Source organism: Mytilus trossulus, chromosome 13, assembly GCF_036588685.1.
Source record: "Mytilus trossulus isolate FHL-02 chromosome 13, PNRI_Mtr1.1.1.hap1, whole genome shotgun sequence".
NCBI lineage: Eukaryota > Metazoa > Mollusca > Bivalvia > Mytilida > Mytilidae > Mytilus > Mytilus trossulus.
Genome location: NC_086385.1, coordinates 2,155,689 through 2,227,777, shown reverse-complemented (window position 1 = coordinate 2,227,777; position 72,089 = coordinate 2,155,689). Strand labels below are relative to the sequence as shown.

Sequence of the window (72,089 nt, the reverse complement as noted above, 5' to 3'; positions counted from 1 at the left end):
TAAATGTTTATTGTATTTAACAATATTCTGTAACGATATACCGGCATATTGCTTTCATTTCAGTTAGTGTTTCTATATGAATTGGATTTTAAATAGAAAAGCATAATATTCACCTAACAAAAAGTACTATTCATCGGGCACAACATCATTTGCTTTTACATTTACATAAATGTTTAAAGTAATTTGTACTTTTTTCATTTCTATTCCGTTCTATTTGATGACATTACATTTTTTGGAAGCATATTTACTTATTATTATTCATACATGTACTTTTAAGCAGTAATTCCACGTATTAACATTGCAATTACATTTTAATGTACAAAATTCATATAAATATTTATATAAAAACGCTTATAATTTTTTTTTAGTGGAGACAGATATAGTAAGACAAAACATACTTAACAGGCTTTTTAAATCGTCCTCCAAATCCAGGATCTTCTGGACAACAATCTTGAACACGTAGTCCTTCTGATGATAAAATCCTACATTTCAAACAGACAAGGTAAAGAAAAATATCTTGTTTTCTGGTATATTTATAACATATTTCATGTTTATTTCTAAGATATATGTATGTAATAATTTCTGAATTTACAGTAGTTCAATATATTGATTCTCTTCAGAAATTTTAAATTCTCACCAAAAATGTCTCTGGATGCTTCAAGAATAATCGTTAGAGGGAATTCTGTGTAGGGTATACATCAGTAAAATATTTTTTTAGGGTCCAGCTGAAGGACGCCTCAGGGTGGGGGAATTTCTCACTACATTGAAGACCTGTTCGTGACCTTCTGCTGTTGTTTTTTCTATGGTATATAGCTCTAGAAAAATCAGTATTATAAACCACATTAACAAAAGTCATCTAGAAGTCATTGAAAGATCAAAAACATATCATAGGGAACATTTGTACTAAGTTTCAAGTTGATTGGACTTCAATTTCATCAAAAACTTCCTTGACCAAAAACTTTAACCTGAAACTCCCACTTTCATTTTCTATGTTCAATGGACCGTGAAATTGGGATCAAAAGTCTAATTTGACTTTAAAATTAAAAAGATCATATCATAAGCAACAAGTATACTAAGTTGCAAGTTGATTGGACTTCAGCTTCATCAAAAACTACCTTGGTCAAAAACTTTAACCTGAAGTGGGACGAACGGACGCACGGATGAACGCACGGACGGACGGACGGAGCCACAGACCAGAAAGCATATTGCCCCTTTCCAGTCATGTTGTTGCATTTTTTCATGAACCATTCAACCAAAGCTTTTCAAATTTTAATCTGTTGTTACTCATGATGACAAAATGGAAGGCAAGTTTGATATTGATGATTTTCACTTTAACCGTGCATCAGTTATGGTTCTTGTACTATTGAAAAATGCCAGTACACGGATAAATATTAATAAATCCGGTTTTCGGTCGCTCTGACAGCCTCTTGTTTTAAATTTCTGAATGATGTATCAAGGGACTATTTGTTTCCTCATCTTTTACAATCCATTCACAGTAGTACTAATCATACATGTCATCAGAGACATATAATACAATGTCATCAGAGACATATAATACAATACATGTCGTCAGAGACATATAATACCATACATGTCATCAGAGACATATAATACAATACATGTCGTCAGAGACATATAATACAATACATGTCATCAGAGACATATAATACAAAACATGTCATCAGAGACATATAATCCAATATATGTCACCAGAGACATATAATACAATACATGTCATCAGAGACATATAACACAATACATGTCATCAGAGACATATAATACAATACATGTCATCAGAGACATATAATCCAATACATGTCACCAGAGACATATAATACAATACATGTCATCAGAGACATATAACACAATACATGTCATCAGAGACATATAATACAATACATGTCATCAGAGACATATAATACAATACATGTCATCAGAGACATATAACACAATACATGTCATCAGAGACATATAACACAATACATATCACCAGAGACATATAATACAATACATGTCATCAGAGACATATAATCCAATACATGTCACCAGAGACATATAATACAATACATGTCATCAGAGACATATAACACAATACATGTCATCAGAGACATATAATACAATACATGTCATCAGAGACATATAATACAATACATGTCGTCAGAGACATATAATACAATACATGTCATCAGAGACATATAATACAATACATGTCATCAGAGACATATAACACAATACATGTCATCAGAGACATATAATACAATACATGTCACCAGAGACATATAATACAATACATGTCATCAGAGACATATACTACAATACATGTCATCAGAGACATATAATACAATGTCATCACAGACATATGATACAATACATGTCATCAGAGACATATAACACAATACATGTCATCAGAAACATATAATACAATACATGTCACCAGAGACATATAATATAATACATGTCATCAGAGACATATAATACAAAACATGTCATCAGAGACATATAATACAATGTCGTCAGAGACATATAATACAATACATGTCATCAGAGACATATAATACAGTACATGTCATCGGAGACATATAATACAGTACATGTCATCAGAGACATATAATACAATAATCTCATCAGAGACATATAATACAATGTCATCAGAGACATATAATACAATACATGTCTTCAGAGACATTTAATACAATACATGTCATCAGAGACATATAATACAATACATGTCATCAGAGACATATAATACAATACATGTCATCGGAGACATATAATACAATACATGTCATCAAAGACATATAATACAATACATGTCATCAGAGACATATAACACAATACATGTCTTCAGAGACATATAATACAATACATGTCATCAGAGACACATAATATAATACATGTCATCAGAGACATATAATACAATACATGTCATCGGAGACATATAATACAATATATGTCATTAGAGACATATAATATAATACATGTCATCAGAGACACATAATATAATACATGTCATCAGAGACATATAATACAATACATGTCATCGGAGACATATAATACAATACATGTCATCGGAGACATATAATAAAATACATGTCATAAGAGACATATAATACAATACATGTCATCAGAGACATATAATCCAATACATGTCACCAGAGACATATAATACAATACATGTCATCAGAGACATATAACACAATACATGTCATCAGAGACATATAATACAATACATGTCATCAGAGACATATAATACAATACATGTCATCAGAGACATATAACACAATACATGTCATCAGAGACATATAATACAATACATGTCATCAGAGACATATAATACAATGTCATCAGAGACATATAATACAATACATGTCTTCAGAGACATATAATACAATACATGTCATCAGAGACACATAATATAATACATGTCATCAGAGACATATAATACAATACATGTCATCGGAGACATATAATACAATATATGTCATTAGAGACATATAATACAATACATGTCATCGGAGACATATAATACAGTACATGTCATCGGAGACATATAATACAATAATGTCATCAGAGACATATACTACAATACATGTCATCAGAGACATATAATACAGTACATGTCATCAGAGACATATAATACAATACGTGTCATCAGAGACATATAATACAATACATGTCATCAGAGACATATAATACAATGCATGTCATCAGAGAGATATAATACAATACATGTCATTAGAGACATATAATACAATACATGTCATTAGAGACATATAATATAATACATGTCATCAGAGAAATATAATACAATACATGTCATCAGAGACATATAATACAATATTATTTTGTTTTTTTTTCAGTAAAGAGGGCTTAATACATGCCTGTTGCCCAATCCAATTCAATTTATTTGAATAACATATTGTTTAAGGTGGTACCTAACACTACCGGGAGATAACTCTGTAAAATCAACTAAATGTTTTAATTACGTTGTGTTGTAAAAGGAATATTAAAAACTTCTCAACGATCAAAATTGGTGTTTGTCAAACTGCTATATAACCAGTGTAATTTTTCTGACAAAACCGTTGGTTCAAAATGTTTGAAATTTTTATATTTTTGTTAAAGGGTCAAAGTATATACTTTGACAAAATTTTATGAAAATTAAACGAGCCAAATCAATTTTAGTGAAAGTGTTGGGTACCACCTTAAACTAATATTTTTTATTAGACGTTGGAGCAATATCCTATTTACCAGGAAGAGACAATTATAGACATTTTACAGCTTCTACATTTCTGAATATGGACATCGGTCAACCATTCATATAGTGTTTTCAACTCTTTTCATATATTTCTTTAACCCATTCTGACAGAGTGTCCGATTCAACTTCTTCTCTTTTAGCCCATGCTTTGTAGTAGTCCTCAAAGGAATCTATATTTATTTGAAGGCATGGCCTTTCGGAAAAGTTCATGTTGAATTATGTTAGGATCCCTTATATTAACATGGCCAGATAACTGTACGTTAATGGTGTGTTGGAACAGTCACGTTTTTGGTGATTTTTATGTATTCTTGTAAATCATTGACCTTCTAAATGCACAAGAGTCAAATTATGAATATCCCATAGGATGTTTCGTGGAACACACAAATCAAATACTACGGTACCATGTTCCGTGTAGCCGAAGAGGACCTGTGTAAATCCGGACGACGACGTCTTAGCAGTTTTTTTTTTTTTTATCATTGTCCGGGTTTTTAAAATGGTTATAATAGGTGTGGATTCGCTAAAGCGGATGTATCGAAAATATTAACAGAACATGGTTTAACTTTTGAAAAGTATCTGAATTTGGAAGTAAAAATTACCTTTTGAGCTGTAAATGAGTCAATCATGGAAATACCGTAGGATGTTCCGTGGAACACACAAATTATGTGTAGCAGCAGAGTACCTTGTTAATCCGGACAACGTCCTAGCAGTTTGTTCTTTGTATTGCTATTCATCATGCATTAATTGCTACCAAGTAAATAATGCCCTCGGGGGAACTATCCATCAGCAGTAAAGTTTTTCCTAGGAAGAAACTTGCAATCGACTTGGTGGTAGTAAAAAGTAAAGTAACTATACAATAGACCGTTGGTTTTCCTGTTTGAATGGTTTTACACTAGTAATTTTGGGACCTTTATAGCTTGTTGTTCGATGTGAGCAAAGGCTGCGTGTTGTAGGCCATATATTGACCTATAATGGTTTACTTTAATTTGTAGATTGTTTTTTGGATGGATAATGCGTGTTTAAATCTGTCCAAATTAACGTTTGGGAACACCTTTGAATACTGTAAAAATCAACAGCTGACTCCCCCTTACCAAAAAAAATCCCTGCGGCAAACATGCAAGTTTGCAGCAAACATTTCCGCAAGCTTGCAGCAATCATTTGCTGCAAACTTGCCGCAACCATTTCACCATGCAAATGAAGTTTGCGGCAAGCTTGCTGCAAACATATTTATGCAAACTAGATTTGCTGCAAGCTTGCGGCAATTGTTTGTTGCAAACTTGCGGCAAACTTGCGGCAAACTTGCAGGAACTACACATATACTTATGTCATGTGTGAAGACACATTCAATTTATCTCTTTCAAATTACACAGCAACATTTTTAAAAATTCAATTCCTGTCTTCATACAAACAGTAATTGAAAGAATTCTCACAAACACATGAGATTTAAGGAAATACATACATGCATTTGAGTTTCGAAAAAGGGGCAGGAGTCATTCTCAAATGACATAATATACCTGTATTAAAAAAATGAACAAGGTAAAATCTCAAATGTGTATTGAGACTATAAAGCTAGGTAATAGTTGCATTACATAATTTAACTAAATCTTAATAAACATGATCATGATGGTGTAGTACATCAGTTACAAATTCAAACTTATAATACCTTAAGTTTTTTCAATCACGCATACATGTATATAAAGTTGCTTACTTAATTATGTATGATGATAAGATTTATTATTTCATTACAACATGGAGTTCTGTGAATCATTTGTACTTACAAAATTACACATACTGATTATCCCATATTATTGAACCAAAATGCCTCTGGTCTTAATTTCTCTACTTAATTTCATGTCTTCTTGGGGAATATTTAACTGTCCTTCATATTTGCTTGCATTGGCAAACGTCTGGTCAAGGAACAAAAGGGTTGTCTCGAGTAGTTCACAGCAATAGTTGTTAAACATTTGATTGCATATTTACGTAGTGTGATTCTACAAATGCAAAGTTGTGTTGTGATCTTCGCGAGTTATAGGAGCGGATCCAACTATATGCGTCCATTCAAATGCATTGATTGTCCAAAACAAAAGGGGGGGTCCAATTATAGTATTATCAATTTTGCAATCAAGTTATGGAATCACGAGTAAGAAAGTTCAATGCAGCGCTTTACACTTTTTCAGTATTCAAAGCACGTGATAATAATCTTACTAAACTAAAAGAGGCAGACACTTTGATTTATAACACATTATAAAAAAAATAACGTACGCCAATGTCCTCATTAAATTCAAGTATCTAATATACAATAATCTAAAATATGCGAGCCCGACACTCTCTCCGCATCGTTGATGGAACGAAGAATCCTTAAATGGAAAAACATAATGTGTGTATTAATGTTCTACCTAAATGTCGGGAATCCCTTTTAAATAATATGTTGTTGTTCCTCTGCAGACAAAGCCTCAAACAATATTATATGTGTAGGTAATTCCTATTATTACGAGTGTGTTATCAAACAATTAGGCATCAATGAAAACTTTGGTTATTCTACGTTAAAAAAACGTAAACTTTGAAACAGATGGGATAGTGTCATACATTGTGCTACAAGTCCTCTATAGTGCCTCATTGGATATTTCAATAAACAACACATCTGAAGCATCGGAACTAAACACATTTATTTAAAAACCAGTTGTTGGCATGACACGGGTTATTTTCTTCTGATATATGTTATGATAGTATGATACTAAACTCCTAACGAGAAGGATTGTGCCTGATATTCTTATGATGAAGACATAATCTTTCAATCAGTTTAATTGAAGTCTGGAGCTGGCATGTCAGTTAACTGCTAGTAGTCTGTTGTTATTTATATATAATTGTCATTTTGTTCATTTTCTTTGGTTATATCTTCTGACATCAGATTACTCTTGAACTGAATTTCAATGTGCGTATTGTTATGCGTTTACTTTTCTACATTGGCACGAGGTATAGAGGGAGGGTTGAGATCTCATAAACATGTTTAACCCCGCCGCATTTTTGCGCCTGTCCCAAGTTAGGAGCCTCTTGACTTTGTTAGTCTTGTATTATTTTTAATTTTAGATTTTTGTGTACAATTTGGAGTTTAGTATGGCGTTCATTTTCACTGAACTAGTATATATTTGTTGAGGGCAGCTGAAGGACGCCTCCTAATGCGGGAATTTCTCGCTGCATTGAAGACCTGTTGGTGACCATCTGCTGTTGTCTGTTCTATGGTCGAGTTGTTGTCTCTTTGAAACATTCCCCATTTCCATTCTCAATTTTATTAGCTCTCTTTTGAAGCTTGACCTTTCACCGTGTAGTTAGACAATAAATTTTAGAAAATCTCCCCTTTAATGGTGTTGCCGTAGGCGTTCAAGCAAAATGTACTTGATACAAACATATGGGACAGTAGAAAATACTACACCAATCCCCAACAATCTAATCTACCAAACAATTAGACGTATACAAACAAGAGGCTCTCAAGAGCCTGAATCGCTCACCTTAATTCTTTTGGTTAAATCTCTCATCAATGATTATTTTAGCTTTTAAATTTATTTAAATGTTTTTTGGATCGTCCTATTTTCTTCAAAAGCCAAAAAAAAAATTATTTTCTCCTATCTTCTATTTTAGCCATAGGAGCTATGTTTCTTGACATACAAGGAAATAAAATATAAAATTTATACTAGATACTCTGAAACTCATTTAGCCTAAGTTTGGCTGAAATTGATACAGCAGTTTCAAAGGAGAAGATTTTTTAAAGTAAATCAACATGATGAACAAATTGTGAAAAAAAGTCTTGAAAGGGCAATAACTCCTTAAGGGGTCAATTGACAATTTTGGTCAAATTGACCTAATTGAAGATCTTACTTTGCTGAACATTATTGCTGTTTACAGTTTATTTCTATCTATACTTATATTCAAGATAATAAACAAAAACAGCAAAATTTCCTTAAAATTATCAATTCAGGGGCAGCAACCCAACAACAGGTTGTCTGATTCATCTGACAATTTCAGGGCAGATAGAAATTGACCTGATAAACAATATTACCCTGTCAGATTTGCTCTAAATGCTTTGGTTTTTGAGTTATAAGCCAAAAACTGCATTTGACCCCTATGTTCTATTTTTAGCAATGGCGACCATGTTTGTTGATAGATCAAAACTTCGGATACAATTTATAAATTAGATACTCTAAGGAACATTTAGTTAAAGTTTGAAAGTATTTGGCCCAGTAGTTTCAGAGGAGAAGATTCTTGAAATAGTTTACGACGACAGACGACGACAGACGACGACAGACGACGACGGACGACGACGAACGCCAAGTGATGGCATAAGCTCACTTGTCCCTTCGGAACAGGTGAGCTAACAAAACAATCAACACATAACCACATACATATTTGTATGGTCCACACACATGATGTCTCACTCACAGAATGTTGTGGTTAAACAGTAAAACAGTTTTAAAATTAAGCACAGTCCTCAACTTATTAGAAGGTCAAAGCCCAGATCGAAACCGGACAATACATACAAATAAAGAAAACAGCATGGTCTGCATAAAAAAAACACGTACATAACGAGTACCACCTTGTTTTTGTTGGATACCTATACTCTACAGGACTTCGTAGAGAATTAGTGGATATAAACTTTGAAATAGTAATGGTTCTCAAGATATAGAACGGACACGATCTGTTCCATAGATCATGAGTTTATCAACTGAAGCCTGAAGACCCTGAACTTTGACCGTGGAAGTTTTACAAACATGATGACACACCCTCTGGTGTTGGTTAATATGCATGTCAAGTATAAAGTATGACATTATATTGGTTCTCTTGATATAGAACGGACTCAATTTGTTGCTGACTGATCACTATAGGCCTTTCGCATGGCCCATAATAATGCAGAATACTCCATAAGCCTGTAATGTGCATTTAACCAATGTTTCTTTCTTAATGTTGGTGATTTCAACTAGTCTATCCATATGATGGTCGAATATTAATGGAAACTGCAAAATATCCTTTAACAAGAGGCTGTCACAACGACAGCAAACCGGATTTATTAATATTTATTTGTGTCCTGGCAATATCACAAGAACCATTACTGATGAATGGTGAAAGTGAAAATCGTCAATATCAAATTTGATTTCCATTTTGTCATCAGTATCAACATATTAAAATTTGAAAAGCTTAGATTGAATGGTTCATGAGTAAATGCAACAACTTGAATGGAAACGCCATTTTACAATCTTTCAAGAACCATAACGCCTGAACGGTAAAAGCCTAAATCGTCATTATTAAACTTGACTTATATTTTGTCATCAGTAACAACATATAAAAATTTCAAAAGCTTTGGTTGAATGGTTCATGAGAAAATGCACGGACACGACTGGAAACACCATTTTTCAATCTTTCAAGAACCATAACTCCTGAACGGTAAAAGTCAAAATCGTCATTATTTAACTTGACCTCTATTTTGTCATCAGTAACAACATATTAAAATTTGGGAAGCTTTGGTAGAACAGTTCATGCGTAAATGCACGGACACAACTGGAAACTCTATTTTTCAATCTTTCAAGAACCAAAACTCCTGAACGGTAAAAGTCAAAATCGTCATTATTGAACTTGACCTCCATTTTGTCATCAGTAACAACATATTAAAATTTGGGAAACTTTGGTAGAACAGTTCATGCGTAAATACACCTACACGACTGGAAACTCCATTTTTCAATCTTTCAAGAACCATAACTCCTGAACGGTGAAAGTCAAAATCGCCATTATTGAACTTGACCTTCATTTAGCTGCCAGTAACAACATATTACAATTCTAAAAGCTTTGGTTGAACAGTTCATGGGTTAATGCACGGACAACATTTGATTGCCGCCCGCCCGACCACCCGGCCGCCCGCAGTACATCCCCAAATCAATAACCGAGATTTTTGTCACAAAAATCCGGTTAAAAACGTGTCTGGGGAAATAGTCGAGTTGCTGTCTTATTAATGTAATCTACCTTCAGTTTTGCATATAAACTTTTCATCATGTACTAATAATAACAATACAAAGAAAGTTAAAGTGTATTTAAAAGTATTTATTCAATTTTCTATTTCATAATCTGTGTTAGTATGAATGTCAAAACAATGACGGATCTACACATATAAAAAGTATGATATTATTTATTAAACACGAATATAAGTACACAATATAATTTGGTTTTCAACCATGGACATATCCACAACTTTCACGACTAAATTTATCATCAGTATGTGATATAATGCATAATAAAACAATAATTGCATTCAAAAAAGAAACTTTCCATTTTCAATTTTATTTAAATTAACGAATAAATGAGATTAAAAAAAAAGAACAGTTATATATTTAAATTTAAAAACCCACAAGAATTTGTGTGTATATAAAAATATTAGAAAAGAGGGGCGAAAGATACCAGAGAGACGGTCAAATTCATAGATCGAAAATAAACTGACCACGGCATAGCTAATAATGAAAAAGACCAGCAGACAAATGATAGTTCATATGCCACAATTTAAAAAAAAGACTACGCAACATGAACTCGACCAAAAATGGAGTGAAGAGAAGAGAAGGGTCAAACAAAACAAATATTATTCGTATAAAATCTACAGAACAACGACAACAACAATGAATATCCTGTTAGTGCAGTCTATGTTTTTTTCAAGTTGTATGTTAACATTTTGTTACATATACAGGCATGAACACTGTCTCACTTATCAACATTGTGAATCAAAACAGAGATAAAATACCAGGTTGATGTATGGATTAGCAGACCAGGAAAACAATCCCTGTCTTTCTCTTAGTTAAGGTGCAGATTGTGCGTGACATTTAAACATAGTGGTTTTTTTTCTAGCAGAATATTGAAGACATGTTTTAGTGAACTGAATAAACAAACAGTCTTAAATCAATTTGAATTGTTACATAGCAGCTATGTTAAATACTTATATTTCAAGAAAAATGAAAAAAAAGAAAAAAGTAATATATAAAATCTTTGTCTGAGAATACAGATGGAACAAAACATTGTATGGATATAAAACAAATATCAATGCAAATACAGAAAACACAACCAAACACACAAACAATTAAAAAAAGTCCGTTAAAATGCCATGTACTGCACTGAATCCTACTCGGTAGAAACAATATAAATCTTAGTCGGCAATACAGAAGTGTTATAGATTGCCGCCTTCCATAATTATTGTTCATTAATATTTGACTTTATAAACTAGAGACTCTAAAGAGCCTGTGTCGCTCACCTTGGTCTATGTGAATATCAAACAAAGGAAGCAGATGGATTCAAGACAAAATTGTGTTTTGGTGATGGTGATGTGTTTGTACATCTTACTTTACTGAACATTCTTGCTGCTTACAATTATCTATATCTATAATGAACTTGGCCCAGTAGTTTCAGTGGAAAATGTTAGTTAAAATTTACAATTTTATGAAAATTGTTAAAAATTGACTATAAAGGACAATAACTCCTTAGGGGTCAATTTACCATTTCCGTCATGTTGACTTATTTGTAAATCTTACTTTTTTGAGTTTTGAGTTTATATTTAAACCATAGTTTTTGACGGAAATGCATCGAGCTCGAAAGTTTTCTATTGCATATACACATTGACCTATGACATAAACTCCATAAATAAACTAAACAATTACATACCTTCCATTGCGATAAATACAATTTCACACATTACATGGATAGATTGACTAACTAAATACACTCCATGCATTAACAGGTTGAAAATATACATAACACACATGCCATGACCAATGACGTAAACTTCATAATAAACCAAATAATAACATTTTATTTCATACATATACTGACCAAATACATACACTACATACACACACATACCAAGTTCATAGACCTATACATATACTGATCAATTACATAAACTGTCAAATAACATATGTTTCATACATGCACTGCCCAATTACATGCATTGAACAGGCTAAACAGAGGGTTTGGATGGGGTTAAATGATTTAAGAATAATGTCCTTAAAAATGAAGATTAGAGAATAACGGGCAAAAAAATGAAGATTAGAGAAAAAGGGGTAAATTTTTTGAAGATTAGAGAAAAAAGGGGTGAAAATTAAATGTTTACAGAATAACAGACCCCCCAATCTAGACCTTCTAGAAATATGCACTCCTTACATGCATCGCCACATTGCATACACTCAATACATATACTGACAAATTGCATACGCTCCATACATACACGGACAAGTTACACACACTCCATACATAAATAAACTAACATGATTTACATACTTTCTGTGCATATATAAATCAAATAAATACACTAAAAAAATAAACATAAACTCTATACATATTAAATACACACCATGCAATAATGGCCTGAGTTAACTTCTATGTGAATTAATTATATAATAACGAATTATTTTTTCTTTACTATGCACACTATTGTTGTGTATTGTTTGTGTATATGTAAATATTGTATTCCTCTTATTGAAAGTATGTAGTGATCAAATAAATAAAGTTCAAAGTTCAAAATAAACTTTACAAGTTGTGTTGAAATAATAAAGCTCTTTTATATATCACTTATTTGAGTCATGTTATTAATATATAATTTGCAAAATTAAAAAAAATCGATGTCATAAGAGAATGTAGAAATTATTTAATATTGTCAAGGCATTTATTGTACATATTGTAATCTCCAATAAATCTTGTTAGTTATTTCGGTTGTATATTCCTTTAAATTACCTGAATAACTAATTAAAAATAATGTCTGGTTTAAGTAACACCTGGATTATGTATGCATACATTGACTTCCTTTATAGTGATACAATTATTATAATGTAAAAATATGTCTTTGTTGTAAAATTCAAACTCAGATTTCTTTTAGTTGAAGATTTTCCTCAAAAAGATTTACAAGTTCCTTACATTGTGATGCACGGGCAATATCAAGTGGTGTTTGACCATTCTTATTACGCAATGTGACATCTGCTTTCCATGCAAGTAATGGTTTTACAGTTTCAATGATTCTCTTTGAAAATTGTGTCATAAAATATATATTGAAATATAGATTTGAATAATTTGTAATCAAATATTCCAAATTGGGATCAAATGAACAAACCGCATGTAGAGGAGAATCTCCCTTTGTATTACACTGCGAGACATCAGCCTTTCTCTGCAATAACAGTTCTACTGTATCTTTAAATCCTCCTTTACAGGCAACGAACAATGGAGATTGTCCATCCTCATTACACTTCGAGACATCAGCATTGTTCTGAAGTAACAGTTTAACTGTATCTCTGTATCCTACTTCACTGGCTACATACAATGGAGACTCTCCATTAATGGCACACTGATTGACATTAGCATTTCTCTGAAGTAACAGTTCTACTGTATCTTTATGTCCTCCTGCACAGGCCTTATACAACGGAGATATTCCAACCTTATTACACTGATTGACATCAGCATTGTTCTGCAGTAACAGTTCTACTGTATCTCTAAGTCCACCTGCACAGGCCACATACAACGAAGATGTTCCATCCTTACCACATTGATTGATATCAGCATTGTTCTGAAGTAACAGTTCTACTGTATCTTTATGTCCTCCTGCACAGGCCTTATACAACGGAGATATTCCATCCTCATCACACTGATTGACATCAGCATTGTTCTGAAGTAACAGTTCTACTGTATCTTTATATCCTCCTGCACAGGCCACACACAACGAAGACAATCCATACTTATTACATTGTTTGACATCAGCATTGTTCTGAAGTAACAGTTCTACTGTATCTCTAAGTCCTCCTGCACAGTCCACATACAACGAAGATGTTCCATCCTTACCACATTGATTGACATCAGCATTGTTCTGAAGTAACAGTTCTACTGTATCTTTATGTCCTCCTGCACAGGCCTTATACAACGGAGATATCCCAACCTTATTACACTGATTGACATCAGCATTGTTCTGAAGTAACAGTTCTACTGTATCTTTATGTCCTCCTTTACAGGCCATATACAACGGAGGTGTTCCATGCATACCACACTGATTGACATCAGCATTATTCTGAAGTAACAGTTCTACTGTATCTCTATGTCCCCATGCACAGGCCATATACAACGGAGGTGTTCCATCCTTACCACATTGATTGACATCAGCATTGTTCTGAAGTAACAGTTCTACTGTATCTTTATGTCCTCCTTTACAGGCCACATACAACGGAGATATTCCATCCTCATTACACTGATTGACATCAGCATTGTTCTGAAGTAACAGTTCTACTGTATCTCTATGTCCCCATGCACAGGCCATATACAACGGAGGTGTTCCATCCTTATTACATTGTTTGACATCAGCATTGTTCTGAAGTAAAAGTTCTACTGTATCTCTATGTCCACATGCACAGGCCACATACAACGGAGGTGTTCCATCCTTACCACACTGATTGACATCAGCATTGTTCTGAAGTAACAGTTCTACTGTATCTTTATGTCCTCCTGCACAGGCCTTATACAACGGAGATATTCCAACCTTATTACACTGATTGACATCAGCATTGTTCTGAAGTAAAAGTTCTACTGTATCTTTATGTCCTCTTGTACAGGCCACATACAATGGAGATATTCCATACATACCACACTGATTGACATCAGCATTGTTCTGAAGTAACAGTTCTAATGTATCTTTATGTCCTCCTGCACAGGCCACACACAACGGAGGTGTTCCATCCTTACAACACGGATTGACATCAGCATTGTTCTGAAGTAACAGTTCTACTGTATCTTTATATCCTCCTGCACAGGCCACACACAACGAAGACAATCCATACTTATTACATTGTTTGACATCAGCATTGTTCTGAAGTAAAAGTTCTACTGTATCTCTATGTCCACATGCACAGGCCATATACAACGGAGGTGTTCCATCCTTACCACACTGATTGACATCAGCATTGTTCTGAAGTAACAGTTCTACTGTATCTTTATGTCCTCCTGCACAGGCCACATACAACGGAGGTCTTCCATACTTACCACACTGATTGACATCAGCATTGTTCTGAAGTAACAGTTCTACTGTATCTTTATATCCTCCTTTACAGGCTACATACAATGGAGAATTTTTATCATTGTTACATTGAGATACATCAGCATTGTTCTCTAATAATAGTTTAGCTACAGCTGTATGTCCTCTTTCAGATGCCTTATGTATAGGAGAATTGCCTCTTTCGTCTGTTTTATTCACATCACATTTAACATTAACAATCAGAAATTCAACAATATCAAAGTAACCCCTTATTGATGATTCTATTAAAGGTGTTGTATAATAGTGTGTGTCATACGGATATTCTTGATCACCATATTCGATTGTTTTGCAACCTTCTGTATCAAGCTTTGTTAATACTGTCTTTGCATCATTTCTCCTTTTTAAAAAGCTTATTAACTTATCTCTAAATGTCTTATGAATTAACTGGTAATTATTGAATGTACTTATAATAGCATGCCGTGTTAAGTCACATAACAGTCGTTCAAAATAATCTTCTTCTTCCTCTTTTAATAATACAATTAAATTATCATTTTCATGGACATCCGTCACAGATTCAAAGATAAAATTATCCCGAATAAATATAGCTGGAGCATATTTGATAAAACATTCTGTAAGGTGTTGTCCACAGATTACAGCTGCCATTTTATATATTTTGTCATGTATCATTCTATACTCTGTTCCTCTCAGTTTTAAGTAGGTGCCATTTAATGTTGAAAAGCAAGCTTTTAAAGAATTTCTATGCTTCTGTTTGCTTAAGTCTATATCAAATTCTTTAACAATGTACTCAAGTTTATCCAATTCCATGTTCTTCCTTTCTGAAACTGATCCTAATTTGAGCCAATCTGTATCAAATCCTTCATTAAAAATGATACACAGAACAAGAACACAAAATTGTTCTTTGTTTTCATGAATAATGTTGTTTATGTTCTGTTTAATACTGATTAAAGGAACTGTAAACAGTTTCTTCACTTCCTCAGATGTTTTGTCTTTTGACAATTTACAAAGCAAGGGAAAGTAATCAACGTTCTCTGTGACTTGTTTTATATTGTCAATTATGTCATCAGGAAGATACTTGTGCAGCATATGAATTCTTTCAGCTTCCAGCAGACACAACTCGGGAGATAATAAATTGCATTCTTTTTTTGTGAATAATGAAATACGTTGAAACTGAGCTTCTTTATATATATGCAGTCTACAAGACAGCAGTAGTTTTGGACTTGATACTTTTAAAACCGTTTCATCATTTTTACCTGCAACATCTTTGTCTGCAACTTTAAATATTTTCTCAATTTTTTCTGAATAATCTCTCCACGTCTGTAATGTTTGTGTGTTTATTGTTTCCTTCCCACAGATGTCATCTACAACAAACACTTGTTTTTTGTTTTCATTATGATAATTCATAATGTCTGATGGTCCTGTTAACACTGGTATTATCTCATATCCAAAACTGTCACGTAAGTGTAAGGCAGCTTGATGTATGTTTGAAGATTTACCGCAGCCCGAGCTTCCTGTCACAACAATACAGTTATGTGAGGGTAGAGACTCAAGTATGTGACGTGTTGCTCTGGTTTCCAAAAAGGTAGTTTGGTCTTGCTCCCATTCTCCTATTTCTTGTTCATGGTGAGCTGCAAAGAAAAGAAATTGTACAAGCTGATGTCTGATTTGTAAATTTAATTTTGACCATGAACTGAAGATATAGGCCTGGATATTCATTTACAAATTTCCATGCCCCTTCCTCAGTCCTAATATTAAATTATCGTCCCTCATTTACCTGTTACTAAAACCAACCAGCTAGGTAACAGATCAATATAATCTATGCTATTTGTGTCAATGGATTGCTGACTAATTTGTGTATAAACAATATTTTTGGGGTTCTTACTTAAGGTGATTTGATAGAACCTTTTGCTTGATTGACTTTTGATAAACGCCACATCACCAAATGATGCAATACCCTTTCAAGCTATAGATAACTTGTTATAAAATAGAAACTACTGCATGACCTTATCACATAAACATTGATAAAAGAACAATGAAAAAAAATAGAGCATGTAGAGTTCCAATGTTCTCCTTAAAAAATGGCTTGTTTCTGGCCCCTAATTACTAAACTGTTGGTACCATAACCTCCATAAACAATTCCAACCTTTTTCTTGTGGTATTAAACCTTCTGGTAAAATTTGAAAGAGACCCATTCACTTTAACAACAGTTATTGTCTGGAAACCAAATGTCTTCGGACGACGACAGCGACATCATAGCATTATACAACAGAATTTTTTTTTTGCAGATATATAAAAACAGATTCTGTGAAAATAAGTAAAGAATGTTCAACCCTGCCGCATTTTGCACCTGTCCCAAGTCAGGACCCTCTTACCTCTGTTGGTCTTGTATAATTTGCAATTTTAGTTTCTTTTATATATTTAGGAGTGGAGTTTTAGTATAACGTCCAGCATCACTGAACTTGTACATGTAGTATACTTTTTTGTTTAGGGGCCATCTGAAGCACACCTTCCGGATGCGGGATTTACTTGCTGTATTGAAGACCCATTAGTGACCTTTGGCTGTTTTCTGTTTCTTTGACACATTCCCCGTTTCCATTCTCAATTTTACTTAATATTGGTTTATTCGCAGCCTACAAACTGTATCGAAACACAATCTCAAAATGTCCTTAAACATTGTTATGATATCTGAAATAGGAGTAACAAAACATTTTTTCCGAATTGTTTGCTAATACATGGTAATGTCGTTTGAACGTTGAGAACCCCTTTGTTTGTATGTCAATGAAAAACAAGTTGACTGAGGTATTATTTCCTCACACATCTGCTTCAAATCAAGGAATTTGCAACAAAAGCTGATCATCTTACATTTCCAAAGAAAAGAAGCTGGATTATGTATTTTCTTTTAGCTTTCTGAGTGCTGCAGTAGACTTCTAATACTTTAAATTTCCTGTGAACACTGTGTAGTGTAGTGGTAAGATGAACTAAATGACAGCAAAAAAGTACTTGTTTAAGCCTAGGAGGTTGACAAAAATAAAATCCTGTAATAACTTCAATTTAATTCAATTTAAAAAAAAGCAGCTAGATACATGCAAAAGTCAAGTTCAGGGGAGTTGGTCTTTAATTATCAAATATATATATCTAACACGTAAAGCTCTGATACCATGTCCAGATTTGGCTAATGTAAGGTTCTGTATCTGGTGTAGTAAAATTTGAATTTTATAAACTGTTTTTTTTTTTTTCGATTACGGAATTGTATATTATAGCACATACAGTAGGTTACTTCAAAAAAGTGAAACGGATACAGCAGAAAACCTTCATCAATAATATACAAGTTGCAAGAAAGATAAGGGCTATTGTTCTCATAAACTGTTTCGGTCTGTATACATGTTATACATCTTTGGCTTTGAGTGTTCCTTACACATGTTACAAGGGTAAATCGAGAAAGGAGCTACAAATGCATGAAATTATTAAAAGTGCTGTTTTCAATATGTTCTACCCCATTATCTATGTACCAGTTTATATCTATGTAGAGCACTAGCTATCTGTTATAAATTTTATACAAACATATATAACAACTGATGTGCTAGTGTGATTTTTGAGAATAGAGACTTAAAGTAAACTACAATTATGCATACCTTGAATATGTGGTGGAATATGATCTTCAACTTGTTTTTTTATTTCTTCTTTCAAGGTATCTGAAAATTAATTCAGTTATTCAAGTTGCAATAGATCACACTTTTTTTTATGTTTATTCTATCTTTTCTGTCTTCAGTCCTAATTCAGCACCAGTTTTAAATAAGATTATCTTTGTTGTATAGATAAGAAGTTCTTTTTGAACTATATTGATCTCCCTCATCTTCAGTGTTTTCGTTATGTCTTTGTTTGTTTGTTATGTTTTATATCTAGAGTTTTTTTTATATAAATTGTTTTGTCAAAGATGAGGTCGTTAGTTTTTCGGCTGAATTTTTCTTCCAACCTTTTAAGCTGACTATAAAGTATGAATTCCCTAATTGTGAAATGCCATACAGAGACCTAGCTATAGTTGTTTAAATTAGCAACATTTTGACTCATTTGGATAGCTGTTGGCTGCAATCATACCTAATCTCCTTAATTATTTTATTCCTGATTTAAAAAAACAAAATAGAAACCAATTGGTTTCCCGTTCAGTTAAACTAAAACTTGGCATCTCCTAACCTTATAGGCGAAGTATCCAAATAGTGGTTATCCTTCTGCTATCAAAATTTGGATTTTTTTTTTTTTTTTTTATTGTGTTGGGGAATTGTTAATAAATTGATTTACAATTAGTATGCAAACAGTAAAAAGATATTCCTGGTCATTAATTTAATCAAATTAGTTGCTTTCAACAGTTGTGATGCTTGTGAATTCTTTTAGACAATAGCATGAATAGTGAATCACTATTTCTATTGTTAAATATGTTTTAAAGTTTGTTGTCTTTTGGTATTAGCCCAAGTATCATTTCTACCACAAGCAATCCCTCCATATAATTCAGTAAATGAGACGTAAGAACTATCCTTAATATTCTGTGAAAATGTAAGGATAAAGAACAGTAATTTAAGCACTATTCCTTTTCTTTTTGTCTGTGTGTTTTTTTTAGCTGTGCATGTACTGATTATGTGTCATAGATGAATACTCTATACCCTTGTTGTTTCTATTACAGGTATATGACTGAAACAATAAATATACTCACTTAATGTTTCATCATGCTCCAAAGATTTCTGAAAAATTATTGACTACCTTTAACATGTTTAAGGACATTTAACTCAAAAATATAAACATGTAAACTAAAGAAATAGATGATGGAAATCAATTTTTCAAGATCCTAGCATAAAAATGTAATTATAAATAAAGGCAACAGTAGTATACCACTGTTCGAATACGAAAACGATAGAAAAAACCAAATCCAGGTTACAAACTAAAACTGAGGGAAATGCATTAAATATAAGAGGAGAACAACAACACAACATTAAAATGTAACACACAGAGAAACGAACTAAGCATAAGAATTGAATGTTTTTTAAGTAATTGCATAGGGTTGTAAAAGAGTTGATCGTGTGCACATTCCTAGAACGAAGCACTTTTACACCTTAATAAAATTACAAAAAGAAGCATTCAATTATCCAGTGTTGCTGGTCATATGTGCTGTTCGTGGCTTTTATCTATCTGTTACAGTGTTCACAATATTAGGTAAAACACTAAAATTGTATTTTAAAAACAGTAGTCCGGTAGACTTGTGATTTCAATAATTATTTAAATTGCTACATTATAGACACCATTTTCTGATTATTTTTCTTTTACATTTTTTTCAATCTCCTACAATTCCACAACAAGAGTGCACACACTGAAATGTCTTGCCTTCTTCACTAACCATTGATATTATGTTTATAGTCCTAAATATAAAGCTTTATTACAACTGTCACATAAACTAAACATTAACCAAGATAGCAAAACAAAGACCAATGAACCATGAAAATGAGGTCAAGGTCAGATGAACCATGCCAGGCAGACATGTACAGCTAACAATGCTTCCATACAACAAATATAGTTGACATTTTACTTATAGTTTAAGAAAAATAGACCAAAACACAACAACTTAACACAGTGCAATGAACCGTGAAATTGAGGTCATTGTAAAAAAAAACCTGCCGGACTGACATATAGATCATAATATATTTCCATTCACCAAATATAGTTGACCTTTTGCATATTATATAAGATCAAAAAAGAGCAAAACTTAAAAACTTAAATTTGACCACTGAACCATGAAAATGAGGTCAAGGTCAGATGACATCTGCCCGCTAGACATGTACACCTTACAATCATTCCATACAACAAATATAGTAGACCTATTGCATAAAGTATAAGAAAAACAGACCAAAACACAAAAACTTAACTATAACCACTGAACCTCGAAAATGAGGTCAAGGTCAGATGACACCTGCCAGTTGGACATGTTCACCTTACAGTCCTTCCATACAACAAATATACTAGCCCTAATGCTTATAGTATCTGATATATGGACTAGACCACCAAACTTAACCTTGTTCACTGATCCATGAAATGAGGTCGAGGTCAAGTGAAAATTGTCTGACGGGCATGAGGACCTTGCAAGGTACGCACATACCAAATATAGTTATCCTATTACTTATAATATTAGAGAATTCAACATTACAAAAATTCTGAACTTTTTTTTCAAGTGGTCACTGAACCATGAAAATGAGGTCAAGGACATTGGACATATAACTGACAGAAACTTCGTATCATGAGGCATCTATATACAAAGTATGAAGCATCCATGCCTTTCCCCTTCTAAAATATAAACCTTTTAAGAAGTTAGCTAACGCCGCCGCCGCCGCCAGATCACTATCCCTATGTCGAGCTTTCTGCAACAAAAGTTGCAGGCTCAACAAAAATGCAAATATGAGCTTAAAATCCTTATTGAAGGAAAACACTCATGTAAGGAATTGGTTGATGATTTTATTATATAACTCTATCAAGTAGGGGTATAAAAACAATTGAAGAAGAAGGACAGAAGTATCTACTGCTAGACAGACAAATTAATGACAGATCATTGCACTTTTACTATCATGTCATCCTATTTCTACAATTTCTATATGTATCTATGTTTATTTTATCATACATAAAACAAAATACTGCTAATGGAATAAAAATGATTTATTATGATTCCAGCAATATCATGAATATCACTGAGTCTTTCTAAAGTGTAACATAGGTACAATCGTTTGCATACTTATTTGTTAATTTTACATACACTTTCTAAACTCTGTATTCTTCCCTGTAAATCATTTTCTATTCTTGTTAATTCTTTTTCCACTTTGATAAATTGACTGTCTTTGTCAGCACACAAAGTCTGTACATATCTACTAAGAATGTGTGTCTGTTGGCGAATGTCTCCCACAATCTCTAAACCAAGTGTTGTTCCACTAAGGAAGTTTTGACCTGTAAAATAAGATCATTTGTTTGCATAATCATGTATGGATTGCTGATCAATGTATCAGAAACATATTTTCTGTGTTTTTTGTAAGAGGAATATATTTTTTGTTGTCCTCAATCTCGATCATGCTGTATAATTTGTGTTTAAACATATTTATTTATAGTGGATTGGGAAACAAGTTATTATTACAACTTATATTAATCCCTTTCCACTTTGCGGATGTGTGTGTGCTGCCTTGTAGCAGCATTAGCCTGGTCTTTTTCAAAATCTGCAAGGGTGTCTTTTACGTGCAAGAGATATGGCTCTTTCTCTTAACACGGGTCAGTCGTTTGCAATAATATTTCCCACAGAATATCAATGTTTCCTCAAGACCATACTTGCAAATGGTACCAAAAGAGAGAGCCGAAAACTCAGTCCCTGAAATTTTCTCCCTGAGGTGGGGATAGAACCAGGACCCTTTGTATTAGTAGTCTGATGCACTAACCAATACACCACAGCTCTCAAATTTGTGTTTTCAGTAATATGTTCTAGTAATATAGATTTTGTTGTCCTGTTGTCTGTTTTAAAGGTCAATGTAAGACATATATCGTTATAATCATTATACCTTGTCAGGTTAAATCCAACACTGTAAACTCAGTAGTTAATGCAAGGTTTTTATTATTACGAAAAATGCGACAGAGTCATAAATGCAATAATTAAAATTGTATTTTGAAAATATTTTGTATGAATTAAACATGATTTTTCTCAAAATCGTAAAAATTAAAAAATCCAAAATGACAAAATCGCAATAATAAATGCATGCAATCATTTCTGAATTTAAAGTATCTATAAGGCCATAATAAATAAATAATAAACATCTGATACTTCAATATCTTTAAAAAAAAAAAAAAAAAAAGCCTACCTACCTACCCACTGTCTCAACCAAATTTTTTTTAAGTGTGGCCTAATTTGATTTTAACACTATCTTCTGTTTTGTGGGTAATAGAATTACTGGTAATTGTGTTTTGCCTATTTGTAAGTTTGTTTTTAACAGAGTACACTGGTCAAAATGTCCTGACTTCTTTCATGTCTTTACTGATTATGATTGAACATTATATGGGAAGTCTTTAAAATCAAGTCTTTCAACAGAAATAACAAAAACTTAACTTTAATAATGATAACAGATAAATACAGTACATCAGATTAACCATCACTGTGCTTATACGGCTGTGGGTAACTTAGTTACCCACACCCCAAGATGGAGCCGCCTTGCATTGGTTAGAGACTTCTCTTCTATAGAATAGCAATCCCATGGATGCATCAATTAAACCACTGAATTAAAAAGTTGTATTAATCGTTTAGGGAAACCCCTAAACTTAACAGGTGATTAAATTCTACAAAATAAACGATCACAGGACGATTTGAAAAAAATGCTTAGGCTGTCCATAACTTAAAAACAACTTGTCCTTAACTTTTTTCATTATACTAATAGGAATGTCCATAACTTTCAAAGAATCGGCATACGTGGATGTAATGTTTTACTTATGATAGAGATTGCATTGAATACATAATCAGAAATGAAGTAGATCTCTAGTATGATGTAATTCATTTGAATTAGATTGGAAGACAAAATTGGGAATAATATGAAAAAAATAACGATAAATCCGTTAAACTCGGGTCTGATTTTTTATAACATCGGGATACCCAAATCGCCCAGTTCGGAGGGTGGTTTTCTACCATTACAGATAATCTGTTGAAACATCATTTTTGATTTTTTATTTAAACAAGTAGACTACACAAGTATTTTTTACACAAGCATGTGGCGTGTATGCACTAACTGATTTTCTGCCAGCAATGACAAGAGTAGATCATGCGTAAATCCGGGGTTATTTTTATTTTATTTTTTTATTTGGGGGGGGGGGGACCAAAATTTCCCAATCACATGCATGACAATTATCAAAGGTTCAGCCAAAAACGATTATATTCAAAAGACAATTATTTCCATTGATTTAAAAATAAATCTCTTAATTCTAAGTCTAATGACATTACGATTCCAATAGAATTTATAGTGGCCTGTTGCATTTGATGCTCGAATTTTATAGATTTGCAGTAAATGAGAAAACTTGAAGAAAGGACATTTTGTAAAAATGTATAAAACCTAGTTTTACAGCTAGCTGCATATTTCACTTGTATGTAAGTTACATAAAATTACATTAAATTGAACTAAACTTAAAGACACAAAAGTTAAAATTCAGTGACATAAAAGTAATAGAGCAATCAACATAGTGTAACAATTAGAAATAGTATATGAAAATATAAATAACTAAGACAACAGGGTAATATAATAGTTTAACAATCCCTGATAACAAACAAAGAGAAATAAAAAGGAATACTAGGAAAGGTATTAAAAAAACATAACACTATAACTTACTGGTGGGATGTGTAAATACCGAGCCGCGTCAAAGAGTATTCATAAAAATACACATAAAAAGAAACAGAGGTGAAAATAAACCGCAAACTGATAATTGAACTACAAAATTTAAAGAGTATGACAAAGCCATGTGCGAATCGAAAACGTCGATAAGACGCACATTAGTTAATAAAAGATCAAACCATAACCAGGATCGAGAACCACAAACCCCACAGAAAACTTCTGTGGTGTAAGTTTGATGCGTTAATAAAATCACATTTGGTGGTGAATGAGTATTCTAATATGACGTCCTTCAAACGCTTTGATTACACACCCGTGGTAAAATTTGAATATATTGCATGGGCTGTTCCGATCGTACTCCCACGTCATATGTTTTTTTATGAATGAGTTTCGCGACGTCATAATACGATGACGTTAGAATATGAGCATTTTACGGGAAAATACACGCTTGAAAAACCGAAAATCATCACAACATGGCAACGTAAACAAACAATGCTAAAATGTGTTATAAGCCATAATTGTTTAAACATTTAAGACATATAAGTAAATTATCATTTAAAATAATTCAAAACTATCTATATGCGTTATTTTAAATAGTTTAAGCATGTCACTAATTCAGTTTGCTCCGTTCTTTGACGCCAATTTGATAGTGCGTTTATTTATGGGAATGGCAAATATTTGCCTCCACCTAGAGCGCTTCGATCCAAAAGAATTGCCGTATTTGACCTATTAAAATCGAAATAATTCATGGGGGCTTGAATATATCTAGATTTTACCAGGGGTTGTCCCTTTATGCCGATATTTTACCCCTCGCTATCGCTCAGGGTAAAATATTTGTCTTAAAGGGCCAACCCGTGGTAAAATCACGATATATTCAAGCCCCCATGAATTATTTCTTAATTATAAACGATCGTGAAGGTTACACATATGATGTTGATTGTCTTCTAATTATTGAAATTATAATTCTTAAAATTTTAAATCAGAAGTTACCCACAACTGAAAATAAAGTTACGGACAGTCTGCTTAGTTTCGATCAAAAAGTTACGGACCTCTTATGCTTTTTTTAAAGTTGGCCTTGCGCTGTAATGAACTCTATATTAACAAAATGAACTCTATATTAACAAATTTATGGTAATTGTTAGTTATTTCTTTATTCAATAATCCTATAAATATTTACATTCTGCATGAATAACATCGCAAAAGGTATATTTTGTATGAATTAAATATCAACGAGTTTAGGGTCCGCTATCTTGGGCTGTGGGTAACTTAAGTTATCCACAGCCGTTTAAGCACAGTGAACCATGTTAGACCAGCATGTAAACCATAAATTCGTTTTATAAGTAATGGTTGTTGATGTCTCCATATATCTATCAGTTTTATTAGGAAACATTTCATTTAAATTGTTTGATGTTTTGTTACCTTATGACTTTTTATAGCTTACTTTACAGTATGGGTTATTCTCGTATTTTAAGATATATTTATGCTTGACGAAAGCAAGCTTAATAACGTCTCCTCTCATATTGTGATGTTGCTGATAACTTCTCTCACATTGTGACATGGCTGATCATGCCTGCTCTTATTTTGAAGCCTTGTTATGACAATAACAGAGCAACAGACATAGGGAAGGACAATAATAGGATTCATTGTGTTTTGCATATTTGTAAGTTGGTTTTTACCAGAGTGCACTTCTTTACTAAGTATCATTAAACATTATGCTGGAAGTCTTTAAGATCAAGTCTTTCAACATAATTAACAAAAACTTAACTTTATAAATGATTACATTAAATACAGTTCATCTCATTAACCATGTCAGATAGACCAGCATGTTTACCTTAAATTTGTTTTATAAGTAAAGGTTGTTGTCATTTGTTGCTGTCTCTGTTTTTATTTATGCTTTATTAGAAATCAATTTTGTTTGTTGCGGTCTTTATAATTCTATCAGATTTCTTAGGAATCACTTTGGTTTTTTTTTTTATTTCATTTGAATTGTTTAATGTTTTGTTACCTTATGACTTTTTATACCTTACTTCACAGTATGGGTTATTCTCACTTTTGAAGGTCTTACATCCTTATTGTGTGTTGTTTATGTCTGGTATACATCAATTAGACAGCATCAAAACAATATATATTAAACAATACTTTTACCATTCATTGCCCATCTGTTTAACTCTCCTAAGATTCTGTTTTCCTCCCTGTTACTCAGGCTGAGGTTTCTTATTAGTTTTTCCATCAACTGGAAGGAATATGAATATTTTGTAGCAGTCCATTCTGTAAAGTCACAATGTGCCCAAGGATTCCGTATATCTGATCGCATCTAAAAAAGAAATGTATAGTACCTTCATATCCATGAATGAATTAAAAAGACAGGACATCAATTTAGTGGTAAAGCACTAGCTGTGCATATTTATTTGCAATATGAAAATTAAAACATAAACTGACATACATTTTTTTCAGCTGTTTTGGCAAATCCAAGATTCATATTACAGAACATGGTATTTTGTTGAAAATGTCAATTCTGTTCAGAGATTAAGAAATGTTATATACCAGTATGACTTGTATATATTCATATTTGTAATTTAAAGAGTAATTTCAGTTAGGGCCATATTTGTCCCTGCATATTAAGTCCATTGTTTGAAGTTTATAAAAGGCAAGTAAGAAAGGGAAATAAAACTATTTTTGTACAGCTTTTCTTATAAAACTTTAAACTTTACCCAAATAGGCTGTAAGTAGAGATTTTGGTGAAAATTTGTAGAAAAGGTCTGGATTTCAACAATATGTATGCCTATGGAAACAAAGAGGCAGGCTTCAACAAACTAAATATTCCAGATATTTATATAATAACTAATCCAAGAATTCAAATAAAAAAAAAAAAATCAACGAGTGACCAAATAAAATTGAGGATGGAAATGGGGAATGTGTCAAAGAGACAACAACCCGACCAAATAAAAAAACAACAGCAGAAGGTCACCAACAGGTCTTCAATGATAATGAACGCCATACTAATTTCCAAATTGTACACAAGAAACTAAAATTAAAATAATACAAGACTAACAAAGGCCAGAGGCTCCTGACTTGGGACAGGCGCAAAAATGCGGCGGGGTTAAACATGTTTGTGAGATCTCAACCGTCCCCCTATACCTCTAGCCAATGTAGAAAAGCAAACGCATAACAATATTAAAATTCAGTTCAAGAGAAGTCTGAGTCTGATGTCAGAAGATGTAACCAAAGAAAATAAACAAAATGACAATAATACATAAATAACAACAGACAACTAGCAGTTAACTGACATGCCAGCTCCAGACTTCAATTAAACTGACTGAAAGATTATGATTTCATCATATGAACATCAGACACAATCCTTTCCGTTAGGGGTTTAGTATCACACCATCATAACATATATGAGAAGAACATAACCCGTGTCATGCCAACAACTGTTTTTAGAATAAATGTGTTTAGTTCCGACGCAAAGACCGTATCAGTGCCTTATCAGTGACTCAATATTAACGCCAAAATATGCAATCTTAAATGACTTGACAACAGTATCATAATAATATCCCTTCTTAATAAGTCTATTCAAAGGTTCTGTAAGTTTCTGAGGTGAATACTGACACCTTTGTGCTTTATAAAGAATATTTCCATAAAAAATTGGATGTGAAATACCTGAACGTATAACAAGTCTGCATGTTGAGCTGTATTTACGAATGATGTCTTTATACCGATGATAAAATTCACATTAATTTACGAATGTGCGTAGCACATGAGTTAATAATCAGTGTTGTTCGGTCACGAGTTGAATATTTTTCAATATTTGAATTCTTTAATCAGTTATTCTTTTTATTACATTTGGCAAATGGCTTTTTATAAAGAAATTAATGTAAAACATGTAAGGAACTAAATCTTTTTTCTACGTATTCACAATTTGTTTTGATCCGCCATTAATGACATCTTGACAAGGCATATTGTTGTATGACGTCAGAGAGTGAAATAACCAGGTTTATTTCACATGTGAAATCATTGTTTTTTTTTATTTAACTGGGAAATCATTAATTCATTGCAACCAATGTAATTATTTTGTTTAATGTTATGACAAACATAAAAAATATTTTAAAAGTTTTTTTTGTCAATGCATGGATGAACATGTAGGAATGCCTGGCACGTTTTCATTAAAGTTTTGTTGAAAAAATCAAAATATGTGCTATTTATGAAGTTATGAAAAGAAAGCTTATATATAAATTAAAACCATATTTTATATTAGTAAATGAATCGGTCATTGAAATTTTGTTAAAAAAAATAGGGGCAATGTTACGGCCTTTAAACGACCCACTCCTTACATCTTATTGGTGGCTGGGAACATGTCGAGTGCATAATACACCAGTCACCCTTTTGCATGCTTATCATGTTGTGCATGTCAATATGTTTGAAACGAATAAAATGGAAAGATTTTGATGTTTTTCAACCAATAAATTTCAATAACTCCACAATGTCATATCACAAATTAACAATACATATAGTCCTACCTATTAAGAATTTATTGTATCTGAACTCACTAGCTCACTTAGTGGTATCAACTTTATAACAAATATCAAGTCAATATCTTCAAGCATGACTAAAAAAAGTGTTGCAAACTGATTATTTAAGTGAATTTGTAAGTCCAAGGACCATATATCTGCACAAAATCACAAGACCATAAATTAAGTCAAATTTGATTTGTAACTTGTCATTATAAAACTATATACAAATTTTCAAATCAATATCTTCAAGCATTACCAAAAAAATGAGGAAAACTGATAACTTTTAGTGAATTTTCCAAGTCAAAGGACCATAACTCTGCACAATAACATCAGACGTGAAGTTTGAACAATATCAACAAATGATTAAAACTTCGGCCGTAATGACTTGTCATTATAAAATTAAATACCAATTTTCAAATCAATATCTTCAAGCATGACAAAAAAGCGAAAAACTGAATATTTTTGAATTTTCCAAGTCAAAGGACCATAACTCGGCATAAAAACATCCGACCAGAACAAAATTGAAACTTGAACTGTAATGACTTGTCATCATAAAACTATATATTTATTATGATATCAAATCAATATATTCAAGAATACCAAAAAAAATTGTGAACCAGATGCTCCGCAGGGCGTAGCTTTATACGACCGCAGAGGTTGAACCCTGAACGGTTGGGGCAAGTATGGACACAACATTCAAGCTGGATTCCGCTCTAAATTTGGATTGTGATTAAATAGTTGACACAGCATAGGTTTCTGACACAGAATGAATGTATTCAAATGAACTTAAAATTTTTGTTTTCTCTTTGAGCAATTCACTATGCTGTTGAATATTAATCCTCTCAAAAAAATGTTTGAAGAAATTTTCTTTTTATTTATGAAATTTCAAATGAGAAAAATTTATCCCAATTTTTTATTCACATCCCCCTTTCCCTTATTCCAAAACTATTTTCAATTAAAATATTCTAATGGAGTTTGCAACAATTACTACTCATTTAAATACATGATGTAAAAAAACTGCTTGTTATCACTGAATGGTAAAGATTATTTAAATTTATCAGTTGGTAGTAAAAAGTGAATATACATTGTATATTGTATATAACAAAGATTTAAGTTGATTCTGGACAAAGAAAGATAACTCCAATTAAAAAAAATTCTTGCAGATATTTCTGGCTTACTATACTGGACAAAGAAAGATAACTCTTAATTAAATAAAAATTTGCTATTTCACAATATTGTGAAATTAGATATTTCTTGCCATTGCACAATACTGTGCAATTGAAAAGACTTGCTATTGTACAATACTTAATATAATAATTTTAGATCCTGATTTGGACCAACTTGAAAACTGGGCCCATAATCAAAAATCTAAGTACATGTTTAGATTCAGCATATCAAAGAGGCCCAAAAATTTAATTTTTGTTAAAATCAAACTTAGTTTAATTTTGGACCCTTTGCACTTTAATTTAGACCAATTTTAAAACTGGACCAAAAATTAAGAATCTACATACACAGTTAGATTTGGCATATCAAGAACCCCAATTATTCAATTTTTGATGAAATCAAACAATGTTTAATTTTGGACCCCGATTTGGGCCAACTTAAAAACTGGGCCAATAATAAAAAATCTAAGTACATTTTTAGATTCAGCATATCAAAGAACCCCAAGGTTTCAATTTTTGTTAAAATCAAACTAAGTTTAATTTTGGACCATTTGGACCTTAATGTAGACCAATTTGAAAACGGGACCAAAAATTAAGAATCTACATATTCAGTTAGATTCGGCATATTAAAGAACCCCAATTATTCAATTTTGATGAAATCAAACGAAGTTTAATTTTGGACCCTTTGGGCCCCTTTTTCCTTAACTGTTGGGACCAAAACTTCCAAAATCAATACCAACCTTCCTTTTATAGTCATAAACCTTGTGTTTAAATTTCATAGATTTCTATTTACTTATACTAACGCTATGGTGCGAAAACCAAGAAAAATGCTTATTTGGGTCCCTTTTTGGCCCCTAATTCCTAAACTGTTGGGACCGAAACTCCCAAAATCAATACCAACCTTCCTTTCGTGGTCATAAACATTGTGTTTAAATTTCATTGATTTCTATTTACTTTAACTAAAGTTATTGTGCGAAAACCAAGAATAATGCTTATTTGGGCCCTTTTTTGGCCCCTAATTCCTAAACTGTTGAAAATAAAACTCCCAAAATCAATCCCAACCTTTATTTTGTGGTTATAAACCTTGTGTCAAAATTTCATAGATTTCTATTTACTTAAACTAAAGTTATAGTGCGAAAACCAAGAAAATGCTTATTTGGGCCCTTTTTGGCCCCTAATTCCTAAAATGTTGGGACCAAAACTCCCAAAATCAATACCAGCCTTTCTTTTATGGTCATAAACCTTGTGTTAAAATTTCATAGATTTCTATTCATTTTTACTAAAGTTAGAGTGCGAAAACTAAAAGTATTCGGACGACGACGACGACGACGACGACGACGACGACGTGATAGCAATATACGACGAAATTTTTTTCAAAATTTGCGGTCGTATAAAAACTGATTATTTTAGTGAACTTTCTATGTCAAAGAACCATAACTCTGCACAAAATCATCAGACCCAAACAAAATTCATGAAACTTGATCTGTAACTTGTCACGGACAGAGTGTTTACCTCAATTCCCCTTCAACTTAGTTGGTAGTGTCCGGGGACCTTTGTCTAATCTGCATCATGTGCATATTCAACAAAGAATACTCTTCAACATTGTAGATGAGAATAGATTTCATGACAAAAATCTGTTTTTTTTTTACCTTAAATTGCTGATCATTTATTCTGTTTAGTTTCTCTCTAACTTCTTCAGTGTTTGCTCAAAACACAACAGAGGGTAACAAAATCCTCACTCCCTATAGAGAGTGACAGTCTAATAACTATATATGATCAACATTTGACTTATTAGTAGATCCTGTCTTGATGATAATTTTTGCTCATTTAAGTTATTATCTGTCTAATATATTTATTAAGATATATATAAGGCAATAACGCAAAAAAATGGTAAAAATGGTCATCAAAGGCCAATAACCCTCATAAGGCATGCAAGAAATCGACTGACGATTTTGAACATGCATATTTATTTGTAGATCTATCCTTTCTACAATATAAAGTTTCTCCCTATCTATTATAGTTTTCAAGATTATATAGGATTTTTTTTTTAAATGGTAAAATTTGTCATTTACATGGAATAACTCCTATAAGAAGTCACAAAACAATTAAAAGAGCTCCACATTCTGCACATTTTTGCATTCGTCAGATTTTCTCTTTTTGTAAGGGTTTTCAAAATAGAAAAAACTTGCATTTTACCCTTATGTTCTATTTTTAGCCATGTCAGTCCTCTTTGTTGACAGACGAGGTCATCCAACACATTTAATAAACTAGATATCCCAATGATGATTGTGACCAAGTTTCAGAGGAGAAGATTTTTGTAAAAGTTAAAGACGTTGTATGATGACAATGGACGCCAGACACCATTGACCAAGTAATGATTTATTTTTCTAGTAAGTATAAGACATGTAAGATAAAGTTCATTTATAGAAAAATATAGCGAAATCCTATATAAAAAAAAAATGATTTAAACCCGCGAGCGCCCTAAATGCAGGTCTAACTTTAAGGTCCTTTACCTGAACTGGACTTGACTTCTGTACCATTATGACAGCACAAAACAGAGAATGTTTTTTGTTTAATATAATGCATAATATAAATTTATTGTTCAATTAATACCTGTCTAGCATCAGCCTGTACGCCTGGTGAAAATCTGTCAATGTTAACAATGATTCCAAGAAGGGCAGATGAATCACATGAGTCGTCAAATGCTGTGAAATGTGCCATGTGTGTCTGGAGGAACAATCGGGATAAATCCACGGCACTCTTGACTCGGTAATCATATCTGGCTCTATTCCGTCTATACAAAGTTTTGTTATTGTTAATTGCTTCATAATTTAGTTCTGTATTGGAAGGTGAGTATCTTTTCAGAAAACTTCGATATGTTTGTTTATGAATTTTGTTCCGACTTGTTAGTGAATAACAAAGTTTTGTGACAACATTCACAACATATGTCCTCAATACTGGAGATATGATTGTATGGAGACATATACCCACTATTAACCATCTTTTTCTTCTGTCATCTAAATCATCTGGTGGGCCTATATACATAAATGAAAAATTAAGTAAGTTTGATTATCCTGATTATCTCCCTTTACCATCATGACTATGACATGTACAGGACTAGGTCTGAGTTTCACATACAAATCTAATGACTTTAAAACTGATTTTCAGAATACCATGAATGCTCAATTGTTTAACTAACAATTAATTTCTATCTTAAGATATTTGTGAAACAAGCCTTTTTTAACTGATTTCTATAGTTTGTTCTTATATAAAGTGCTGTTACATCACTATCCAAGGTTAGTGGTTGGTTGGACGCCTCCAAATATGTTTAACTTCCACATTTCGCATGTGCCTGTTCTTAATTTCCTAATAACCTTAAACCAAAACTTTACCCTGATATGGAATGAAAGGATACACATATAATTTTACTAATAAAATTGAGAAAGGAACTGGTGAATATGTCAAAGCGACAACCACCCGACCATAGAGCAAACAACAGCCGAAGGCAACCAATGGGTCTTCAATGTAGCGAGAATTCCCGCACCCGTAGGTGTCCTTCAGCTGGCCCCTAAAATATGCATAATAGTACAGTGATAATGGACGTCATACTAAACTCCGAATTATACACAAGAAACTAAAATTTAAAATCATACAAGACTAACAAAGGCCAGAGGCTCCTGACTTGGGACAGGCGCAAAATTGCGGCGGGGTTAAACATGTTTATGAGTTCTCAACCCTCCCCCTATACCTCTAGCCAATGTAGAAAAGTAAAAGAATAACAATATGCACATTAAAATTCAGTTCAAGAGAAGTCTGAGTCCGATGTCAAAAGATGTAACAAAAGAAAATAAATAAAATGACAATAATACATAAATAACAACAGACTACTAGCAGTTAACTGACATGCCAGCTCCAGACCTCAATCAAACTGATTGAAAGATTATGTCTTCATCATATGAATATCAGGTACAATCCCTCCCGTTAGGGGTTTAGTATCATACTATAATAAAATATATGAGAAGAACATAACCCGTGTCATGCCAACAACTGTTTTTTTAGAAATAAATGTGTTTAGTTCCGATGCAAAGACCCTATCAGTGAATCAATGTTAAAGCCAAAATATGCAATCTTTAATGACCTGACAACAGTATCGTAACTATATCCCCTTTTAATAAGTCTATTTAAAGGTTTTGTGAGTTTCTGAGGAGAAAACTGACATTTTTGTGCTTTATAATGAATACTTCCATAAAATTTTGGATGTGAAATACCTGAACGTATAAGATGTCTGCATGTTGAGTTATATTTACAAATTATTTCCTTATACCGGTGATAAAATTTAGTAAATGTTTTGACCAGTTTGTGATATCGAAAACCCTGGTGTAATAATTTTTCAGTAATACATAAATTTCTCTCGCTAAAATCTAATACGTTGTTACATACACGAGCGAATCGTACAAGTTGAGATATATAAACACCATAAGATGGTGACAAGGGAACGTCACCATCTAAAAATGGATAATTAACAATAGGAAATGAAAAATCATCTCTTTTATCATAAATTTTTGTATTAAGCTTCCCGTTTAAGATATAGATATCAAGATCGAGGAAAGGGCAGTGGTCATTGTTATCATTAGCTTTATTTAAAGTAAGTTCTACAGGATAAATTTCTTTAGTATGCATACTGAAGTCGTCATTATTGAGAGCCAATATATCATCCAAATATAATTATATCTAAAAGTATTGTTAAATTTTTGTATCAAATGTTGTTTTGATGGGTCTTTGCTAATGCATGGATGCAATAACATACAGAGAGAAAAACACACAGACAAAACTTAGTACCACTCTTCTATCACAGACGGAGCATAAAAACAAGAAATAGAATTGGAGGTGTTAAGCAACTGTCATGTTAGAGACATTCTGTGAAGAACATTAAAGAAGAAATACTTAGCTGTTTTTAAACATTATTTGTTGAAATGTAATAATTATCTTTCACGTTTCATTCCCAATGATATGACAGTTTATTATAAAATTGGTTGCAGGTATGCGTCAACGCATATCGGTATGCACAGATACTGCCTATTATTTATTAAAAGCACCGAAGTTAAATCATCAGGTTTTGAGTGGTTTAAAGCCGTTACATGGTGACCTTACCATAGGGGGTTAGCAAATTTCATATGGGGTCATGTCTACTGTTAATGGTGACGTTATCTATTAATGTTATTGTGTTTCATTGTTTATTTTCCCACAAAAAGCAGCAGAAAAGGTCAAGCGTGCGATAAATTTGTTATACAGTTTATTACTGACCCCCTACGGAAAATAGGAGGGTAAATAAAATCCATGGGGAATTCGTCCTCTGGCTCACCTCCTATGGATTTTACTAACCCTCTATGGATGCATAGGGGGTTAGTAGCAAACCATTTAACTTATGATAACAATACATCTGACATTTTTGTAAGAGTCTTAATCAGAGCTATTTTAGAAACATGGTATTAAAACATGTTAATAAAAAACCTCTATTGACTTTGACATGAACAATTCTGAAAATCAGAATCAAATGTAACACAAAATCTGATCTATACCTGTAGTTCTTGGTCCCTTTTTCTGTATGTTTTGAATCTGATCTATACCTGTAGTTCTTGGTCCCTTTTTCTGTATGTTTTGAATCTGATCTATACCTGTAGTTCTTGGTCCCTTTTTCTGTATGTTTTTAATCTGATCTATACCTGTAGTTCTTGGTCCCTTTTCCTGTATGTTTTTAATCTGATCTATACCTGTAGTTCTTGGTCCCTTTTTCTGTATGTTTTTAATCTGATCTATACCTGTAGTTCTTGGTCCCTTTTTCTGTATGTCTTCTACTTGTGTCTGTAAATCAGGTGGCATTGTTCTTTTTGATGGCCTGTGTTTTGTTGATTCAGTCATTATTTTTTTTTATTATTCTGACCTACATTAAGGGCATACGATACAGTTACAGGGGAGGTAATGACGTTGCTAACGTAAAATGTTATTTTCGCGACGTCAAACTTTGACATATCGGGAAAAGATGCATTTTTGGACTGATTTTTATCATTCAAACTGATTTAATTTAAAAACGAGTTCATGGACCCCTATTTTTCAAAACAGCAATTTGTTTAATTTTGCAGGGAGATTATCTGACCCAAATTTTATAAAACTGTAAATAGAGGATTTTTTTTAATTTTGACAAACATGCAGCAAAAAATGGGGTATTTTCCTCAATTTATGAACATTTGATAAATATGAGTTATTTCTGAATGAAAAATGCATAATTGTTTAGGGTACTTATAAAATACAGAAATTACCGATTATTTAACAGAAAACAATTTGTGGTTATCTTTTATAACAAAAAAGTTATGTCTTTCTCTCGAAAAAGAAATTACAGCCACAAATCTAAATTTTGAGCAAATATACAAAATTTCGAATTCATTTTACTCAAAAAGTAGCACATGAAGGTATATTTTTTATTACATATTTGATTTAATCAGGTAAAAAATAGCCTATATGCAAATTTTCACGAACTTGTAAATACAGGATTAAAACTGAATCGTATGCCCTTAACTTGTGCATTTTACCATGATTAATTAATTAGATAACATTTAATATATTTTGTATACCTGTAGTTCTTGGTACTTTTATCTGTATTTCTTCTACTTGTGTCTGTAAATCAGGTGGTATTGTCCGTTTAAGTGGTCTATCTTCTGCTGGTTCAGTCATTGTGTTTATGAAATCTACTCTTATCTTCTTGTAATATAAACCGTCAACTCCTCACTTCTACTTATTTAAACAGTCAATCTTAATACTGTAGGAATATAAGTAAAAACAATATATGTATAAGTCATTCCAAAATAATCGTCATCAAAATATATCTAATTTATCGCAAATGAAATTAACCATGTTAAAAATGTGTGTTGAGGTTTGTACCTAACCAATGTACGTGTTGTAACCAAAAATTGATTGACTAAAAAAAATCTACCCTAAAACCAAGTGAGAAAACCCATTTTTTACGTATTTGTTTTTCGTTCATTTTTTTTCTTTTTTTTACATAAATAAGGCCCTTATTTTTCTCGTTTGAATTGTTTTACATTGTCTTATCAGAGCCTTTTATAGCTGACTATGCGGTATGGGCTTTGCTCATTGTTGAAATCCGTACTGTGACCTATAGTGGCTAATTTCTGTGTCATTTTGGTCTTTTGTGGATAGTTGTCTCATTGGCAATCATACCACATCTTTTTTTTTATATTTACAATTTTACAGCAATACCATAAATACCTAAAATGATGTAACTTATATTCAATATGCACGAGCTTTTAATTTTGCCATTTGATAAATAGGGACTTTCAGTATTTTTGTAAATTTACTTTTTCCTTACCTGGCAAATTGAACGATACAATTTTCTCGGTATACATGGTTTACGCCAACACACATGTCAAGATATTTGATTTGATTTGATTTTCATGTTTGTATTTGTCATGTGTCTTGTCAAATAAAAGAGAATTAAAGGAGAAGGTCCAGTAAGACCCCTTTTTGGCCACAAAATATAGCAGTGTACAAAATTGTTAAAATGTAAAGTTTTAGTTATTTATTATTGTTTATTGGAAAGTAGAATGATATTATATGTTATTCAGGTCTCAGACAGGGTATATACTGTGACATCCCTGGCTTAGAGTTTTTATCCCCTGAGCCAAATGGCGAAGGGGATATAATCCCTTAGCCGGGAATGTCACAGTATATATCCTTTCTGAGACCTGAATTACACATATATATTACAGATTACCCCTGACTTAATGTTATTTTCCAGTGCAGGTATTTGTTGACAGCACATATATAATGAAAAACCCAACCTGATATGTTCGGCATAAGTGAAGGTTTTTCTAATTTGCTGTGAACATAATTTTATCGTGTATGTAATAATTTATAATAACCATGATAACACTTTTAACATTAAATGTAAGTATTAAAAGTGTAAATTGCGTGATTTTGTATCAAAAATGTATTATTGACTGAAGCACTTCATTATTTTCCCTCTGTGAGCCTCTGAAAGTCTGATAGCTTTTGACTATGTCACATAGTAACCGGTGTTATGATGACGTTTTTGAGGTTCCAATTGGGGATTAAAACGTCGTATCTACCCCGGCAGTTTCCTGAATATATATATACTGACATCTCTGTGTTGTTATCCAATCACAAACCTCGACACATTTGTAATCCGTAATATAACTCTATAGGGTTATTACAGAAAATAACTTGCAGTGTTACAAGCTTGGTGTGTCATTACAGATACTTTCATGAGTTGTCTACTCTTGAATCCTTAAATTTTCGAAATCTGTAATGACATATATAATGTTTGTTATTTGTAAAAATATTTTAATCTATAGTAGGCTGTATGGAACTCTTGAGACTTTACACAGAAACTTAACATGCTAAATGCATATATATATATGTAGGACTCTAAAGTGCAATGGTACTCTAAAGTGCGATGGTCACTCTAAAGTGCGATGGTCTACGCTAAAGTACGATGGTGTCTCACGCTTAAGTGCGATGGTTGTTTATTTGCTAAGGTAAGATGGTATATCACGCTTAAATGCAATGGAACAATTGGGCTATTAGGGTAATGTTCGGGGGCTTTAAAAAATGTTAAGAACATTCAATTTAAAAAAAGTCCTTTGCAAAATCTAGTATTTTAAGGTATACCATATATGATAGTCATTATAATTTAACAGTAGTCTTGAGTCATGTAAGTGAATGATTCTAAAAGACCCACCACGTTATAATTGATATAAAGGTAATTTAGGTATCACAAAATACTATAATCATGATAATTTTGTAAATGAACAATTGGGTGTATTAAGCATATTAAGTATTGTGATAATAGGTGAAGCTTGCTGTTCACACATTGTAGTCTTATAACTTTTGGAAACACCTCCTTCTTTTTTTACAATCATCCAAGGTAATAAATTACAAATACAAAATTCGATATTGTTGGAATATGTAGCATTTATTTGTTTACGCTTTGATTTAAATGAGAGAGAAAGGCAATGTTTACCGAGCTTAGTATTATCAATTTTTGTAGTGACTACACATCAATGTTATATTTTCCTGCAATTTACAAACTAATGTTTTAGCCGACAATTTATAATTTACGCATCAAACATGTACCTTTTCTTTGCAGAGGTTACTTTTCAATCAAAGCGACAACATTTTAAGGGGGACTGCAAAATAAACTGCAACATAAACAATGATTCAAATGTATTCGTTCGATTCCATTAACAGTAAAAGTAGGATACAGGACATCTATGTGAATACTACTTAAATCTATTGGGCCTATAGTAAAATGGTTAATGGCAGCAGGATACAAATTCTTCCAGCTACCGAAATAAAACACATTTTCTCTAGCCAACAAGTCACGGTAAGATATAAATTAATTAAGTCATTGACATTTGGTTCAGAAGTTCTTAATAAAATATTTGTAATTTGTCTTCCGTCGTGTTCAGTTTTAGTTTGTATAAATGACTGTTAACTTCATAATCCAACTACGTTTCTTACATCTATACTTTCGTGGACCATCCCACATGTCCCACTTTAGCGTATGGAAGAATTGCACTTAAGCAAAAATCATCGCAATTTAGCGTGACCATCATACTTCAGCGTCCCAATCGCACTTTAGAGTCCTACATATATGTATATATTCAACTTGTCTAAACATCAACCCAACAATGTTACATTTGTAAATTGACTTTCGCAATTGTTTGTTCTTCCCTCTAAGAATCGAAACCATGCTACTGAGATATTGTGACACCAATTCGCCTGCATAGTTACCAGCACGCTAGCGTCATACTACAGTACATGATAAGTATAAGGCATGAAGATGTTATTTTTACAGATCAGCTAAATTATCTATAGTAAACAGTCAGGGGTGGTACTTAAACAAGTGATTTCAAAATCACTTCTTTGAGTGATTTTGGCTGTGAAATATTTAAAATTTTCGCACAGACTTTTCAAAATCATTGAAACAAGTAATTTGAGAAGTTAAAATTTAATCACTTCAATAAGTGTTTATAACATTTTTTTGATATTTTTCCCACAAGCTTGGTTTTTTTTATTGGTAAAACTATTTACATGCAGAAATTGTCATTTGCTTGATAAGCATGCCAGTTTTTACAATTTATTTGGATATGCAAAACTGGAATAATTTGTAGATCAGGACATAACCTTAAAATAAATAATTCTAATTCTAAAGAAAACCAATCAGGTCACCTAATATCGTTGACTTTGTCTACTAGTAAGAGTATTTAATGAATATTTGATTCCAGAAAATATTCCCAAGGGTACTTTTAAAAGCCTTAGCGCACTAACTTACTGCCCAATCGCACTGGTCATGCTGGTGAAATTGATATCCAAAAGTAAAGGGATAATTAATTTATGTAGGGAAATTATAGAAAAGTTTGTGAAAATATGGAAAATCACTGAAATTAGCATTAGAAGATCAAAGAAAACACTTAAATCACTCAAATAGGTGATTACTGAATATAAAAAATCACTGAAATAGGTGATTATGAAATCACTTGTTTAAGTAGCACCCCTGACTGGTAAAGACTCCTACAAATTAATGTAAGATACAGTCACAGAAATAATTATATTTATAAGTACGTCTGAACCAGCGACAACTCTACAGTAGATTTATCTATCAAATCACCACCAGTGATGGTGATACAATTTGTGCACATTCTGTACATACGACTTGTCTAAACATCAACCCAACACTGTTAGATCTCTAAATGTTTTAACATCTTCATACCTTATATATCATGTACTGTAGTACAATGCTTGATTAAAACTGACATGGAAGGGTAACACCCGGCCACCGGAAGCTTCATTTTTAAGAAGCTCAGAAGTTGAAGTCATAAAACTTTGCTCAGTGCTTGGAGTATGCTGCACAAAAATCATGCTGGAAACATGAAATCCAACATTTTGCTTGGTTGATTTTCGAGTACGAAGTAATTCAGGTGTTTGTTTGTTTATTTTTACACCTTCTGCAGAAAGCAAAAAAAAATGCAAATCAAAATCCAAGAAAGATTTGATCTTTCTTAACATGCTTAAACACAATATACTTTTTCTATATCTAGTGGATAGTAGACCTCAAAACTTTCCAAACAACACAGATCAGTCTGTACACAGAGTAGTTTTAGAGGTGAAAATACGGCCATATTTGTCCATTTGTTATGATGAACCTTAGGTAACATATTTTGTGGATGAGATAAATATTTGAGAATGTCATGTTTCAAAATTTTAAGAATTGTAGAGTATATATAGTCTTACTATACACAAAAAAGTCACATTCTTGAATAAACCAACTTCTCTGGTAACATGTTTATGCCAATTTTTGATTTTTTTTTACTTTCGTTTTGGTTACTAGGAAATAAGGAAGTACACCACTAATTCATGGTCCCATTGCTTTCTATGTTAAATTCCTCCGTTTCAAACAGGCACACCTCTTTTATTTTAAGTTCAAATAAAGTGACAATCATTGCATGTCAAAGCAACACCTTCTGGTGTCCTGTACTGAAAAAATCAACATACCTTACATTGCATATAAGAAAGAACTGGTTCCCTGAACTTCGGATGTACCAAAACAGGTACTTCCGATCTGACAAAAAGGCAAAATGTACCCTCCTTTTTAAATTTCGTGCCATTTTTTTATTATTCAAATTTATCAGTCAAAAATTGTTCTACAATGATCACCAGTCATGCAGCTTTCATTTGATACCAAAATTAATAAAATATTTTAAATATTTTGAAAGTTATGTCAATGCAGGAACTATTTTGTGTTAAATATGTACTACTTTCTGGTATGTGCTTTCTGGCCGGGCCTGAATTAGTGGTGTTACACCATAAGCCTAATGGAGAGAAACAATGTAAGTTCGGAATTCTCCGGATTCTTTTTTGGGAATTAGGACAAATCGCCCCACACCGAATCGGCCCACTATTTTTACCAACTCTCTCCACTTTTAAAAAAGGCAGTGGCTATTTTACCGGCACCGGCAAAATAGCAAATTTTCTAATTAGCCGGCGCCTTCAAAATAAAAAATGATTTGCACATATTACTGCCACAAAATATCAAGAAAAATGGACGGCTAAAAGGTTTGAACCAACTGACATTGGTCTTCCAAAAAAAGCGTAGCCTACCCGAATTGTTTACCATTTCGGGGTCACTGGGCATTACTGTATCTATATATCATTTAAGTCATCAAGAAGACAACTGTTGCTACCAATTGGAATGCCGATTGTTTATTTAAAAAAATTTTTTTCAAGGGAACCAACTATGTTGTCAATCACGAAATCAAGCGTTTCATCATATTTTCCGTTTGGAGAATTTTGTCTGAATCAGTGTCATTTCTGATTAAGTACGGAGTACTGTAAAATTGGACTACTATGTCTCATGTTTCGTTTGTATGAAGAAACTTTAAAAACACACCTCTACCGTTTTTCACATAACAAATCAAAATAACATGACTACACCGAAACCTCCATGTTAATGTTTTAATTTATACAGAATCACAAAGAAGACGTTATTTAGTTGCATCTAAATAATAAACAATATGGTCACTAATTTATCGTATTCCTAGTTCTCGACCTTTCCTTTTACTTAATAATAGTATATTCAAAGTCAAAAAAGTTACTAGGTGATAAAAAGAGACATTAAAGAGCATTGCATGGCAAACGCAAATCAACAAGATAGTGATACGGACAGGTCAAACCACGTAAACCTTGATTTTTTCAGTGATATCGAAAACGGTTTTCTTTCTTTTTATGCAAAGTTGAAATGGGTTACGTCAATAACAGACTGTGACCAAATATAATATAAAATTATATAGAATAAATTGTTATACAAGTATCGTAATTGAAACTATATAATGTAATCAAATGCTGAATAAAAATAAACTTGTAAATGGTAATGGAAACAGTATCACTTTATTTGTATCTGCTGATTAACAGCATGATAACAACATGATAACATCACAATTACCACCTTTTATAGCTGCAGTTTTTATTACAGACATATATTAATGTACGATTGATTGATTGATTGTTGGTTGCTTAACGTCCAATGGTATTGAGAAAAGAAAATACAGATACCATACAAAGACGACTAAGATACAAGACAAAGTATTGAGAATACCACACAACCATAATGTATTGATACTATCGCACATGACACCACAAGGTGAGAGAAAGCCAAGAAGATTACTGAACACTTGGTTGATAACAACAATTCGGAACTGCAATAGATGGGTTACTGTTTAAGAAAAGCGCCTTATATAGACAGAAATGGAGAAAGTACATTTAAGCAATAAGTCTTATCGGGGACAAAGAGGATAAGTAGATGCATGTAGGTCATAACTAAATTATCAACGTTAATATTCGCACCTTATATGACAAGAAATCTAAAAAATTATCAAGATTGATATTCGCAGTTTATGATGATTCAAATGAATAAATATAATTGTTATAAGCCAGAAAGAGATTCATAGTGGATTTTGACCATTTATATCCACCGTTAACAAAACGGAAATACATGTACTGACCTAATGATTTATTTATAACATGTAAACACAAGAACATACAAATTGGCTTTCAATCTGATATACAATAAATGATATACGAATTTGTACTACAGTGATGTATCTATAAATTAAATATCAATTGAAAAAAAGCTTACATTTTTTTAAAACACGAATTCCATTTAAACTCGACAGAAAATAGATCTTATTTTTGATATAATTAAAGAGCTTTTATCGTCAGTATATCAATGGAATCATTCAACCGATTTGCTGTGTTTAAATTTCAATGTTAAGGTAATGTATCACATGTCTATGTATTACACATAAAAGTTTGTCGCTATGCTTCCAACCTTTAAATAGATTTCAAAAATAATTATTTAAAGAATAAGACATTCTGTCAATTGAACTTACTAAAGCTGATATTCGGATGCATTTAATAAACTTGATAAAGGTTGAACTTTAATACGGTGAAAATTTACATAATTATAGATTATCTTTGATCATCTCAACGAGATTGATTTTCTCGCTTGAGCTGGTACAGCGAAAGTGAGAAAAGCAATCGGTTTGAGATGACCAATGATAATCTATTTATCGCTATTTTACCTATGACGACGTTGTCAATTTCATCATGTTCATGTCAATTTCGTTAGCAACGCCACGTGGCCTCCTTAGTTTCTAGTGATAATTATTCCATCTCAAGCAAGTAGCATGATATGAAAATTATCACAAAAAAAGATCAAACGAAAAATGCACAAAATAGCGATAATAATATGCCAGCTATGCTGGCACTTATGGTAGAAGCATCGTTTTGGGACAAAGAACGATAACTCTTGCTAGACGACCCATCTGAAAAGTTTCGTCACTCTCGTTAAATCTCGTACGATTATTTTTTTTTAATGGCTGCCAAAATTCTCGTTTTAACGCGATCTTGAGAAAACGGGACAGATCGGAATAATTTCGATGTAAACTACGACATAAATTTTTATTTGTTTGCAAAAACAAGAATTCAGAAATTTTGGCTACTTGTGTAGCTTATTTTAATTTTATTGTACCAGGGAAATTACCGAAGTTATGAGAACAACATCTGACGCCATGTTTCGTCTGCTTCAACATTCCATTATCAGTGAGGTCAAAACAAATGTCCTAAATAATCACAGGTACTTCATTCAAAAGTCACAAAATCATAGTTAACGAAAACAAATTTAGCGTAAAAGTTCCGCCCAGACATGGAAACACAGAAAAAAAACTCTGCAAGCAATACATTTCGCATTCCTTTTTACAATACAATACAATACAATACAATATTTTTATTGTCAATCAAAGACGCCCCAAAAGAGCAACTTTTTACAATGATTATTATTAATTCTTAATGATATGCAAATGACAAAATATAGAATAAAGAAAATTGGCCATGCCGGGCATGCACTGGTTGACCATGACTCCTTATGTTCATCTGCCACATATCGTTATTCCCTAAACCAAGGAACAGTGATAATTATACAGTTGAATGTGATCACGGTTATACATGTAGTCAATGGCGAATCTAGCATTTTTCATAAAAAAGGGGGTGCTGACGGGGCGCTCTAGTCATGCTTCAGTTATTCCCTATATAATCATCATTTTTTTTCTCAAGAAAAGGGTCTCCCTCTGGATCCTATGGTAGCACACAGACTCATTCAAAACTTAACAAAAGTTAAAACATTCAAATAATTCACAATCTTCTAATTCTGTACTTCCTAAATGGCAAACTCTCAAGACATCTTTTCAAATTTCCATTCATTGATTATGTCACACCTTATACAGTCCCAGGAAATGGAAACTGTTTTGTTTTCTCTCTAAGCTAAATCATAAAAGGAGACTTGAGTCTGAATAGTACATTTAGAACTGACTCAGTGTTCTCCCCAGGGCATTTTAGCATCAGGGTAATGTGATGCTATATTTTTGAATTTGATGCTATCTAAAGTGATTTTCTTATAGATTACATGTATGTTATGGATGTGATGCTATAATTTTTAGAAGCAAGATGGTATTTCTAATTTCCCTGTTAACCATGATGCTAAATGCAATTTCTGGGGAGAACACTGTGACTACTGTATATATTGTATGCTTCAATATTGTCCAAAATTGGATTTTATGGGAAGATGGAGTTATTATGATAACCCATGTCAGAGAATAAACCATGCTAGGTATATACAGGGCATGTTACTTGGAAGAATGTGGGCTACATCCTTTAAAATTCAAGCTGCAACAGTCGCCTGAATATTTTATGCATCAGTTTATCCCTGTTCAAAACATTTTCACTCTACCAAGTACTTTATCACTATATCACTATCAGGTTCATATTTCAACCTATTTAGCAATACACACTTATGATATAACATCAAAGTACCAAATTTGTACTCAGTAACCAAATTGCACCTATTCAACAAAAAATACCTGCAAAAATCTTACAGGTTTTGTTTCACCATGTGAAATTATCGTATTATCACCTTTTACTCTGGTAGATTCCCCATTTCCATTTTCAATTTTAGATTAATTGATGAGTGATAGATTTCTCTTAGAAAAATTTTTAAGGTCTGAGTGACTATAAAATATACAGAGAACAATACCTGTTGTATTTGTTCAATGGGACAATAGAACTGCAAAAAGTTTAAATGGACAGGTAATTATCAGGTGAATCTATGGAAAGGTTCAATTGGGTTCCAATAAAATGAGCAAATTAAATGTGTTACCATGAACATCCTTTTCTTCCAAAAATAATAGTTACAGCATGAAATAAAACAAAATCTCTGTTTATGTCCCAGTTTAAAGGATTTGAAATTAACAATACATTTGGGTACTGGTCTCATTACAGGATCATGGATTGTTTGGATGTAATTTCAAACTAATTTTTCAATGACTCTACATGGACTCAAAATTAAATTGGTGTAACTCTATTGTAAACAAGGAAAGTCTACAAAATAAGCACAGAATAAACTTTTGTCTGGTACATAAAAAAGTTGGGTAAAAAAATCAGACAATTTTGATAAAAGTAGGGTATTCTCATGTTAGCAACTTCACAACAGACTTACAAATTCATTTTCATGACCAAAACCCAAAAAAAAGTACAAACCTGAAGGCAATAAAATGCTTTGCCATGCACAGCCTGTGACGACCGCAGATGTATATTGAGCATATAAATAACACAATTTTTTTTGTCAGTTGAAATCAAACATATTTTAATTTTGGATCCTTTAAACTTCAATATGGACTACATGTAATTTGAAAACAGGTAGCAGGTAGACCCACATATTTCTATTCAGCAGAAGTTTCTAACTACAAATCTCTTTAATTTCAAATGATAGCAAGTCCTACAAAAATATTGATAATGTTTACATTTTTTTTTTCTAGTTTCTCTCATGTGAAAGCAGTACCTTTTTGGTCACTATTTATGTGTTGCGTCTAAATAAGAATTGTAACACTTTATAGTGACTGAATAGGTTAAACAAATACTTCTCAAGAAATCAAAAAAAGAAGACAACTTGAAACAGCACAGCCATGCCAGTATATGTATGTATAAAACTCAGATCAGAATAGCATGGACAATATGTTAGTTTTATGTCCTTGTGAATTTATTGTGAGGAAAGTTATCAATAATTCTGCAGATAATGCAATTTATTCAAGTGTTTTCTACATTGCTGTTAAAATTTTCACACAATCAGTGAAACATTCAAACAAGCTAAACTGAATTTTTATTACTGAAAGTTTCAAACATTGACAAATGTTTTATTTACCAAATAACTCATGTGTTTCTGTGAGAAAAAAAAAATCATGTGCAATTTTTGGAATTAAAGGGAAAGAAGATCCTTTTCTCGCTGTGGTGCATGTCAATTGTGAATATATACTTACGGTTACCAAATATATTTTCTTTATCATGATACTCACATCAACATTATCAAGAAGTACATGTACATCATAGGAAAAATGCACAGACTACAGATAAAATGTTTAAAACACCCTATTTTGAGTGCATCTCCTGCCAAATCTGTACTAGATGAGTATAATTGATGTAAATAAGGTAATTTTTGGAAGAAAAACCCAAAATTAAAAAATTAAAATACCCACAATAATGTACTATAACCCCAAAATCAATTCTTATCTTCCTTTTGAGTTTTGTGTATGAACCTTCTGGTAAAATTTCATGGAAAGCCATTTACTTAACTCAAGTTATTGTCTGAAACCAAATGTGTTTTTTTTTAACATGCTTGTATTTCCCATTTCCATTCTCAATTTTTTTTTGCTGTCATATAAGAACTTGAAAAGTAAGCTACATTATGTACATGTAACAAAAAAAATATATGCAAGAAATGACATAAAACCGACTCTGAATTTAATAGTACATGTCAGATATTGATGTAGAACTCACAAACTGAAGATGATCAGAAATACAAATGGTTTTTTTATTCGAGTCAGATTTTTTTTACCGAAGCCCTTCAGCGCTATCATTTAAAATTATTTAGTCAAAATTTAACACTAGTATTAAGGTTTATCATAACAAATTGGCAAATACAGTCTTATTATCACCTAAAAAATACTGTGTACAGACTGACATGTGCGGTTTGGGAAGTTTTTATGTTTTTAGATATAAAAGTTTTTATTTAGCATATCTGAAAGATAAAATCATTTTTGGCAAAGATCTGGATTCAAAATATTTTTTTGTCCTATACTTATTTATTCATCAATTTGGGAATCAGAATATTTTTTTCAAGAAAAATAGCATTTTACATCTGAACTTATAATTTTATTTTAGACATAAACAAAACGTTATTGTAGCCTTGGACATTCGTTCTGAACAGACAGAACATGCATGAAATATTTGCCACTGAACGTTTAACAACCAACAACCAATCAATATCTAGGCCATTATAAAGCTGGCATTTAAGGTAGCGCCTTCCTCATATTATTTACTACGTTATACCATTGTATGTGTTTATTCATCGATATCAAATCCAAACAAAAACAAAGGTGTGAAACAAATTGGAATGATATATTTAAAACGTGAAGAACGAGTGCATACATAATTATCTGCAGAAATGATTAAAAATCAGCTAACATTAAAAAAATTGGTTTACCATCCCACTATAGATATAATGATACAATAATAATGAGATAATATGACATATTATTTCTTTAAAAAGGTGGTGTCATAAGTGAGGAAAGTGTAGTCAACGTCAAATTAAATCTAGATGACCTCTTCATAGATACTAGGATAAAATTATCCACGTAAGAGGCGCCTTTCGTCTACAAAAGACTTATCAGTGACTATCTCAAAACAAGTAATCAATAAAAAGTAAATATTGAGTACAAGTGCATACTTTAAAAATACTAGAGAGCATTGTAGATAAACAAAGCAAACCATACGCAACGATTGATGTATAATGGCATGCCAAAAACGAAGACAAATGAATTCTTAATAAAAGGCAAACCGAAATATTGAGGAAACTGTACAGACATCAAGTCAATTGAGGAGACTGAAGAGCTAAAACCAAGTCGAACAATAAAAAAAAATCAGATCTAGTGACAATTAGTCATTCCAAGGAGACAAAAGTGCTGTAATAACAAAAAATCAAAGCCAAGGTAACGAGGAAGCTGTACAAACCACATGTAAGATAAGAGAAATGATACAGTTGACCACACATACAGGTGAGATAATATGCTTTGAGTTGATACTTTCAACCGAAACAATTTGATAAACATGACGATGATAAAACATTACACGCTGTACCAAATAAACTCATCAACGGTACCAGGACTAAATTTAGTATATACGTCAGACGCGCGTTTTGTCTACAAAAGACTCATCAGGGACGCTCGAATCCAAAAAAGTTAAAATAGCCAAATAAAGAACGAAGTTGAAGAGCATTGAGAACCAAAATTCCTAAAAGTTTCCTTTTAAATAAACAAAAAACGCTGATGATTATTATTTGAATAAAGGCTATACAAACTACCGTTGCTCAATGTCAGAATAACTTACCGAAGTCTTCAAACAATGTCTTTTCTTGTGAAAACAATTTCCTACGATATTCCTTTAGAAAAAACGATCTTCCTCGTGACTAGTTTAAATGAACACTGTATACAAAGAAATAATTTGGTAAAAAACCTTTTTACACTTCAGTAAATCTAAATAGCTCAACATTTAAATTAGGTGGTATATGATGTGTGTTATATTTTTAACTATTATAATACGTAGTTTGAAAAAAGATACAGTTCAATTTCGAACGTGAAGTTTGTTGTATTGTACACAATTTTTAAACGTCTCTGTCAAGCTTGCAACGATTTCAATTCTACTACACATTTCAGTAAAACCTGTTTCTGATAAAATTGTATATAGGAAATCTTTATATTACATTTTTCAATGATCTCGCTAACTAAGTGCACTTTTTATTGTTTTCCACTATTAGCATGCATAAACACAGTTATCCTTTTCGTTGATGAAAGTGCTGATTTGGAAAAACGATCAGCATAGAATATATATTAAAGATATGAGGGATTTAGCTGTAAAAAATTGAACGTACATAGCTTAAAACCTTCATGCACTAATAATCACATAAAGGCTTCTGAATAAAGGCAACAACAGTATACGGCTATTCGAAATTCATAAATCGATTGAGAAAACAAAACAAATCCGAGTTACAAGTGTAACTTTTATGTTATAAATTAAGTTTAACTTTTATATTATAAATTAAGTTTAATTTGTATATTATAAATACAGTATTACCTTTATATTATAAATACACAACAAGAAACAAAAAAAGCATGTGGAGACGATAAATGATCATTGCAATATAAAACAAAATTGATAAAATTACTAATTGTAGGGAAACGCCAAATCAATTGTATTGACATCACAAAAACACTTCTGAAAAGGGGTGAAAAATCCTATGGATCCACCAGTCAGCAAATTACATCTACTGTACGAGTGTAATTTGATGAAAAAAAGAGTCTGGTCTACATAAATGTGTTACAAAACTTTTCTATTATGGTGTATGAACACTTGTGTTCTGGTATATCTTGACAAGGTAAAAATTCAAAGCACGTAAGTTGAGATATCATTTAATTCGTAATCGATAGAAATCATTGAATGTTTCAAAATATTAATAAAATCATAATCAATTCTTTCGTCTGTTCCGCGTTTCATCTTTATATAATTCACTAGTAGTGCTATGAAAACAAATGCAGCTCGGTGACAATATCAATGAGAAGTTCAAAATATTGTGTACCTGAAACATTGATAGCTATGTAATTCTATCTAATTTGAAGAGCAACATCAAACAAATTCAAAATAAAACAATATCATGAGAAGAAGTTTATATTTTATGTACAAATAATTTACCACACAGTCACACGCATTTGAAGAATCTGCAATTATGATATCAATAGAGCGTAGATGACGTATTACATTCATTTACATAGAGAAAGTGTCCCTGCTTATAATAGAAAAGAAATATGATCATTGCTAAAAAAATAGTTGTTTGTAAAATTTAAATGTAAATTTGGCCTACTTTGTCACATGTTTCGTTTGAATTGGAAAATGTCATAAAAACACATATGCATTTTAAGTCATATAAAAAATAAATTTCCATGACGTATACGGAAATTTTTGTGTTAGTGTTTTAATAAAAAATAATCAAAAAAAAGACTTTAGTTTCATCTTGATCACATTATATTGTATAGACTACTGCAGTTTTAAAATAAAGGCTACCTAGTAACAAAAGAAGGCCCCGAAATGACAATGTAAAACAATTCAAACGAGAAAACTAACGGCCTTATTTACATATTGTTTGTTTAACAAAAACCAAATACTTAAGACATACTCAAACGACAACCACTGTATTACAGTCTCCTGGCTTTGAACAGGCACATACATACCTAATGTGGCGGGGTTAAACATGTTTGCCCTCCCCTAACCTGGGACAGTGGTATACCAGTACAACATAAGAACAAACAATCATTTGAAAAAGACTTAACCATCACATGGACAAAAATACAAGTGGACGTGGCCGGGTACTTGTACATCCCAACAACAAAAAGACACTAGGAAATTGTTGAAAAAAGGGTTTAGATTTTGAACATGTGAGGTTTGGGGAACTAGGCGTAAAAATTGACGTCTTTCGAGTCAACACTACTTTTTTTTTACTGAAGGTGGGGAGACTACGATGCGGGTCAAACCCTTAACAGGTAGGGCAATCATAGGTTTGTGACACAAAATATATGTGGTCTAAATTTTCAAAATTTGAAATTGGACAATAACCTGCTTTATTGTCCAATATTCGAAATCTAAATATATTGCAAGATTCAGCATATCAAGGAACCATAAGAATGCTTGTTTTTGGTCCCTGTTATATTTAAAAACTTATTGTCTGGCAACAAAGTATTTACGGACAAAGAACAGATTGCCAAAACATTATACGGCGGCAAATCTATAACTAATAATAATTGAATACCACCGTTCTATTAAGGCTTCCTTAATTTCTCCTATCTCCTCCTGATGGGATTGCAAATAACCGGTCCATTATATTAGTTATAACCAAATCACTGTCCGATTATTGTCCATTTTTGTGTCCTTTTTGATAAAAGTGACGTATAAATAAACTCATCATAGATACCAGGACTAAATTTTGTATATACGCCAGACGTGACGCTCGAATCCAAAAAAGTTAAAAAGGCCAAATAACGTACGAAATTAAAGAGCATTGAGAGAAACTAATTCCAAAGCTAAAATGATCAGTAAAGCAAACTTTACAAATGAATGAACATACTGGGATTTCATGTATTTACTTCCTAAAAAAACAGCTAACGCTAGGTATAAATATATTGTCAGATCTAAGCCTTGTTCAATGAGCATAATAGTGCATGGCATAAATGAATCTCTTATTCGAATCTTTGTTTCCCAAAAATCAAGGGGCTATACTTTTCTTGATTATTTTTTTAAGCAAGTTACGGACTAGAACATGCTTAATAATTAATTAAAATCAATAATAAGTGTTGCTCACCATGTTCACTAATCGTTGTCAATATTATGGAATTAATACAAGTTAGAGATTTAGCTAGCTATAAAAGCAGGTTTAATCCACCATTTTCTACAAAAGAAAATGCTTGCTCCACGTCAGGAATATAACATTTTTAAACTATTCGTTTGGTGTGTATAGGGACTTTTTGTTTGGAATTTTGATCGGAGTTCGTTATTTTTGTGATTTTACTTTTTAAAGAACACTGCGTTTTTAAAGCCAATGTAATATTACGTTTTAATAATTACTGAATAAAAAGAAGTAAGTAGTGTCATATATTATAAGACTTCAGAACTGTTTAAGAGCGCTCCAAAAACAAAAAGAGCAAAAAATACCAAATCAATTAGACAGGTGAAGATTATAAAAGACACACACTGATCTTTGAACATAAATTATAATTGACATAATTTGAACATCAATATCCTAATTACACCGCTGTGTAAAACTACGTATCTAATTTGATAAGAAAATTTAAAAATAAAACAAAGAATAAAACAATATCATGTAACCAAGTTTATAGTTGGTTTACAAATGATTAACCACACACATGATTGAGACTGAATTTGAGGGGATTTATACAATGAAAGCATTCAAGTATTCATTTAAATAGAGGGATTGTCAATGCATATAATAGAAAAGAAATATGATCATTCTTTGCAACCAAATCGTTGTTTTTTGGCCTTTTTTGTCACGTGTTTCGTTAGAATTGAAAAACGCACCTGTATTCTTAGTCATATGAAAAATAAAGAATAACATTTCATGACGTACACGGAAACTATTGTGTTAGTCATTTAAAAAATACAAAATCAAGAGGAAGACGTAGCTTTATTTGATCTTGATCATATTATATTGTATAGACTACTGCAGTTTTAAAATAAAAGGTACATAGTGACAAAGGGATAGTTAAAAATTGAACTAATGAAAAGATAAATCGCAAAAAAAAAAATGCGAGGAAAATTCCAAACGGAAAGTCCCTAATCATAATATTTTAACGGACAATCATGATTTGTGTTTGTATTCGTGTGACAGAACATTAATATTCAGTTATTTTTACCAGTTCAATACAAATGTTAATATAGTATATCTCAGATGGAAACGAACGAGCAAATCAGACAATGCCACATGTTGAAACCTTTTGTTAAGTCTACTTTTAGAGCTATTCGATAAGTTAATTAAATAAGGCAAATATCTATTAGTATAAATGATGAAATTACTATAAATATCTTGAATACTTATTTATTTTAAAATCAATTTTTGACCCTTCCTGTTACATAATAGTAGATTCGAAGACAACTACATGATCTAGAGAATACATGGAGACCATTGCAAAGCATACAAAAATCAACAAAAGAGTTATACGGACAGGCCAAATCAAGGAAATCAGATAATTTTTCGAAGAACAACACGCATCAAAAAACTAAGTAGTTGAAACATACAACGAGAGAGCGGTAGAGATAACAAATCAAACAAAATAAAGACGAGTACGCTGTACAATCATCATGACCAAGAGAATTAACGAGTACTACCAATAAGAAATCAGACCAAAGAAATGAAGAAGCTTAACAACATGTCAAATCAACGAAATGAGGATGTATGACAACATGTCATATCACAAAAAAGGCAGAAACATGACATCACGTCAAATCAAAGAATGAGGACACAAGACACCACGTCGAATCAAAGAATGAGGACGCATGACACCGCGTCGAATCAAAGAATGACGACGCATGACACCACGTCTAATCAAAGAAAGAGGACGCATGACACCAAGTCGAATCAAAGGAAACGGACGCATGACACCAAGTCGAATCAAAGGAAACGGACGCATGACACCACGTCGAATCAAAGAATGAGGACGCATGACATCACGTCAAATCAAAGAATGAGGACGCATGACAACACATCAAATCAAAGAATGAGGACGCATGACACCAAGTCGAATCAAATGAAACGGACGCATGACACCACGTCGAATCAAAGAATGAGGACGCATGACATCACGTCAAATCAAAAAATGAGGACGCATGACATCACGTCAAATCAAAAAATGAGGACGCATGACATCACGTCAAATCAAAGAATGAAGACGCATGACACCAAGTCGAATCAAAGAATGAGGACGCATGACACCAAGTCGAGTCTAAGTAAGAGAACGCATTGACACCACGTCGAATTAAAGAATGAGGACAGATTACAAAATGTCAAATTAAAGAATGAGAAAGGCTGACAACATGTCAAATTAATGAATATGGAAGCTTGACAACATGTCATATCAAGGAAACGAGAAGGCGTCTTACATGTCAAATCAAAGAAACAAAGAAGCTTAACAACACTTCATTTCAACGAAACTAGAAAGTTTGACAAAATGTCAAATCAAAGAAACGAGGAAGATATTGAGCTGACCAACAGTTGAGCATACTAACTTACAATTAATCTTAACCAAAGAAACTTCAGATACAAAAAAAAAAAACAAGATTATCATGAATGTCAACAATAATATACTTGATCAAGGACATGAACTGAGTTAAAAATAATCTTCAGTAGCAAACTCGAAAAACATGTAATTATCAACATTTGAAACAAACCATACACGATAGTGATTCATACAGATATAGGATATACACGATGAAGTACAAATGAATAAGTTGAAGGAAATTAAAGTATCTTAATGTTAAAATAACTTACCGATGTCTGCGATGATCGTTTTTCTCTTCAAAAAATTTATTTACTAAGACATTATTTCGGAAAAATCAACAAATCTTCCTCATGACGTTATTGAATGTGATTTGTCTACAAGGAAATATTTGTCACACACAATATTACACTTCAGTAAATCTGAATAGTTCAGTATTTAAATCTGGTGGAATATGATATGTGTTGTATTTATAAATAATTATTTGATAAACGATTTTAAAAGATATCTATCCACTCGATACAATTCAATTTTATAGCTTTAAACGGAATATTCAATATGATGTACACAATTTTGGAAACTCTCTGTCAATCTTGTTGAAATAGCATTTTACGGTATCTGTTGGTAAAATATGTTCCCTCTGTTGAATTGTATATAGGAAATATTTGTCTTTCTTTTTGCAATGATCTCGAAAACAATGTACTTCGTTTGTGTACTATCATCATGCATACACATCTTTTTCCTATCATTATAACACAAGTTTTATGTAGTTCAGATTTGATATAGAACAAAACACAAATGTATTATAATGAAAATAAGCAACCATCTGAAGACAGTGTAAATTGGTCCAAATTTGAGAGTGGCTTTCGAAACTACGAACTGAGAGACATGACTGACTAAAGTAATGTGAGAACAGAGAAAATGAATAAAAAATATTACTTGACAAATATTACTTCTCGTTCTATTTATAAATGTCGATACATACTTTTCAGGTATTCACTATTGGCACAGGAATTTAAAACGATGAGTTGTGCAGTGTTATTGATTTCCAGGCCAGATACTTTTTTTTGTGATACAGTATCTAGGAATTAGTCGTCAATGTTTGTAAGGATTCAAGGTGTTAGTTGAACAATAACTTTCATATGTTTTTGTCTAAGGTTGCTGGTTGTACGGTGTAATCGTCGTTTTACTTTGTGTATATGATTCATGTGTTCTGCATACACCCATTCGTATTGCTGATTCAAAGAAGACATTATCTATTCTAAAATAACTCTACAGAATGTTAGAACAACCCGATATTGAATGGCACTTGCATAACACAAATTTCATACGGGCATGTGATACTACAAGATGCTAACGCATACTAATGAATATTGGCCTCCGAATTGGTTGTTCTGCTTTCTCATCCCGTCAACTCAAAAGCTTTACTGCTTTTAATCCAGCTAGGTCACTGATTGTATTTGATTCTAATGCAAGTAAGCTAATGCTTATACTAGTTTCTAATCAAGTTACTTCATTGGTTGAACTAGTTGTTATTACAGGTAAATCAATGGTTGTACTGGACTCTATTACAGGTAAATCAATGGTAGTACGGATTTCAAAACATGAAACTCACTGGCTTCACTGGTTTTCTTTACAGATTAGTCTGTTTCTTATGGTTTGAATTCATGGAAAGTCAATGACTGTACTTGGTATACATGTACTATACAAATTAATCCATATTTAGAAATTCATTTGTTGTGCTGATTTTCTATTTTCATTCAAGATTGTTGTTATTTATTATATCATTTCAGGTAAGATATTGATTGCACTTGTTTGATTACAGGCAATGCATTAGCTGTAGTTGTGCGATTACAGACATGTCCTTTGTTACACTTGTTACATTTCAGGCAAGATATTAATCGTACTTGTTTGATGACAGGCTATGCATTAGCTGTAATTGTGTGATTACAGGCAGGTCATTGGTTACACTTGTTACATTTTAGTTAAGATATTGATTGTACTTGTTTAATGACTGGCAATGCATTAGCTGTAGTTGTGCGATTACAGACATGTCCTTTGTTACACTTGTTACATTTCAGGCAAGATAATAATCGTACTTGTTTGATGACAGGCTATGCATTAGCTGTAATTGTGTGATTACAGGCAGGTCATTGGTTACACTTGTTACATTTTAGTTAAGATATTGATTGTACTTGTTTAATGACTGGCAATGGATTAGCTGTAGTTGTGCGATTACAGACATGTCCTTTGTTACACTTGTTACATTTCAGGCAAGATATTAATCGTACTTGTTTGATGACAGGCTATGCATTAGCTGTAATTGTGTGATTACAGGCAGGTCATTGGTTACACTTGTTACATTTTAGTTAAGATATTGATTGTACTTGTTTAATGACTGGCAATGCATTAGCTGTAGTTGTGCGATTACAGACATGTCCTTTGTTACACTTGTTACATTTCAGGCAAGATAATAATCGTACTTGTTTGATGACAGGCTATGCATTAGCTGTAATTGTGTGATTACAGGCAGGTCATTGGTTACACTTGTTACATTTTAGTTAAGATATTGATTGTACTTGTTTAATGACTGGCAATGCATTAGCTGTAGTTGTGCGATTACAGACATGTCCTTTGTTACACTTGTTACATTTCAGGCAAGATATTAATCGTACTTGTTTGATGACAGGCTATGCATTAGCTGTAATTGTGTGATTACAGGCAGGTCATTGGTTACACTTGTTACATTTTAGTTAAGATATTGATTGTACTTGTTTAATGACTGGCAATGCATTAGCTGTAGTTGTGCGATTACAGACATGTCCTTTGTTACACTTGTTACATTTCAGGCAAGATATTAATCGTACTTGTACGATGACAGGCAATGCATTAGCTGCAGTTGTGCGATTACATGCATGTCATTTGTTTCACTTGTTACATTTCAAGCAAGATATTGATTGTACTTGTTTAATGACTGGCAATGCATTAGCTGTAGTTGTGCGATTACAGACATGTCCTTTGTTACACTTGTTACATTTCAGGCAAGATATTAATCGTACTTGTTTGATGACAGGCTATGCATTAGCTGTAATTGTGTGATTACAGGCAGGTCATTGGTTACACTTGTTACATTTTAGTTAAGATATTGATTGTACTTGTTTAATGACTGGCAATGCATTAGCTGTAGTTGTGCGATTACAGACATGTCCTTTGTTACACTTGTTACATTTCAGGCAAGATATTAATCGTACTTGTTTGATGACAGGCTATGCATTAGCTGTAATTGTGTGATTACAGGCAGGTCATTTGTTACACTTGTTACATTTTAGTCAAGATATTGATTGTACTTGTTTGATGACAGGCAATGCATTAGCTGTAGTTGTGCGATTACAGGTAGGTCATTGGTTACACTTGTTACATTTCAGGCAAGATATTGATTGCACTTGTTTAATGACTGGCAATGCATTAGCTGTAGTTGTGCGATTACAGACATGTCCTTTGTCACACTTGTTACATTTCAGGCAAGATATTAATCGTACTTGTTTGATGACAGGCTATGCATTAGCTGTAATTGTGTGATTACAGGCAGGTCATTGGTTACACTTGTTACATTTTAGTTAAGATATTGATTGTACTTGTTTAATGACTGGCAATGCATTAGCTGTAGTTGTGCGATTACAGACATGTCCTTTGTTACACTTGTTACATTTCAGGCAAGATATTAATCGTACTTGTTTGATGACAGGCTATGCATTAGCTGTAATTGTGTGATTACAGGCAGGTCATTGGTTACACTTGTTACATTTTAGTCAAGATATTGATTGTACTTGTTTGATGACAGGCAATGCATTAGCTGTAGTTGTGCGATTACAGGAAGGTCATTGGTTACACTTGTTACATTTCAGGCAAGATATTGATTGTACTTGTACGATGACAGGCAATGCATTAGCTGTAGTTGTGCGATTACAGGAAGGTCATTGGTTACACTTGTTACATTTCAGGCAAGATATTGATTGTACTTGTACGATGACAGGCAATGCATTAGCTGTAGTTGTGCGATTACATGCATGTCATTTGTTACACTTGTTACATTGCAGGCAAGATATTGATTGTACTTGTTTGATGACAGGCAATACATTAGCTGTAATTGTGCGATTACATGCATGTCATTTGTTTCACTTGTTACATGTCAGGCAAGATATTGATTGTACTTGTTTGATGACAGGCAATGCATTAGCTGTAGTTGTGTGATGACAGGCAAGACATTGGTTACACTTGTTACATTTCAGGTTAGATATTAATTGTACTTGTACGATGACAGGCAATGCATTAGCTGATGGTGTTCAATTACAGACATGTCATTTGTTACACTTATCACCTTTCTGGTGAGATATTGATTGTACTTGTACGATGACAGGCAATGCATTAGCTGTAGTTGTGCGATTACATGCATGTCATTTGTTACACTTGTTACATTTCAGGCAAGATATTGATTGTACTTGTTTGATGACAGGCAATGTATAAGCTGTAGTTGTGCGATCACATGCATGTCATTTGTTACACTTGTAACATTTCAGGCAATATATTGTTTGTAATTGTTTGATGACAGGCAATGCATTAGCTGTAGTTGTGCGATTACATGCATGTCATTGGTTACACTTGTTACATTTCAGGCATGATATTGATTGTACTTGTTTGATGACAGGCTATGCATTAGCTGTATTTGTGCGAATACAGACATGTTATTTGTTACACTTGTTACATTTCAGGCAAGATATTGAAATTGTTGGATGACAGGCAATGCATTAGCTGTTGTTGTTCAATTACAGACATGTCATTTGTTACACTTGTTACATTTCAGGCAAGATATTGATAGTAATTGTTGGATGACAGGCAATGCATTAGCTGTAGTTGTGTGATGACAGGCAAGTCATTGGTTACACTTGTTACATTTCAGGTTAGATATTAATTGTACTTGTACGATGACAGGCAATGCATTAGCTGTTGTTGTTCAATTACAGACATGTCATTGAATACACTTGTTACATTTAAGGCATGATATGGTTTGTACGTGTACGATGACAGGCAAGTCATTGGTTACACTTGTTACATTTCAGGCAAGATATTGATTGCACTTGTTTGATGACAGGCAATGCATTAGCTGTAGTTGTGTGATGACAGGCAAGTCATTGGTTACACTTGTTACATTTCAGGTTAGATATTAATTGTACTTGTACGATGACAGGCAATGCATTAGCTGTAGTTGTGCGATTACATGCATGTCATTTGTTTCACTTGTTACATGTCAGGCAAGATGTTGATTGCACTTGTTTGATGACAGGCAATGCATGAGCTGTAGTTGTGTGATGACAGGCAAGTCATTGGTTACACTTGTTACATTTCAGGTTAGATATTAATTGTACTTGTACGATGACAGGCAATGCATTAGCTGTAGTTGTGCGATTACATGCATGTCATTTGTTTCACTTGTTACATGTCAGGCAAGATATTGATTGCACTTGTTTGATGACAGGCAATGCATTAGCTGTAGTTGTGTGATGACAGGCAAGTCATTGGTTACACTTGTTACATTTCAGGTTAGATATTAATTGTACTTGTACGATGACAGGCAATGCATTAGCTGATGGTGTTCAATTACAGACATGTCATTTGTTACACGTATTATCTTTCTGGTGAGATATTGATTGTACGTGCACGATGACAGGCAATGCATTAGCTGTAGTTGTGTGATGACAGGCAAGTCATTGGTTACACTTGTTACATTTGAGGCATGATATTGTTTGTACGTGTACGATGACAGGCAAGTCATTGGTTACACTTGTTACATTTCAGGCAATATATTGATTGCACTTGTTTGATGACAGGCAATGCATTAGCTGTAGTTGTGTGATGACAGGCAAGTCATTTGTTTCACTTGTTACATGTCAGGCAAGATATTGATTGCACTTGTTTGATGACAGGCAATGCATTAGCTGTAGTTGTGTGATGACAGGCAAGTCATTTGTTTCACTTGTTACATGTCAGGCAAGATATTGATTGTACTTGTACGATGACAGGCAATGCATCAGCTGTAGTTGTGCGATTACATGCATGTTATTTGTTTCACTTGTTCCATGTCAGGCAAGATATTGATTGCACTTGTTTGATGACAGGCAATGCATTAGCTGTAGTTGTGTGATGACAGGCAAGTCATTGGTTACACTTGTTACATTTCAGGTTAGATATTAATTGTACTTGTACGATGACAGGCAATGCATTAGCTGATGGTGTTCAATTACAGACATGTCATTTGTTACACTTATTACCTTTCTGGTGAGATATTGATTGTACTTGTACGATGACAAGCAATGCATTGGCTGTAGTTGTGTGATGACAGGCAAGTCATTGGTTACACTTGTTACATTCACTAGTAGCACGATTTCAGTCTGAAACGGTCATTATGGTCTGATCACATCTTGATTGACTGGATTTACCGCTAGAGGAAATCGTCGAGACTTTTTAGACCGTTCAGACTCCGTTACGATCGATAGCCGCATCAGGTAAATCAGTTCGTTAAGGCATGTCCAGACGGAAAAGACTGAATCGTCTAGCGGGCTGTTTAGACCCGTTAAGACAGTGTCAGACCAAACCAGACCATGGATTCAAAATTACGGTAAGATGTTGTCAGACCGTGTTCAGTCGTGTTCCGATTTTATTAATTTGGACAGAAAACGGGTAAAACTTTCCCAGTGTTTATCAGGGGTTGCTCCCCTTTTAAGAATAAAATTAAAATTAAAAAGAAGACGGTTTATGTTAACTGAAAGTCTGCCATGCTTTAATTAAATAAAGAAAATAATCAATTCTAATTCATACCTCTTCCTATTTAATTATTTAACATTTTCTATATTAAAAAAAACAACATAAGTGGTTTAAAGTCATACTGCTGCGCAAACCGTGGTGAATTGAGTTTTAAATCAACAGATTGCCGAAATTATATTTAATAATTATTCATTGAATATAAACATCAAAAACTTTATATTTAATGGTTTACAAGTGATTGTAAATAAATATTTATGCAATTACAGACTGGTGCCGTGGGGAAACATGTGTAAACTTGACGTTACAGATAATTTGTATACCCTTAAAAATTACGAATGTCGGGATTAACACTTGAAAACGTAATCTAAATATGTTTAATTTATTAAATTGTTGATGTTACTTTTCTTTAAAATAGTAAATAATATGCATTATCATTTAACTTTTCATGTTTTCTATATAAATTTCATTTCAGTTATTATCATTTAACTTTTCATGTTTTCTATATAAATTTCATTTTAAGTTATTGTAAACTTAAGACAGGAAAAAAATATAACAGTACTATGTATGTCTTTTGTCGTTTTCTGATTATTGTCATAGCATTGTCCGTTCATTTTTGCCAGACTTGTGCGTTTGATTTCCATTTTTTTTTATTGTGTCTATAATCCAAAAGCCATTTATAAATTTCTTAAATACCAGATAAAGAAGCGTTCGTAAAAAATAAAGATTTAATATTATTGCAAAAGTCTGTGAATTATTGAAAATATGACGTTCCGAAAACACAAGTCGCTATATTTAATGCGTTACATGTGGTGCGCTCTTTTTTAAAAGCATTTCTGTTAAATAAAAAAAGTGTAAAAACAGTTATCGGAATCCAGCTGAAAAAAAGGAAAAACGAATATAGTGACTATCTAACTTAATTTTCAAATATCGAATACACAAATAAATCTCTAACCATCAACGCTTGCAATTTGTTTTTACTGACAGGTGTCTGCTGGCATTCGATTGGATACCAGTTTTATGTAGGCGTAACAATTCATCCCATTTATCCAATCAGCTGTCTTGTGTGCGATCTCATGAGGTCCACATAGTTTAGTTTTTTATACATGTAATGGCAACGATAAAAATTATTCGTGCAGAATATACATATACTATGAAACAAACAATATCCTGTCCAAAATGACTTACGTGACACCATATTATACCAAATAACTATTTAAAAACTAAGACAGCATACATATAAAATATTATCATTCATAACAATTACTATTTAAAAGTGAAATAGTTTAGTATTAGTATCATAGTCCCAGCAATTTAAAAAAAAATATTATAAAAGGACGTTGTTGCAATGGGGTGACAGGGACTTTACGGTGCGTCTAAAAATAACATAGGCCGCTGTGGTGCACTAAGCTCTCGATACTGCACTAAGACCATGATGGAACATTATAGCGAACTTTCTATACTTATGAAATGTCCATGTGTGGAAAAGAGATCTTACTATACACTGTACGGACATTAAGACTTATTCACTAGCTGTGATATACAGTAAAGGATTTAGCAAGGATAGCAAGGATACGATTTTAATAATGCTATAAATTAAAAGAGAAGTGTACGGAATTCGTCAAAAAACAAACGTATTTTATAATCACGAAATAATTGATATCGAATTTAGATTAGATTTGTGATCGTTGGAATTTATTAAGACTGTTTAAAATATCTATCTCTTTATAATAATAACCCTTTCAATTATGAATTCTTATTAACTGATTTTAAAGTAATCAAACGGAACACATACTACAGGAGATGTGGGATATATCTTAATTTGACAGCAACCAAACGATAAAAAACATAAATGAATCAAGAGCGCATGTTTAGTCTTCAACAAGAAACAGGTGTCTATACAAAAGGTCACGGTCTGAATCGTCCTAAGTTTGTATAAAATTTGTAAAAACAATAAATAAAAACAATTACATGAAAGAGTATTAACAACTTAATATTCATTATTTACACAAGTTCGAATGATCTAAATAATCTACATTGTTTTTTATCGTTACAGACACGTTTGTAAAGCTCATTTTCTGTTCTCTTAATTTTTTTTACGGTCTTCTCTTTTTGTCATTTATAACCCACAAAAGTTGCTCAACCTTTCATTCTGACAGCGTGAAAGACCAGAACCAAGGTAACACACTATTATAAGTCAATGTACACACAGTGTTTTCACAAACCGGTAATTTCTTCACCCAGGGATATGAATTTGACATTTAAAGTCCCTCAACAGCTTTATAATACCCGGCCGTGTCATTTCCGTATATTGAAGATGAAACAGATAATATACACAATGAATTTCATACACCATGCATACCAATACAGGGGAATTTTACCTTTTTGGAGGACTCCGAAGAGGTGGTGCATTGCATGTGCGCTAATTCTGAACAAAAATACAATCTTTTATTTGGGGTACGTCTGAACACCGCTAATGACCTCCTTAGTGCACTCAGGACATACAATGTGCACTCAGGATCTTTCATATTCATCCTATTTGCACACGGGATGGGTGAATATATTCATTACACGCTGATTATTTAAGAGTTTAATAGGTTTTCTTTTTTATATAAGATGACCGAAAATGCTGTCTCAATTCAGAGTTTGAACTTTAAAAAACATGATTAAGTACGTATATAGTACAGAATAGTATAGAACGTGAAAGCGATTATTTTGATATAAAATTTGCAGCAATTATCCAGTATAAAATGCCTGTCTATCTATAGCTACATCCAACGCTTTACATGTCATGATATAATGATAGTCGTCAACTCTCAATCATTGTTTTACAGCCTTTTTTACCATGTAAGATTTGTATTGAATTGCGTGCATATTAAAAATGTGTATTTATTCCATATTCGATTGTGAATCTCGTATTGACTTACATGTATTAGTTGTTTCTCGAGCCGCAGAAATGACAAAGTCTGTCTTGAAAGGGGTTAGTTATTATAACTTTATGGAATTATACTGAATATAAAAGGGAATTTAACGTATGGATTTTTCAAATTGTTGAAGGCCGTACATGACTATAGTTGTTAATTTCTGTTTCAGTAAAGTTAATCTCTTTTCATGCTTTTAGAGAGTTGTCTCTTTGGCAATCGTACCACATTTCGATCTTCTTTTTTTTTAAATTATATTTTTAAAGTTAGACTTCAATCCCCCCCCCCCCCTATTTTTCATGAAACTCCTCATAAATTTATAATAGATAGCTTACATATAGTATCACTGTTTTGATAGCTAATATAGATCTTATTTTAGTTTAAAAACTTTACGAATGCTCAGCAAATATTAAGCGTGTTGCCGCATGATTCGAAGTAAACAGACTACCGCTAATATAAAATATCGTTGCATCGGTAAAACTTTGAATCTTTTTTGAGAAAACTATTAGAATTTAAAGCTGCCCTGCTTTTATAATAACTGTTTACTTGTTATCATTTCAAGTTAAGTTGCTTTACATTATGAACTGATACTGGTAAGCACCCAGCCACTTTAAAAGGGGGTCCCAACCGAGCACCAAAAAAAGGACGAACTATATGTCCCTTTTCAAATGCATTGATCGTCTAAAAAGTCTAAGATTCGACGGTTTCCTTCAACAAATTGAATATGGTTTGATAAATTTCTGTCTTTCGAAACTCATTATACTTTTGACGTACTAAAATAAAATGATATTTATCTCCAAATACTTGTTTATCACACATATTACAAAATCTAGGATATCTCTCAATATTATAAAATCGACAAGTTTCTTTATTCAAACGGTGAGCAGATGTATGCAGTCTTTACAAATAAATGATTCTATAGATAATTTTAATACAGCATGATCCAAATAAAATTGTTGGGGTCAAATACATCTATGCAACAAACAGTTAGGCGAGTCTTCAAAAAATTAGTTCATTTCACTATTAAAGCTGCCGTTTAATCTATCTTTGAATTCAATTAAAAACAAATTCACATTTTCTACACCCTGATGTAACCGTACTTTTAAAGCGTAGTCATCCGTATCAATAATTGTTTAATATTAAAATTGAAGTGCATGAGTATTATTAACGTCTGGGATGAGTGTGAGAAATCTCTGTTGATGGGAATATACAAAATTTAGCTGAATTTGTATTATTCAAAATAATGAAAAGGCAAGCTAGTGTGTTTAAAATGATATTGTTGGAATGGATTTATAACATGAAAAATGTGACACAGTGTGTAACCGATTTTACGTTGACTTGGACTCCGAATTTGAAAATAATATATTTGTGAAATCACATTCTACAATATGACATATTTTGTAAGTACTTTAACCTTTTATTCTAATTAAAGTATCTTTGAAATGCATTTTATAGCTGACTATGCGATATGGGCTTTGCTCATTGTTGACGGCCGTACGGTGACATATTGTTGTAAATGTCTCTGTCATTTTGGTCTCTTGTGGACAGTTGTCTCATTCGCAATCATACCACACCTTCTCTTTTATATTTATAAAGCTATTACTTACAACTGTCATGTGTACATGTTCCAGGCTCGTGCAGCTGAAAGAGGTCTCCTTTCAAGTTTGAAAATATGTAAATAGGTCGGGAAAACTATCAAAAATATATATTACAAAAAAAATCAGTAAAGTTCCCACTACTCTTTTTGTGAACTTTCTCGCTAATCCCGAGTGTGTTTTAATCGAAGAATTTTCTCTCTAATGACATTATGGTTATGTTAATTCATCATATATACCAGAATTGAAATTTTATATTTACGGAAGACTTGCGTTTCGTCTAAGAAAAAGGCTCATTTGTTTGGGAGTAAATCATCGATGTTTACAGCAGTATCAAAGAATAAGATGATGATGGTAGAAAGAACTATGGGCGTCATGTGGCAAATATTACATGCATATCGGACCAGGAGTTGTAAATCTGTATGAAAAAGATTTCCAATACAACCATATTTAGAAGGAATATTTACATGCTATACTCTCGTACTAAAGTATGAAGGGGTTCTTGTGTCGTTCACCTTAGACACACATCTTTTTAACGATATTTAAAAAAAGGCGGAACCAATTTAATGTCATTTTTCTATATTTTTGATATTACTAGAAGTCTTTTATATGGCAAGAATACTCCTATTTAGCGGACAAGCAGTTTATTTTTTTTTCTGTTATTGAATACCAAGAAAGAAAATAAATCCCGAACTTAATTTGAAACTTTGATACTCAATAGTTTTCCAGCAACATATTCACATCCCTTGGGTATAATAAGTGTACATCCAGTGGCATATGTATAACATGCATGTCGGAACAGGAAATTTGGCATAAAGTACTTTCAGAACCATGTTCACATTATAAAACCGTTGATTATACCCAACAATTGTGATGACGAATTCACTTTAATTTGTTTGAGAACAATTAAATTGAAATAGAAATCTGTAATTTTACTATGTCCATAACTTCGATGAACCATAAAGCAAGTTATATATCGACCTGTATTTAATTCAAAATGGGTTTTCTTTTTCTTTTTTTTTGGTATACAATAGTCCATCGACATCCCATGATAACATACAGTTTTCATGCGAGGACTTTTAACCAAAATTAAACAAAATGTATGTTTCTTTCTTATGTTCAATGTAAAAATGCCGGTATATACTTTTAAATTGCAACTATCTATAGTTCCGTAAATTTCTATCCAAGCGTACAAACGAATGGTCGACAAGAGCGTATATATCTGTTCAATCAATATTTCTTGTATGTTTCAAGCTGTCCTTCACTTTTGACTACTAGACGAATCAGAGACGGATTTAGGGGGGGGGGACCGGGCCCCCTTATTGGGAAAAAAATGGTTGCTTAGGGAATCATTGAATCGTGACTGGAGCGGGCCCTCTCTTAGGTCAGTCAGTGGGCCCCCAATTATGAAAATTTCTGTATCCGCCACTGCGAATACTTACATTTCCCCAAATTTACCCTTGGAAAAAAAGTGTAAACAGATTTTTATTTTATCAAACCTTTTTTTTTTTTAATTATTTAGATTTTTATAAATAATATTTTTTACACCAGAAATGTTATTTATAAACAAGCGTTTGAGTTTTGGTAATATTGACTAGTATATCACTATTGGATACGCAAGACAGAGATGTATATTTAAAAACACCCGAAAGGAAATCGCTTGAATACCTGGAAGTGTCACCTCAGAATACCTTTGGGAGTAATACCTTTAACCAGGGACGTATATAAGTCCTTGCTTTAACCATGCAGGTGATCAGACGGTGTCTTCTCATTTATCCAACTTTTAAAAATGGCGGCACGCAGTGAATTGATACTCTAAATTTTAAAATTGATGGTGATCTCTTGTCTAGCAGAATACAACTTTAATATCTATGAATTTGAGCATGTTTATACAGAATGGACATATTTTTTAAAATATTTTTTTAATTTTTGATAAAATTCACAATATGTTTAAGTGAAATTATTTTGTAGAAGTATGTTGGAATGCTCGTGAAAAAGTCACTATGTACTAAATATCTATTGGGAATGTTTCTCAATATATTCATATATTTATATGTGCAGCCATATGACTATTTCATACAAAAAATATATATTGTAACTTTTTTTCCTGTGACTTTTTTCCATGACTTTTTTCTTGTGACTTTTTTTCCTACATTCGAATAGTCATGCTTTACGAATTTCTTTTACATATATGATGCAGTCTGTATCATCGGGCTATTTAAGTACTGAGTATTATACCTTGACTTTTCCGGGTATTACAAATCAGCATTCATATTTTGTTGACCGAATGAGAATATGTTTATGTTCAAGGAAACATTGGGTATCAAATTAATATAGGTGGTTTTTATTTTTCTTCGTATTAAATTAAAGAAATTTTAAAATACTACTAGTATTGCGTGTCTGGTATAAAGTAGACTTGTTGACTGTTACCGTAGAAATAATATGCCATATACTGACGAATATGAATGACAAGTCTTGCAAAGGAACAAGATTTAAAGCACATCGACTTTCCAGCCGGGAGCGTCTAAACACTCGGCTGCTAAGGAGTCCACTCTGTCTTAAACAGTTCACAAACGGTTTCTTGCACTAAATCGTTTCAGCTGAACTATCTTTTTTTTACGGTTTCATTCCATGTACACAAGCAAAGTTGACTTTCGATATTTTACCAAATAATACGAAACATTTGAATATGTCATAAGTATTACTCCATATATAAAAAAGAACATGTGGTATGATTGACAATGAGACAACTGTCCACAAGAGACCAAAATGACACAAGCATTAACAACTGTAGGTCACCGTACGGCCTTCAACAACGAGCAAAGCACATACCGCAAAGTCAGCTATAAAATGCCCCGATATGGCAATGTAAAACAATTCAAACGAGAAAACTCACGGCCTTATTTGTATAATTGTAAAATTAATGAAAAACAAATATGCAACACATAAACAAACGACAACCACTTAAGCACAGGCTCTTGACTTGGAACAAAAACACATCCATAAATAATGTGGCGGGGTTAAACATGTTAGCGGTATCTCAACCCTCCCATATCTTTTTTAAATGATATTTCGTCCTAAATATGCATAAAATTTTGCCACTGGACGTTTTGCAATCAACAATCAATCGATAACATTTTGAACTAAAATATGAATTCAACAATTTAGTTAATTTTCTTAATTCGTTTTTGAGCAGAAATAAATTCCATAGAATAGATTAAGTATGTAAATATATGAAAACAGTATATTGTGGTCTTGTGATATAGTTGATATTATCAAATATTGGTTCCATTGTTTGCAGTTCGTCGCCTCCCCACTTGGCTGTTGTCTGCTCTTTGGTTGTTTTGTTGTCTCTTTCACACATTCCCCGTTTCCATTCTCAATTTCAACTTTTTTTTAAATTTTTATTGTATATGCCAGAAAATGTATTAGCCCAGTTTAAATGAAAATAAAGAGAATAAGGATATTGTTGAAAAGAAATTACAGTTTCCGTGTGGAATTCGCCTCAGGTGTTTATTGAAGTTTGATATCCAACTTCTTAATCCGCAATCCACAAATCCTCGACAAACTTGTATATTGTATACCATCATGCTCATGTGACCATCAGGGACTGTGATAAATATGTTATGGTTTAAACTCTGTCAAAACCAAAATGATTGAGTATATATATATCTAATTTAAATTCATTCATGCATGCAGTAATACAACAAAATCATTTCCTTTAATTTATGATAGCTGCAAGTGATAACAATTGTCCAATCTTATAGCCATTGTTCATCATAGATAAGAATATAAAAAATAATAAAAATAGTTACTTTAATATACACATTAATTTTTTTTTTCGTATTCTTATTTATAATATAGTATAGTCTAAAGTAATTTGCTACTCTGGAAAAATATTAATTAAGATTATTATTATTTATAATGTTAATAATCCGAAAAATTTAAATAAAAAGAACTTCGATTTCAACCAATGAAATGTCGTACACCATTCATTCACACCATTCCCGATTGCACGTTACACGATCACACCATTCCTCATACACCATTACACCATTCCCCGTACACCATACACCATAGCACCATACACCTTACACCATTACACCATACACGTTTTTTTGGGGAAGTTTACACCACCTAAGGGCTGAAGTGGTTAGTTCGTATAATAAGTCAACGTTCGGTATAAGCCAGGGACTCATGTTTTACACCAGGAACGATGAAAACTATAGACATCCAAAACCTTTGATTTTAAAAACATGGAACAATTTTATTGCCAATCAGCCAATTATTGTACAACTAAATAATATTTTTGACTTATTGGCACTCATACCACAATGCACAACTTCTTATAAGCGTGATTTTTTATTCAGCGTGCGCCACTCGGCACGTGACCAACGGCTAAATGCAAATTCCCAATCATCACAATAAAAAGGGTGAAACAGCTTGTATACTTTGAGCTTTCAAACTAAATGGTAACCCCAACCTCCAACATAGAATGGTTCAAATTTTGAGTTGGAGTCGTTAGACTGCTCTATAATTTGATATAATTTGTCTCGTTGGATCCAGGGGGGGGGGGTTCCGGGGGTTGACCCCCCTTTTTATGGCCGATCAATGCATTTGAATGGGAGCATATACTAGTACTTGGACCCCCCCCCCTTTTACTCTGGGTTGGGACTCCTCTTTTTAAAATGGCTGGATCCGCGCCTGATTGCAGTACACTGCACTGTGAGTATTTGTTAGATAATCACGCGCGATTTTATCATTTAAAGGAAATGCTTCACGAAATAACTAAGATCAGTTTATTTGTACTCGTAACAAAAAGGAGAAAAGATGGGACTGCCTCTCTTCAATTGTGTCTATTTACCAAAGTAAAATCAAAATTTAATTCTCTGACAATTCACATGGTGATATATTGTATATGTCATTCCAACACTCACACTTGTTCTTTTATTTGTGTGGCTATTTAATGACCATTTTAATTCAAAGCTTGGATTTGCATCCTTCATTTTCCAGTACTCCAGAATATCTACATACATATCACAGTAAGAAATTAAAGTTGTGTGTTAAACGTCAATGCGAAAGCAAAAAATCCATATTTTTTTTTAGAGGGCACATATGTTTCTTTCGTCTGACAGCAGGTATACACCACAGTTATCGTAAATTATAGAAACATATATAAAAAATCGAAAAAAATCATTATTTTTTTTAACACAAAACAAAGAAAAGAACTGATAAGTGCGGGTAATCCATGCGCCTTGTCTCCCTGATGTTTCGATATTTTAAAAATTAATTATTCTTTTATCTATTTTAACACGAGAAAACTACACCAGTGAGGTCCATATATGTCATTAACTTACAGCTGGTCCTGAATAT

General features: G+C 32.6%; 1 protein-coding gene across 1 annotated transcript; it reads right to left on the bottom strand.

Annotated features, from left to right (window-relative positions):
• Window positions 1-13,130: 13,130 nt before the first annotated feature.
• On the bottom strand, window positions 13,131-41,786 carry LOC134695310 (uncharacterized). The gene is made up of 8 exons (XM_063556536.1): window positions 41,682-41,786; window positions 36,980-37,164; window positions 32,964-33,385; window positions 26,822-26,990; window positions 22,084-22,271; window positions 20,002-20,029; window positions 18,929-18,988; window positions 13,131-16,924 (listed from the first exon to the last, which is right to left on the bottom strand). Exons 2-8 carry the CDS (start codon window positions 37,077-37,079, stop codon window positions 13,131-13,133), a joined length of 4,761 nt encoding a protein of 1,586 aa, XP_063412606.1. The 5' UTR covers window positions 37,080-37,164; window positions 41,682-41,786.
• Window positions 41,787-72,089: the final 30,303 nt, after the last annotated feature.

Coding starts and splice junctions, on each gene's coding strand:
- LOC134695310 (XM_063556536.1), bottom strand. CDS start 37,079: ATGACTGAACCAGCAGAAGATAGACCACTTAAACGGACAATACCACCT. Junction 33,386..36,979: donor AAAAGTACCAAGAACTACAG/GTATACAAAATA, acceptor TTATGTATATAG/GCCCACCAGATGATTTAGAT. Junction 18,989..20,001: donor GGAGCATGATGAAACATTAA/GTGAGTATATTT, acceptor ATTAATTTTCAG/ATACCTTGAAAGAAGAAATA.